Genomic DNA, 72,089 nt, shown 5'->3' on the forward strand with positions numbered 1-72,089 from the left:
GAAAATCAAATTATAAGTATATATAATAAATGAATAGTAAAAATTAAAATAGAAACGCTACAAATGACACTATTAAATTTGTAAAAGGATACAAATAAATTATATTTTTGGCTTTTTAACATATCTTTTATCTATAGATATTTATACTGCAATATTTTCATCTTTTTAAAGAGATTTCGAAAATTTATCAAATATTTCATATATAATTTTTTAATGATTATTTAAATATAATCTAATACGAAAAAAGAACATTTTTTCTATTTTAAAGGTTTTAAGACAAAGCATTCTCGGTTATACTCAATGTATACTGTGCTCGGGTAGAATATAATCTTTATAATTAGATTTAAACATTATTTATTAAACAGAAATATTTCTGAATTGTTAAATTACCATACAGAAAACGACCAAGATAAAAAAATTTTATTACATTTTTTTAACATTTATAGATTTTAGTTTTTGTATTCTTGCATAACATTAACATAATCCGATTTCAATTTTTTAAATATACGTCGAAAATTATGAAATCTGGGGTATATCATAGACGTGATTTATTTCATATGCACTAACAAACTACGTTTCTAAAAAAAAAAACCGTTATCTAAAATTCTTAATACTTTAAGACATTATTGAATAGTTTTATGCGCAAAAATATGTATTATACCAATAAAATTTTTGTATTTGCTTATGAATTTATGTGTCTTATATATTTTACTCCTTGTTCTTTTACAAATTGAATATATAATTCTATATTTGAAGTATTATCTATATGAATTTTTTTTGTTCTAGTATTTTATATTATAAATTTCTTTCGTACATATACGTTTTTTTATGTCATATATCATAGCTTCATAAAATTTCATAGCCTCTAAAATTTATAACACAAATAATATATGTAATGATTCATTTCAAAAAATATATAATCATAAAAAATTATTTACATGCAGAGGATTTACTCTATAAAAAACGTAAGATTCGAAAAATGCAAAATACAAATACAATGTCATTTAGTATTAATAGAAAATGACTGAAAAAATCTATTATATGTCGACATTTGTAAGATATGAAAGCATAAATTAATTTGAACAATTCACTTAAATCAGATCAAAGACAAGATTAAAACATCCTAAAAACATATGTAAAATTAAGTGTTTATATTGATATACACTAATTGTTCAGATTAAAAATTTCAATAATGATAGTTGTATATTTTATTTAAATATTTCCATACTTATTGTCCTTATATATTAATAATTTAATATTGTATGTGTCAATATAAAAAAAGTGCTTATTTTATTGTTTTATATTAGCATGTAAATATATTTTCTTCTTATTGTTTTTTTTTTATTTATTTTTTGGTCCCCCCCAGTCATCATTATTGAAGTCTAGAATTTTAGGAATCAAGAGTATGCTACCAAACTGCCGCAAGAAGCTTTTAATTCTAAAATCCAACGATTCTAATTTTTTCAAATCTTGTTGCATCGCTATTAAAGACAGTATCAAAATTCTGATTATTATGTAAGCTAGATTTATTTGACTGTCAGGTTCCTCGGCACTAAATCTTTCGTGATCAGTTAGTTTGATTTTTTTTGAGGTTTCATAATCTGATTTACCTTCGTTCCCTGGTGGTTGTAATTTCTTTGTTCTTTTTTTAAAATAGAAAATCTCCAGTTCATGGCTTTCAAAAAAGGGTAAAGAAGACGGATCTTTTATAGCCTTTAATTTTTCAGGTACGTTCAAAAGAATTTGCTTGACCCTTTCACGTTTTCTTTTTGAATTAAATTCCTGTATTTTCATACCATTTATCTTTACTTCTGTTTCGAATATACTTTTTTTTTCAATAGCCCGTAAAATGTTTTTCATTTCTCTGTATATGTTTTTGAGCAATTGTTCTTGATAAAACATCCACAGTAGATTAATCATTGTATTTTTTTTTAGATCACGTGCAATTATTTTAGTATCCACCATTTTGTAAAATTCTATCTTACCTTTACTGTTTGAATCACACAGTTTCAAAGGATTTCTTCTACTATCCTTTGCTTGTGCATTTATTCGATCACTAAAAAAATCCTGATTTATTGCAAACCCGAATTTTAGGGTTGCTTTAATTCTATCCAACAATATCACTATTGTATATATCTCATCTGATTCTAATATTTTTTTATTAGCCACATTTTTCCATTCTTCTTCTTGAATGTCTTTGCGACATGTTTTAAAAAATGAAACTATTTCTATCATATTGCTCAAATCTATATCAGATTTCAGAGGGCCTGATTCTTCTTTTTTTATTGTGTTCATAACATTTATTTCCTCTTCATCATTTTTCTTAAGCATGCAATGACCCATTGAATTTGATTTCATAACCTTCAATGCTATACTGGTAGTAAAATTTATGATTACAAATATGACATGAAAGAATATATTCATTTTATAAAATATCAAAAAAGAAATACATTTATACTGATTGTGATAATTTTTGATACGCAGAACGTTTTAGATTTTAATTTGTGTATAAATTAAAAAAGATTCATCTAGATCGCATAAATGATATTATGTAGAGGGCACCATATTATAAATGTCTCATATAAAACGAACTATATATATTCAGACTTTTGCTATATTATCTTCTAAAAGCAAAACCTCAAAGTTTTAGAATATTAAATTTTCTCTAAAGGAGAAGTGTGATTACATTATAAAATAAAATTAATTTTAGATATACTTTACTATTGTATAAAATCGATAATTGCATTATTAAATAATAAAAATGCTAAACTTAGAAATATTAAAAATAATTTATACAAAAAAAGATATTTTTTAGTCGAAATCTGTAAAATGGTATCTAATATTAAATGTTAAAAAAAATTACAAATATTTTCAATTATTTTTTTAGTTTGATTCACAGTTTGTTGTCGTTGTTCGAGCAAAACTTCACAATACTACATATAACAGAATTATCAGTTCTTCTTTTCATCTCATCATTTTACAATCTTTTTCGATGCATCTTCTTCACTCAAGACTCATTATTTTACGTGTCTTCTACAATCCTATTGTTTTTGCGGATGCTTTCGCTTTTGTTGGCATTTATTACATCTTCAGATACGACTTTTGGTATTTTAACACCAAGTAAACAATTATTTATATTTATTTTTATCGTTTTATTTCTTGATTGAAAGTTGATTATTATAGATTTTTTATATGATAAACTATGTAATTGTAACAAAATTGCGAATCTGTACATTTTAAAATCGACATAAAAATTATAAGGTTGCTTTCAGCTTTCAATAGCTCAAATAAATTATAAATTTCTTTTTATCTCGATTGTTTTTCCGGGTTACCAGTAAACCTATCTAAATTACAGCTAGAGTTTTATAAATGTAGAAAGTGCATTAATATAAGCTATATTGCACGTTTATGGCTTTACTTTCTATTTTCGTGGGTGCTATTATCAATTCTTTAAGGCTTGGTAATCACATAAAATTTTATCTAAGTTAAAAATACTTGGCTAACAAATAATTAATGTCAATATAACAAATTTAAACGAAGAATGATTTCTATAACCGTATTCGGTGACAACAAAAAAATTAAAGCGGGGTTAACATACTTTTGATATACTTATAACTATCTATGCAAAAGATAAGCATATAAGTTTTTTGTGCAATTAAATATGAGATTTTCACTTATTTTATAAACTTTATTCTTTCTATAAAGGCACTTCATATGATACTATCGATTAGATCTTCTTCAATAACTTCCTTCAATAAAATACATATCTTTCCAGTTTACTATAAATTCATAGTATGAATAAAGTGAAAAATATTCTATGTAACAAATAGTTTTTTTCGAAGGCTGTTAGCCTGGTGTGTACACACTATTCCATGGCGAAACAAATTGTATAATCTTTGTCTTAGCATGCAAAAAATGCAAAATCGATGGGCTAGCTGATCATATAGAATAGGTTTCTTGTCTACATATTTTTTTTATTATCACAACTTGTTACAAGGCTTCTTTCAATATGATACATTTTTTCGTTTTTTATCGTATATATAAGTAAAGGCCTGTTACTATAAAACTGTATAAATTTTTGTATCGAATCTAGAATTTTTATACAGAAAGTAAATCAATATACATTTTTACTGAATAATTGAATGTTCTGTGTTACATATAAGATATTTTCTTCACTAGCATGAAGTAATGGGGTCTTACTTTTTCATTCCGTCTCTTCGTGTAATCGTACACTAACAGTTTTTTAATAGTTTTATATGTGCAAGATTTTTAAAAATTTATCACTGTGTGTATTTTTATTTTCTACTTAAGAAATATGCATCCTCAAATATGAAACAAAGTCAGGATTAATCGCCAAATATATACTCATACTATATTCACGCAATATAACGTTAAAAATGAAACTTTAAGCAATCAAAGCTATAAAAAAAAATTTGATTTGGAGTTTTATGGTTGTAAGTTGAAGAGATGCCATTTTTGTTACCACTTAGACTTTAGGTAAAACTTTGAGTATTTTGTTACATTTTAAAAGATTTTCAAGTCGATTAGGCCAGGTGTAGTTGCGCTTTTCTATTATTCAAAGTAGCTCTTCACGGTTATTTTTCTTCTTCTTATAATAAGAATTTTTTCAAGTGGATCAGCATTTTTTCAGATCATAACACTTTTTTTCTAATATACGTCGAGATTTGTTTCTTATCGAATATATAACATTTTCTTTTTGTTCAAAGACCTATTTATTTAAGAAAGGGTTCTTATGATTATAACAGAAATTAGTAATACAAAGTCTTTGTTTTCACTTACCCAAAAGAACATTGCGATACGGCATAATAATTCATAGCAGTGATTACTAAGTACTCTGTAGTCTAGTTTTACATTTAATTTGTGAAATTCCATAAATTATTTCTAGGTTATAAAATTGGTCCATATTAGTCTCGAGTATCGGTTCTTATATATTCCAATGTGTATTTGGTCGTGTTTTTCTGGCAGTAATGTTACTTTTACTTTGATGTATACAATATATGTTTCTTATTTTTTCGTGTAAGTTTCTATTCTTATATTATATATTTAATGTCTGCTTCTGTGTCTTATTTTTAAGTTTGCGCGTCTTTATGTAGAACCTCTTGTGATTCTGCAGAAAAATATTGTTGTTTCCAAATGTAGGAAATTTATCTTTGATAGATACTGCTGTGAAAGGAAGTTTAAAATTTGACTATAGTTTTTGTACACAGCACAAAAATGTGTGGTTTAAACTTTTAACGATGGCATTTGTTTTCCATTTAATGTCATATATTTGCCTTCATGATTTAGTATTGAAATTTTATATCTGTCATTTTTAAGTATAGAGAGAAATATAAATGTTCATTTTCATATACATAGCTTCATAAACAGCTAAGTAAGTATCCTAATCATATGAGTAACAAGTTTTCTTATATTCTAACCACTACACGTAAATCAGTGAACATACTTTTTTCACTGCAAATATATCATCGTCGCCTCTTAGCTCGTAAATTTAAAGGATAAAAAATATAATAGACAATGTACTTTTATATTCATGTTTCTTAGTACTACAATGTTATTATCAAGAAGATATCCTTATTATGGTTACCATTTATCCAGTAAGCCTGAATTTAATTTATTTATAGGATTTTTTGTTGTGATTTTTTTTATTAGTATTACCGTAAAATATATTTACTTCCTCTATTTAAACGTATCATTTACACCATCTCGTATAATGTTGCTTTAAATTGGCCATTTTCTTATGAAACATTGTTAAATTCTGTCATAAGCAGCAGCGTTTGTGTTAAAAAAAAATCGAATTGATTGATAGTGAAGTTATGTGTTGCCCAGTAGCTTTGGCTTTTTCTCACAGGTGTTTAATTTTGCAAATAAATATCAAATTTATATGTTTCGGCATAATTCTTGGCCGAATCTTGATTTATATATATTCGGCTTTTTTAAATATTGTGAAATTTATGTGCGATTTTGGGGGATCTTTATGTACTCGTTTACGAATGTTTTTAATTTGAGTTATTTTTCTCTCATAAAAAAATTGCTTTTTTTGTTTACGGAGTGCCTTTTTTTGTTTTTATAATGCACATTCTATGTTTTAATTAATAAGAAAGTATTTTTAGCTTTCTTTATTGTTTTCGATCACCCCTAAGGCTTTTTTATTATTTTTCGTCGTATTTTATAAGTATTTTTTTGAGATGGGTAATTTTTATAAGACATTTATGAATATCAATACAATATCTAAGAAATCCTTTGAGGCCATTTTTCGCATTCTTTATAGAAGCTTTATGATCTGGGCGTAAACAGCTTATATCTATTTGTAATTATCTGTGGTAAATCTTGCAGATTTCTGTGGTTAAGAGAACTCTAGTAATATTTTGTGTGATTATTCTACGTCAAAAAATCTTGTTACTGGAATTATACTTAGACATGATTTGTTTTGTTATTTAGTCTTTGTATTTTTCTTTCCTTCTTTAACCTATTATCAGATACCCATATCTAAAAAATTATATTAATAAGGTGAATAAAAATGTACTTATATTATCCAAATTTAAAAGTACACTTATTCAATCGATTTTAATTGTTTTGAATATTAGCTGATTGATATTATAGTACATTTATTTTGAGCCATAAAAAAGCTAAATATCACATTCAACAATTCGATTTCCTTCAAATCATAAAAAATACAAAAATTTTAGAAAATTGAGACTTATTCAGTAAAACCATTAAAATATATATGATAGTCTTGATTTTTATTATTTATTATCCATCAGCATCCGATTTCTGTGTTTATAAATAATATTTTGTGATGTTATGATTTTGTAAAACAAAGATAAAATTGACACAATATTTATAAATACAATAAAACAAAAAAATATATCATATAGAGTTCTTTTATTTATTTGTCGCACCCCAGTCGTTAAATCCGATGCCAAGAATAGGAGTAGCCAGATGTTTCCTATGAATTTTCCATGAGGTTTTGCATTCCATTTTTGAACACCCATATTTTCTTTCATTGTTCAAATCAGTTGTTGACCGGATCTTAGTTCTTTTAAGAGCATCCTCTAAAGTTATTTTGATGTCAGGAGGTTCATTACCAAATTTGCCATGATCAGTTAGTTTAACTTTTTTTGAGGTTTTTAAGATTGATTTTTTTAGTAGATCAAAAATACTCAGTTGGTAGTTATCAAAAAAAGGCAAAGAATTAGGGTCTCTTATAGCCTTTGATTTTTTGTATAATATCAAAAATAATTTCTTGTACTTTGATTGGTTTAGATCCACCGAATTTTCTACCCGCTTTATTTTATTTCTCTTAACTCCTGTTTTGAAGAGGAATTTTTTCATATAAGTAGTTGAAACCATGATCATTAACTTATAAAGGTTTTTGAATTTAGTATTGTCAAAAATTGTATACACTAAATTTCCTCTTTTATCTCTAAATATTGTTTTATAATATTTTTTCCTGTCAACTGTATTATTAATCTCTTGTATTCCTATTATTATAGAATTTTTCGATTTTACAGTGTGTAATGAATTTCCATTTCTTTTATCTTTTTTCTTTCGATCCATAATAAAATCTTGATAAAAATTCGATCCCTCATATTTAAAGCTTCCGTTTAATCCTTCTATTACGCCATTTGTTTTAGAGATCATATCAGATTCTGATATTTTCTTTTTGCATAAATCAATCCCCTCTTTTATTTTTGAACATTCATTCTTGTAATTGTTAATAAAAATCCCTTTAACCGATTTATCATCTGAATTTCGGTGATCATCTAATATTTCACAGAAGGATCCTATTTCTTTCTCCTTGTTAACTTTACAATAAGATGATAGATCATCAAATTCTATCTGATTCCTCGTGTTCATCATATATATTGTCCTCTCTTCATTGTTCATCGGCAAACAATCACACGTTTTGTTTGGCCTCACTTTCTCTTTACTGATAGTAAAATATAAGATTGCACTTATCACATAAAAGAATGTATTCATTATATCAAATATAAGAAAGTTCTGTATTTATATCAGATTGTAAAAATTTGAAACAAAATACGTTTTAGACTGAAATTAATATATAAATTTGGAAAATTCATCTAGATCTGATTCTATAGATTTTTGTTCAAGTTAATAAATTTATAATGTCGCTTTGGCAAAAAAATATTTCTATTTTCATTTTGATATTTTTATAAAAGCAAAATTATAAAATTTCTAAAATATTAAATTGTTTTGAAACAAAAAGATATCTATTATATAAAAAGAACTTTATTTTAGATATGCTATATACAATATAAATTGAAAATTTTTGATATAAAAAAGTAAATTTCTTGAATTCTGTCAAAAAAATAGCTTATGATTGAAAAAAAAAGAATACATATATTATTAAAATATGTATATTTTTTTTTAGAACAATGATATTTGCTTCGAAAATTTTTTATTGCATCTATATATTTATAAAAAGCCTTATTACACACGAAAGCTGGGTTATATGTTGTTTATATGATACAGTCCTAAATGATATAGAAGCATAAATGTTTTACAGCTTTTTCGTATTCACTCTCTATCTTCTACTTACTTAAGTCATACTTTCATATATTAAATGTTTCTTAAATCAAAATATTATTATATTTACGTATTGAATGCTAGAAGCCTTGTATCTACTACCAAGTAGATACGAATTATCAATGTTAATATAGAACACAATACAATGATCGGATTCTTAAAGATACTTTTCGATAATACACAGTTTTTTGTTTATATAGCTGTCACTTTTATTAGCCAAAAATTATCAGAATATTAGTATTTAATATTCATTTTTATTTTTTCATTATAAAAAAGGTAATTGCTTTATGCAATAAAAAAAAGCAAACGTATATTACAATCAGAAAGCATGAACTCATTTAAAATCATATATTTTTGAAAAAATTATGGGCAATAAAAATAAAAATATAAAGACAAATACACTAAAAATCATTTTAATCTAACAATGCTAATAGGCATTTGTATTTGAGTACTAGGCTTATAGTAAACCCTAGGTTTTCTTCTTATAGCCTAATAAAAGTATATATTAGATTTTGGATATAAAATGCCATAATAAGATACAAAATAACATTGGTAAGCTTATTCTGTGGAAATTCTTATTTTTCTTTAATTAAGAAAAGCTCACTCGGAATAACCTTGGAAGAGCCTTTCTAAAATTTCATAATTTAAAGGTTTTTTTGATTAAAACGAACACAAAGTTTGCAGAAAAGAATATCTTACTATAAAATTTCATGTATAAAATCTAAGATAATATTGATTTCTTTTTTATAAAATTTTGAAATTTTTAATCTAGGTATATCTATTTATTAAGCACCATTTTTGCCTTCCACACTGTTTGAATCAAACTTTGTGTTGGCATCTATCTAGTTTTTTTATAATTTACAAACCATCGTTTTCAAGCTCACTATATACGTTTGATATGTTACCTTGGAATTTGAGTGGAAAGTGGTGTAATATTCACATTTGTATTGGAATTTCTTTACAGTACATATCTTCCCTATATATATCACAAGCCGATCATTAATCAAGTATTATTTTATAAATTTCAATGCATCATACATATTTGCTAGTATACCTATTATATTTTTTGCATGCAAGTTTCTTCTCATAAACAGCAATAATTACATGTACATTTTAAAGTATCTCGCAGGCTTTTTTATGTATATAATCTTCTTAGAATTTAAAACCATTTGCAATCCTTATTTTTCGTAACACCAGCACTTTCAACCTTGTTTATAGTCGGCGTCTTCAAAATGAAGATTAAAAATAATCAAAAATTTGGATTTTAATTATATGTTGAGCAGATTTTTATCTGAATTATTTTTTACTACATCTATTTAGGATCTGAAGTATATCTATTTAAGTCATTCGTCAATATTTTTGCATGGCAATTCCTTTTTTTTAATGTTTATTTTATTTTTATGCTTCTGTTGACTAATAAATTACCCAATTTACAAAATTCTTAAATTTAGTTGTTAAAAAAAGCAAAAAAGAATAGATTAACAACGAGATGGTAAATAAATTTAAGGAAAATATATACAAAACTAAAAAAATTTCTACTGTAAAACAAAAGCAATTCAAATTAATTTAAAATGTGGGTCTTCAACTGAACTAAACTTAAAAACGCATTTTAAATAATAATTAGTGAGTGCATTGCAAAAAAAAATACGCTAAATAATTTTTTATCTTGAATTAGCGTTTAGATAATTAAGCGATTTTTCTTGCTGAGAAAGAGTTTTAATAAAATTATTAAATACTTTAGAAAATCATAATCATATGTTTAAAATGTAAGTCTGACTTTTTATTTGCTTCCAGTAATTATCGACTCTTTCCAATTATGATCTTTTTGGGAAATACATGCATAAAAAATGTTACATTGAGTTTTTATATGGTTTATAGCTAGAAAAATATGCAAAAAATATAAAAAATATTTTTATTTTAAAGTTTGCGCACAAAAATATTATAATTTTCAAAAACACGTTTTTTAAGGCATAAAAATTGTAAAAACAATCCGTCCAATTGTATAAATGTACTTATTTGAATAATATATTTCAAGGTTTTTTGACTCTATTTTCAAGCAAGTTACCCACACTTTTGGTTATACAGTATAGTTTAATCTACATATTCATTTTTTTTAGCAAATTAACATATAAAATATAATATTTTCACTTAAGCTTTCTGCATAGTATATGTACATTATAAGGTCGTTTTTATGCTGAAATCTAAATTTTTTTATAATTTCATGGCAAACATATGTTTTGATATTAATTTTAATACATAAACATCCTTGTTATGAATTAGCTAAAATATTAATAAAACTATTTATTTCAATGTATAAATATGAATGAATTTGTGCAATGAAAAACTTTATGGAAATTTTCAAAATTAAACGCGCAAAACTAGATGTGTATTTTTGACAGCACAAAAATATTTTGAATATGCAGTGATAATTTAGCAAATATTTAATGCTCTATGGGGTTTAATTATAATTTGATTCATTTATTCTTTTTTACAATTGTAAAATTATGATTTAATTTCTTTTAATTTAAGTATCTAAAGTAATTTTCATATTTTCGTTATTCGCTATATGCTTTAAAACTTCAATATTTATTTGGTTCACCTTTTATTAACACACATTTTATTCTTTAACTACCTTTTTATCTTAAAATTAAATCACAGACAGCGTGATTTTTATCTTTACTAAATATCAAGTTCCATATTATACGCATCACTTTATATAAAATTTGCTCTATAAATTATCATCCTTCAAAAAACATAGGAATATTACGTTTTTAAAAAAAAATTTATATAATGACAGTTAACTACTAAATATAAAAATATTAGTGCACTACATATTTGTCTATTTATCTCGTATTTTGCAGCTTATTATATTTTTAAACCAAGAATAAGTCAGAAAAAATCTTTTTACATGCTAAAACTTTTATGTTAAACCTTTTAAAGTCTGTTTTGCGTCTTAAATAACATAAACAAAAATAATTTTGTTTTTTTTCTTAATTTATCCGTAATTATTTTATGCTTCTTTTCTTGTAAGATCGACTTTTAAAGGATAAATAAAAAATTAGTCACATAGCATTTTTTCACAATTCACACAATATCATGGATCTATTGTCATCTTAACTGAAGTACCTATTAGAACGAAAAAAAGGAATTTATAACTTAAACTGGTTTTATTAACAGAATAAATATAAGTTTAACTATGCGAATATTAACATCTTAACGCACTGTTAGATGTGAATTAAAATGATTACAATATATATTCCAACTTTTACCTGATTTTAAGGTTGTTATTTTGCGTTTTTTCTTCAAGTATGACGTGATATATTTACCATTGGAACATCATTTTTTTTTTCTTGGATAAGATCTCATCTATTAAATCTACGTTAATATTAATTTTTTTTTCAAAGTCCACAAATTTCAACTTTGTGCTTAATTACATAGACATCATAAATACCACGATAATTATTATGAGTTCCATTTTACTCCCATGTCTATTACTATTTATGCATAATTTTATATTTATGATAATGTAGAATTTAGTTTTTGGATATTTATCTACTCTTAAAAAAATCGATGAAAATATAATTGCGGGTATTTGCGTAGGAGTGAAAAAGTATTAATTTGATGTTGGAATATATAAATATGTGTTTTTTGCTTGAATCTACTATACTCCTACACTCTAGACAAATTGCAATTTATTTGTAAAAAATGATAATTATTGCCGATAAACAACTAAATTATGCAATTTTACGGTTAATCGGCTTATCAAAGCCATATAAAAACTGCATTGTGTGGTTTTCATCATATTGGTGTCGTATAACCTTGTTGAAAATCGATTTATACAGGTCAAGGTATTTTTTGAAAAAAATTTATGGGTGGTATTATATTGTGACAGATAAATTATATATTTTTTCTTAATAAGATCTAGCTTTTAGGCTCATCGGTCTTTATTGGACTATACTATATTTTTTTATTCCAAGTATTCTTCTTCAGATTCAATTATGTTAGAAATTTTAGGCTCATCGGTCTTTATTGGACTATACTATATTTTTTTATTCCGGGCATTCTTCCTCAAATCTAATTATGTTATAAATTGTGTTTTGCAAAGCCATATGTCACGATTATTTTAAATGAATTTTTTTTTGTATATATTTTCGATAATTATATATATCATTTTTATTATGGGTGGTATGGTTGAGTGGTTTACAAGTTGGACCCCAAGGTGAGGGGTCGCGGGTTCCACTTCTACCCACCCACTAATTTCCGAAACGAATTTACTCTAAAGAAAAATACCCAAGTGGGCGGCCAGTGAACAAGAAAAGATAAACCATAAAGACTTGACAAGTCATGAGAAATAAGGGTGATGTGTAAGCCGTTGAACTGTGCCTCCAGAATGAAAAAACCCTACACCGTGAAGCAAGGATATAGGTAAGTGTGGTTGTAGCTTGTAACTCTTAGCGATTAACAGTGGACATAATCCTTTGACCACCTCATAATGACTGCCGCCTATGAGAAATGGCAGAATCCGAGTGAATTCGGGTGACAAGATATGCTGGGGGAGTTCCACATGGAGAAGCATCAGTAAAGCAATAGTTCCTATTAGTATAAAGCGAACTTCCTATAAGTAGAAGACGTAAAACATAAATAAATAAAGTAAATTCAATTAGAATTTTAATATTTTCTTTATTAAATAACTTAAATTATCTTTAAAGTTTAAAAATTTAAAGTGAAAACCGTCTTTATAAATCATCTAACTTCATTCTATTTTATGGGATGACTAAAATAAGATAAAGCCCAAAATTAGTCCAGTATAAGTATATCGCAACTTTTCTAAATTTTTATTTATGTTGTAATGCATTTCTTTATCTATAAACTATACACTAATACACATATTACTTCTATTATTTTTTCGTGCTATATCATTATCTCTGAGCCATATCTTTCATTCGAAGATACATGAAAATGAATTTAAGCTATGACGTATATATTTAAAAATTCTTAAACCAACGTAATATAGTCAGTATGTAAATTGGACTCGATATTAAAACTATTGATGCCTTGAATTATATCTAGAGTGTATAAAATAGAAAATAGATATGTGAAGAAAACTCTTTTTGTACATGCTCATGATTCGTATTTTTTTTATCACGTGATATGATACATTTTCTAGGATGAATAAATAATTTATTTATTTTTTATAAAAATTTTAAGCTAGTATTTTGTAATTCTAAATGCATTAATATACAGTTTTATAGAATAGACTACTTGTAAAATACCATACATGATTTATAATCTTTTTTTTAACGCCGAGAAATATAAATTTCGATATTAGAAATAAAAATGGATTTTATTTTCTTGATGATTCAAATATATATACTTAAAACGTTCTCGATAAATTAAGTATCCTTATAATAGTAAAAATTAATCTTTTTTAACAAAAAATCCTGCTTAATTTAGAAATAAGTGTAATTCCAATATTTTAACTTGCTTCCCATACAAAAAATTATACTTTTTGACTTTTCGCACCTATAATACCATTTATAGCATTTTATTAATGATAAAACTTAAAATTTTTATAAAAAAAAATTGGGTGAAGGCGCCTAGAGTGAGAAAATTTATACCTTTAACCTATATTAATTTAGATGTATAAAAAAACTGGCATTTAGCATTCTTTCTTAGCTAAATAATATAATTAAAATGATAAAATCTAATATAAGAGACCAGTATCTCTTGGTAAATTTATATTAGATGAAATCAAATATAAGTTATAACTATCCTACTTTTATTTTATATAAAATGAAATCACATTAATATAAGCAATAAGTATATTTTGATGAATATATAGATCAAAAAAAATCTAATTAACAAATATTTCATGTATACTATATATTTTTAAAAGCAAAAACGCATGAAAATATGTCCACATTAAGTTTTTCTAAGTATATCGTCAGATGTTCTAACTTTTTAAATACCGAACAATAGGACATTAATCATCTTGCAATAAAGTGTTTTAGAAAAGACTTAATAAATATACAAAGCATATAAATACAGTTAAAATTATAATCTTGGAACATTAATCATAACTTTATGGATTTTAAATATTAACTTTTATTTTATTTTCTCAGTTTCCCAATCATCTTTTCAATCAGAAGGTATTTATAATGGTTAATTTATCATAAATATTGTCAGATATACATAATATTTGTATTTAGTCTTTTAATTAAAAACATTCATAATGTATATAAAACATGCTTGTGCATCTAATATCATATTCTTTTACTATAAAATGTGCTATAATTTAAACTAAAAATCTTTATAACCTATTCCAGCCATGAATGGTATTATAATTGTTAAATATTTTTTATTTTTTACTAAATCAAATTTATATGCATCTACAGAAGAAATATTAACATTAGGTTTGCTTTATTCTAAATGATTTTTTCTCTGAGCCCTTAATTATTATCGAAAAAAAATTATTTTTAAGAATGTATATATATATTTTGAATATATTATTTAGTCATCATAAAAAATATTTGAACGACTCAATTAAAATTTTTTTCTTTTTATAGTATTTATTTAAAAAAAAATGTATAAATCATGGTAATATATTATTAAATATATTAATATCATGTAGATCAATTGACTATTTTTTTATCGTACAAAATATTTTATCGATCCGGATTCTCATCAATTTTTCCAATATACCATTTGTTTGTAAAATTTTTTTATGCATCATAGTAAACGATTATAGATGCGGATTTATATCTTAAGTTTGCTATTATATTTTATTATATTTATGAAAGTATAATATGCAACACCAAACACAATTATTGATATGAATTAGTATCATAGTTACATATTTTATCTTATTATATTTAAGAAAAAAAAATTTAAATATAAAAAACAATCGTGGATGCGAAATATTATCTGCTTCTAAAATTTTTGTTTTTTTATTTTTAAAAATGAAAATCTGGTTGACATAGAAAATATTTATCACGATTAAAAAGTAGTGATAGTCGGAGGTCTAGATATTCGAATTTAATTCTTTCACTATAATTAATTTATTGCGTATTATACTCACGTGAGTACATTTATAAATAGCAAACAAGTAATTATTTTAGCTATCTACATGAAAAGAAACACTCTTAGGTTATTCCATTGTAAATAATACCTTTTAGTTTATAAAGCATACTTGATTGTACCGTTGAAACATATTTAATCAATTTTAGGATGCAAGTGCTAGTTATAAAATCTAAAATTGGTATTAAGAGGATGTTTAATCGTAGCGGTAACCCGTCGGTGTGGTCAAATTTAAAATGTTTATCTTTTTTTATTATACTTGAATTTTATTTTTCTAAAAAAAATATTAACATTATAGAAATATTTATATAATTAATATTCATTACATCTTCAAAACTGATGTCTAAAGAAGATTTTTTTTACTTATTTAATACTTGTGATTTCTAGATTATACTCTTTATTTTTCAAAAAAGTATAAGAAAAAAAGATGTTTAAGAAATCTAGGCTATTATTAAGAAAAGAAATATTAAGAAACACTGGACATATATTAAATGGTTATAATTTTTCTTATATCTGAAGAGTTTAATAAAATTATAAAATTATAAAACTATTGATTAAAGATGTAATGCTATTGATCCTTTAGAAAATAATATTGGAAAATAATCAAATGCTAATTAAAAAAGAAGAAAAATGTCTAAATTAAATACTTTTACACTAAAAAACTTGAATATCCTAGGAACTTCATATTTTTTTTATTTAAGTAGAATATGAACCATTGGATCTTAAACCTGATATTAAAAAATATAATGAAGATAGATACTAATATATTAGTGCCTTTGGGAAATAATGAAACTATTTTTTTATTTTATTTTTTGTTAATACTATCATATTTATTTAGAATAAAAAATTATATACGTTTAAATTATATCAGCCCTTTTTGAATATCTTAAAAAATTTCGCATAAAGGCTTGATATCTTGCGATAACAATAAGTGAATTTTTTTCAAGAAAATAAAACAGTTGTATTTTAATAATCAAAGTTAAAATTTTTATCACTCCGTCTTTGTTTTTCTTCTACTGATCAAGAGTGTATACATAATGATTTCATAAATTACTATTCCATGTTTTTCTTCTACTGATCATAAGTATATGCATAATGATTTCAAAAATTACTATTCCATGTATTGATATATCTGGAAATATGTCAATTCTTTGAATTTCTTTTATATTTTCTAAAAATGAATATGGCCAGATTTTTAGTGATTTTGCAATATGCCTACAGAACAAGTATTAAATGAAAGAAAAACAAGCCTCAAAAATGACGTGTAAATTAGAATTATTCAATAATCGCATTTCTTTATTCCAAAAAAGAATAGGAATGGAAAAGCAGTACATACATATTTGTTAATATATTTAGACCACAATTTTTATAAACACTTTTGATTGGATATTTATTTATGAAGTAATTTTCTTTTTATCGATTTTATCTATTTAGACGTAATCAGCGTGTTGGGAATATCGCACAACTCCTTAATACATCTTTTATCCCCTGCCCTGATCTATATCCATTAAATTGCTCTTCTTCTCTAAATGAGATGAGTTCAAGTGTCTTGCGGTGTGAGAGTGCTTGCATGTATGCTTCCACTTCATCCAGGATTTTCAACTTCTTAACATATTTTTTATGACTAACTATATTATATTTGACATTTCGTATGAAGTCATCTGCTAATGACGACCGTTCACGTAATAAAATCTTAATTTTTAGCCTATAAAAATAAAACATAAGTAAAATATTCTAAATTTGTGTTATGTATTGTAAGAATTCATATTAAAGTATGATTAAAGATAAATAGAAAGAAAGAATTTTTCTATGTGCATATCAGACCCTCGTTCCTTGTAAAATATCACAATCATACCACACTATGTGGCTTAAATTATATACGTGCACCGAGAAATCAATTAAAAAAGTATAATTAGCATATTAAAGTGTTTTTTATATTAAGAAGATTTATTTTACTGTATAACATCTAAACATATTCTCTGCATACTCAGAGGGGCGATAAAAGTTCACATTTCGGAATTTAAAAGACCCTTCCGTGAAATCCTGCTTTAAAGACATAAATATGTATTTTAGACCGCATTTTTACTAATGAAGAGATGTAAAAGCATCATATAATCTTTCTAAAGAGCAACCTGACGTTATGTTTATATAAGATATAATAGATAGAAAGTAAATTTACCCTCAATAAATAAAATAAAGGCTCAAAAAATATATTTGTATTCCGTAGCCAACAAATCTTATAAAAGTCGATAAAATATGTGCGCTCCTCTTTTTTTAACTAGAATATTGCTTTATATAAACTTAAAAAAGTAAAAATTTTTAATATTTTAATATTTTAACAAGGGTATTAATTTGCGTTTTCATGGATATAATATGGATAATTTTATGCGGTTTTTTCTTGAGAAAAACAAAAAATAGCATATTTATAATATAAGAGATGGATTAAAATGCGAGTATTCTTCTTTGTAAAATATTAATTTATATTTCTGAACATTGGATTATAAAAAAAGGTTTAATAACTGATTAGCTGCCGACTTCTCACTTTAATTATATAATGAATATATTTTTAAATAAAATTTTCATTCCGTATTCGATTTAGCTTGCAATACTTATTGGTTCTTTTATTATAATTGGATTATATTTTGAAATAGAAATGTGATTATAGCATTAAGATCTCCATTTACATAAATTTAGATCCTTCATTAAATTACAAAAAAAAACATATTAAAACTTGAAATTCAAATGATTTTATGAATAATCATGGATGTCTATAGAAATTTATACATCTTAAAATATCTATATAACATATATAATTTGTTCATTAATTAAAATTCCTCTTTTTTAGTTAAAAAAAATTTAATTTGCATTTTTTAGGATCTTTAAATATTATCTATTACAAGCTTGAAATGTATAAAATTCCAAAAGATTTTTTATAAACTTTTTTCCGTAATATAGTTCTATTTCCACAAGAAAAATCAAGTGCATTAGTTTTCGATATTCCTAGTGAATATCTAAAAATAACGGTACAAATATATATATATTCATTTGTACCTTTTATATATTATTAGTCTCGCCCAGAAATCTTAAGTCTATTTTTATATTATATATCAATTTATTTCTTTTCGTCTTTTACCTTTAATCTTCTTTGTATGAGCATATAAATATTTTCATTCATAGAGGAAAAAATTGAAATGGATATATAGTTTCAATAAATCAAATAATCTTATTTGATGTGAAAATAAGATAAATACGTTGTGCCTAAATAAATGTAAAAACGATACAATTTTAGATTATATCAAAACTTGATTTCAGTATGAAAAAAACTATATGCTGATTTTCAAATATTTTCAATTCAAATATGATATTAAAATAGTAATATTCAATTCTAAAAGAATACATACATTAAATGTATTAAATCACAATTTATTTTTCTTTTTCACATGATAGTTTCCATTGCTGAAAAACTATGTAAGATGTTTATGCAGATTCTAAGCTATAATTTACATTATAAAAGAAAAATTGGGCTTATAATTTTCTAAAATTATAAAAATTAGACTTAAGGTTTTCTAATAATAATAAAGATTAGACTTAAATCGTAACACAATCTTATTATAATGAGATGAAAATATTGATACCTTTGCGGTAAATCAAAAAGAAAATCTTGGTGTATGTCATGAATATTTTTAAGTTGAACGCATAACTAGCGCATTATATACATTGCTATAATAAAACTTCAAAGTTATCATTATTTAGAAATAAATCCTTGTAATTTCATGAGCTTACTTAATGCAACATTTTATATATCTATTTAAACAAAGGTTGTTTTTTAATGTTTTACGGTTATTGAAATACATTATAATTTATGAGTATTAGTTATAAATTAGCCTGTTCACCATCAGCTAGTTTTTATAGGAGACTACAACGTCACTATTGAAATTCTAGAGTCGCTTAATATATAATAAAGTTTAAAAAATAGTTTTAATGCTATGAATACATATCTTGAGATGGGACCTTATGTGGCTCTAATATTTGCAGGAAAATTTCAACTTTAATGAAATTACATAAAAAAAATTCATATCAATTGATTAACTATAATTTATAAAATTACAAATATGCAGCATTTTTTTTGATTAAATGTCATAGTAAAATCGCACAAACTAAAATTATCAGATTTCTGTACTAAACACATATAAATAATTATGGGATAATAATTCGCGTAAAAACTTTTTATAAAATTCCAAAAAAGCAAAAAATATTAAAACCATCACAACTAACTAAAACCATGCAGTTTTAAGCCTGATTGGATACTAAGAACTCAAAACACATAAAAAAGAGAGAAATAATCGACCGAAAAAAAAAATAGTCTTTAAATTACAAGAAACAATTAGCTATAAAATTCAAGGCATTCTTTGGTTAAAATAACCAAACTTCTTACTATCCGCACCGGTTTTTTTTCATAAATATATGTTATTCCCAAAGATTTTTACATTTTATATACTGCTGCAGATGAATCATTTTTGCACATAAATTCTCGTAAATAGAAAATTATTTGACTTTTTAATTAGATATATTATCTAGAAAATTTCTGTGATTTATTTAAATTTGCAAATTTTATATTTTATTATGTGAACAAAACAATGTTTAATGTCCTTTATGACTAATGGTAAACCATTTTAACCAAGAATTCGAACGAAAGACAATATTTATATTTTGCGGATTTAACAACTAAAAAAACCCACAAAAATCTTTTTTCTTATATTATTGAACAATCAATCACATTTTTTATACTTTTACACTATTGTGATATATTATATCGCATCTCTCATATAAGATATATTATGATTTCCGCAAAAGATTATAAAAAACAGTTTTTTAATGAATAATCTAGAAATGCAAACCTTTTTATAATATTTAGATTCTTTTATCTTAAAATGATCTGTTTATTATATGTTCTGTGTCTGGTTTACATAGAAATTGCGTTATTTTGTAGGTTTTAGACTACTTTAGTTCAAAAAAACTAATGATTGCTCAAACAAAAAGTTTGATAAAATTAGATATTAAAATCATCTGTAAAATCGCATATCCAAAATATAATTTTTAAGACAATATTATTAAGTTTTATAAGATTTTTAGCGTTTTGTGTATTCTGCAGATGGCATTTTAAACCTTTACTTTACTAGTTGCATCGAAAAGATTATATTTCATCAGAAATAAAAAAATTATTTTTTGATACAAAGCCTCAATGTGTTAAATTCAAGATTGAATCTTCGAAGATGAATAACCCAAAAATAATTATAACTAAAATCTTTGCTCCTTTTTTTCATAATTTTTTTTGTGTTTTTTTTTCATATTAATTCTAAAATTTTTTGAAAATTTTATTTATTATTATTGAAACAGGTAGAAATAAACGATAAAAAACAATTTAAATAGTTTGATTTCTATGACCGTATAAAAAAATGATTCCGGCGTTCTAAAATTCTTATTTTTTTTTGCTTTTAAAGTATATTAAAGAGATGTATGAAAAACAATTCAAGATTTTCTGTGTAATAATTTTTCATGTTTGTCAAGTACCTCTTCTAATTTATGCTTCGAATATATATTTTAAATTGCTTTTGAATCCAGAAAAATATAATTTTTATGCGAGATTGCTTATTTTATAATCCAAGTCAAATTTATATAATACCTGCCATATTTATATAGAAAAAAGCGAAGACAGCCGAAAGTCATAGTTTTTTGAATATATTTGTAACATCTCAATGCGAATTTCTTATGAAATCGCGAAGATTTTTGGCTTGAAAATTTTTCAATACTGCAATAGTATAGATTTAAAGTGATGATAAACTTTTTTATAGTTATTTGTATTTAAAAATATCTGGCGTATAACAGTAATGACTTTCAGCCTACCAAGCTAAATAGAACTTTTTTATTGAGGCGATTTCTAAATAAATTATAAATTTTTGAAAATAAATATTATCATCATATTAGAAGACGAACGACAAAAATCCATATGAATTTAAAAAATTGGAAACTATGTGCGCAATATATAAATTGTATATTCAACACCTTTATATACTCTATTATGAGCTATATAAGCCATTTTTATATAACTATACTATGTAAACACCTTTATGATTCTATCATAAATCTTTAAAATTTTAGCAGATTACAATAAGTTATTTTTATAATAAGTATGAGCAATTAAATAGAAAATAAACTCTAGTAACAAAAAAGTTCGATTATTAAGTAATTTCTTGACCATTTTTAAAGTTATAAAAAGAAACTGAATATAAAATAATTTGCTCAAAATTGTTTATTTACGGTATAATGTCATTTCGATTTTAAAAAAAATATTTATCTGCTTAAATAAACAAAAAATATAACAATTTACACAAGAATATTATTTTAAAGGCGCATTATAAATAGTTTAAGGATCTACCGAAAATACAAAGTTTGATTTTGTTTTTTAGAAAAAAATATTCTGAACTGCTTTATCGTTTTATTTTATTTTTTTCGTCCACATATTTTTTTCTATCTCCATATAAAATGTACCAATTTATCTAAATAAATAAATTAAAACATATATTTTCATATGAAATATATGATTGTATAAAATTTTCTAGATTCGGTGGCGTTGTAACATGAATCGAAGCATATTGATATATTTAAATTAGATTCATCTGGCATCGTTCTATGATAAAATAATAAAAAATGAGCGTTTTCGTATAAAAAAGGAAAAGATTCATTTTTCAGACCTATCGACGATCATTTGATATTTTTGTATGATTTATACGTTCATTTTGCACATGTATGGAGTTACACTGTGATGTAACTTGAAACATTATAAAAGAAAAACATATAAAAAAAAGGAATTTAGTTATGAAAAAATTTATCTTGAGCATTATTTCTTTGTATATTTACAACATTGCCAGCAATAGAAGTTGATTAAACACGCCTATAATATCAATTATATGTATATTATTATTTTTGAGATCCACTTTATCAAGATTATATGTAATTTTTTTGGAATTGATGATTTAAAAATCTTAAGTTAAACAGAATGTTTAAAATCCATTCCTGATTAATTTAATATATTTTCTTTCACACAGAAATCTTATCTAGTAGAACGATAAACTAAGCTAAAAAAATGTAGGAAATAATATATCGTGTGTTATATCATAATTAAACTGGGATTTCATTTTCTACATGGATAATTATTATTTCCAGTGTTCATTAAAATATAAGGATCTCCAAAACTTTATGGTTAAACAATTTTTTTCGTCTATGATATAAAATAATTACTATCTATTAAAATGATGTGATACAGAGATGAATCTGATTTTTTAATAATTAACGTAAAGAATAAAAAGAAGCATGTGAATCTTTATAGAAATGGAATGATATATTATTAGAAATCTAATAAATCACCATTTTTAATTGATATAATACGATCGAATGTTATCTACCATGACAGCTTATATATTTATTTTAAGGTTATATTTCTTATAAAATTTTTTGTTTACTTGCGTCTAACTCATGATTGCTCTACACGGCAATTTGCTGTTATGTTTTATACAAAACCATCTAATATCTAATCATTGTACATTTTCACGTCTAAGATTTTTATTTATAAGATCTATCATAAATCTATTGTTTTGCATATGTATTCTTTCTTTCGAATCTCATATCCATAATCTAGAGCATATACAATAAAAAGTGGTGTTTATGCATATATATTTGCTATGCATAAAACTAAGATTAGTATTTTTTATTTAACGGCTATATTTATAGTCGTAATTTTTGTTTTTGTTCTCAGGCACAGCTTGCTTGATTCTCTGTAAACAAAGCGTATTTATACTTTCGGCTATCTTCTCCTCTCCATTGTCTTCTTCAATATCCCTCCTTCTTTTGAGACCTATTAATTCAAGGGTTTTATTCAATCCCAAGGTTTGAATATATGCCTCAACCTGGTTAGTGACATCTAGTTTTTTTAGGTACCTTCTATGATATCGTGTCACACACCGTCCCATGTTATAACATATGAAAAATATTTTTGTCTTGCATTTGTATGATAATGACAGTTCAGATGCTAGCAGGTCATATTTTTCAATTTTTCGTTTTCAACTATGTTTATATTATCAATACTTTTTGCGCCAATTTTGATCAGAGTGATGCAGTTCTTCTTTTTGTCATATACAAAAAATTCAGGTCTTTCATAAGATAACTTTAAGTCTGTTTATATTCTTGTATCAACTTTTTATCTCTGCGAATTCGTTTTCCATTATTTCTTGTACAGAGTGTCTGCGGATTTTCGGGTTTTTTTAAAATTGTATTTTCTTGCCAACATAAAGTGAAGACATCTTACAATCTCGTTGTGTCTTCTTGTATAGTCATGACCAAGCATTTTTTTACATCTGCTTGCTAAGTGGTCGACAGTTTTAATTGAGTCGTTACAGTGCGGGCACCTTGATCTTTCTCAAAAGAATACGTTTCTATCCTAAAAAAAGCAGAATAACGCTTCTTATAATGGTCTGATATTTCCATATTGTAGCCACTTCGAGGATCCTAATATTTCAAGCGTTAAATTTTTATGAACATCGTTGAGTTTTTGATGTAGTGTTTTTTGTTTTATTTTACACAATAAACTCTCTTTTTGTTTTAATTCAAGCGGAGGAAGGTCTATGTCAACGAGACCATATTTTGTTCTGAGGAATTCATTTATCACGGGAGTTTGTGTGTTGCATTCAAATTTTCACATTTAAATATTGCGGCTTTTCTGGGTGATTGTCCTTTTTCTTGGTTTAGAGTTTTATATAGTAGGTAGAGTATTCTTTCGGATTTAAACTCAATATTTTCCAATCCCCGTCCTAGTTCATTTCTTTTAAGATAAATCTTTTTTTATTGGCTGGTTGTAAGTGTATTCCATTTTCTATTAGTATTCGCTCGATTTAATCATCTAGCTTTCTAAAATCTTCTGGTTCTAGCTTTAATAAACCCACATAGTAGTTTATCAGTGATATTGCATATTCATTAATCGCCTTTATATTGTTTTCACCATTTTGTTGTGTTTTGTATATGCTTTTAACTCTTTCTAGCATTTTTTTTTCTAATTTTATCCATCGTTTCGGGTTTAGTTCACGATTTGAAATCTTCCAGTACCCCGAGATATTTATATCCATCTTTTCCTCCTATAATGTGGCATTATCTTTGCAATTTATATTATAGTAGCTGATTTGGATAAGTTAATTTCCATTCCGATACATCCGAAGAATTTTGTTGCTTCATTGGACATTAGTTTTAAGTTACTTTCTTCTTTCGACAAAATCTTTAAATCGTCAATGAAAAGGAAGTGATTGGTTGTAAATGCCTTCTTATCAAGGTTGATGGATATAGATGGAAACTTTTCATTTAATCGGCGGCTTAGCATATCCATACAAAGAACAAACAATAGTGGAGATAGGCTATTCTGAGTGTATAATCACCTTTTCAATTTTTTTCTTTAAGATTTCTTCATTGTTTAATCTTAGAGATAACTTCTAGTTTTTTGTTAACACGGATATAAAGGCAATCATCTATTCTTGAATGTTAAGATTTTTTAAGCAGGACAGAAGATACTCGTGGTCGATTGAGTCAAACGCTTTTTTTATATCTCACCATGTTACGTGTAATTCATTATTATGTTCACTGGCAATTGCAACGTTTATCATGGCTTGTTCTTTAGCTCCCTGTACTCTTCTGACTGTACCAAGTTGGTTTTCTGATAGTAGGTTTCGGGATTCGACGTCTTTCTGTAGTATCATTGTGACAGCTTTAGTTGTCAATTTATATAAGTTTGAAATACATGTTATAGGTCTAAATTCCGATCCATTTAAAACTTCTTTTTTAAGTATGAGGTATGTGATAATAGAGTAGAACCAACTTTTTACCTCTTTGTTTTCCAGGCATATTAATTTTACTGTTTCTTATAATATTAATTGTAATTTTGTGATTTTTTTGATGAAGAAGTTGTATATACTATCGCATCCAGCAGCTTTCCAGTTAGGCAGGTAGTTGATGATCTGGAAAAATTCTGTTTCAGAGATAAAAACCATTTGTGGTGTGTTTTCCAGCGCGTTTTTGCGCAGGTAAGTATCGAAGTTTAAAATTTCCGTGCTTTAGTTCACATATTTGACCAGAAATTCACAATATTTTCCTTATCTGCCTTAATTTCTGTTTTTACCGTATCTGTTAATGCTCTATAAAATTGTCTTCTGTTGACTTCGAACTGGGTGTTTGTTTTTGTTAATTCTTTTCTTTTTTCATATTGCTCTATCTGTTTATTTATTAATCTTATTTTATCGTTATTTTTAGTAATCACTTCAAGGACATCATTTTTTTTGTCAAGTATCTTGTTATTTTGTCATAAGACTTTTCTAGGAAATCTTGCCATACTTTCTGGGAGTTTTACTGTGTTTCTTACGTAGGATTTAAGGGTTGTGTTAATTTGATCATATCTTTTTATTTTTTCCTACTTTATTAGTACGTAGGATTTGAGGGTTGTGTTAATTTGATCATATCTTTTTATTTTTTCCTACTTTATTAGTACGTAGGATTTGAGGGTTGTGTTAATTTGATCATATCTTTTTATTTTTTCCTCCTTTATTAGTACGTAGTTTAATACTTCCTGGAAAGATTTTAATGTTAACTCTTCGTAACTCTTTTGGACAGCTTGCAAGATATTTTCTATATCGCACATGTTTTGAGGGCGGTGGTTGGTGATGTGCGCATTAACCGCTAAATTCAGACCTTCAATTTTATCGCTTTTAACTTTAGCATATGGTATTTTGCTTGTTCTAGGGTGTTTTGTGATGTCCGTATTTTCTAAGTCCGTCAGTACTCTGAGAAATGTTTTTTATGCATCTGTCGAGGTTAATGCAATGGTTAAGTGTTAAATAGTCTTCCTCTTGATCGCTTTGTTTTCTTCTTTTCCTTTCTATTTCTTTGAACTTCCGGACTTGTCTTCTTTTCGCATCATTATCTTTTAGAATGTTTGATGATTACCCTTAAATTTCAGTCATGCTTATATCACAGTTGAAAATATCATTGTGACTCATTAGGAACTCTTGCCAGCCAGATCTCGGCATTCTTCCGAATCGTTTTAGGATCGAGGTATAAGCCTCTTGAATTCATTGCTCTTTCTCGGCGGGTGTATTCTTGCAGATGGCTATATGAATAAGAAGAGCCCTGGTATGAATGCGTGTGGTCGTGTGAGTTTCAGGCAATTTGTCGGTTGAGATTATTGTTGCAGGATCGGTTTTTGAATGTTCATCTTTGTAGTTCTCCTCTCCTGTTTTTTCTTTATTCCCCATTTTAAACTAAGATTATACTATTATATACGTAAACAAATGTAAAACGGCTATAAATTAATACAGTAAATTCAATTTTTGCGTCAAAATTTGCATTACCCATAATGATCAAAAATTTGATATTTATATTTGTTTATTAGGTAATTATTTGATTTTAAATCAGTATTTTCTATTATTTCTAGATGGAAGATAATAAAAAGCTCTTATACTTTTATCGAATTTTGTACACATATAACATAATGTAGTGAATTTATCGCCAGTGTTTTTTAGAAGTATTTACTTGGATATTTTTTTGCGTCTTCGATATATGGTTTATAAAAAGAGCTGAAACATAAAAAAGCAATTTTCACAATAATATAAATGTATGTAGTCAAATTTAATACAATATTGAATTTACAAATGATGTGTTATAAAAATTAGCTTTCACTTTTAAACATAGATTTGAAGTGAAATAATTCTATAATCAACATGGCAGTTTTTATTTGTATTTATCGTAGAAAGTTTGTCTTGAATAAAAAAGTCTGACAAAAATGTAAATCATCTTATAATTATTTTGATATGCTTTATTGTTGATAATTCACGCCATTTATTATGACTCATAAAATTTCTTATGAATTAAAAATTGTAAAAATTCAACATTTTAACATAACGATATACACTACAATTTCATAACAATTCTGTTTAGAAAATCAATTTATGACACAACAAATTATGTGCGTATTATTCTTTTCTGCGTAAAACTTTGTATTTCTCATAAGAAATGACATACTTTTATACTTAGATATTTTATTGCTCTAAATAGCTTTTTCTGTACCTTCTCCGTACTTTTACTGTAATTTTGCGATATTAATACGATCATATTAAGTCAAGCTGCTTGATCTTTAATGGATTTCTAGCATACTAATATTCGAAAAGCGATATTTTGAGATCTAGTGAATTTGATGTCATATAAACCTATTTGTATTTTAAAAAACTAGTTATAACATTAAAAGGTTAATTTTTCATTTACATATAAATTTTATTTTTTTTTCATTTTGAAAAAGTGTAGACTTTAATAAAACGTTAAGATATGATTATATCGTCTAAAAAGATGCTTATAATCATCCAAGTCTGTATTTATGAATTTCAAGATGTAATGGTACTTCTATTGATTTAAATAAGTAATGCTTATAGCATATCAACAATACGACAAACAAGCTAAACTTTATTTCCCTGTTCGCCTTCAAGAACACATAAACAAGAAACTTAAGATATATTTCAGTGTATATCTATAATTTTGGATAATTAGGCCTTATATTCTTTTTGTCTTCTTTGTTTTTATTATTGTCATACTATAGGTTTAAGCAAGCATCAACATTTAAAATTGTATAAATGCATTTTATTTATTTTTTATACAAAAGCTATACAAAATCCTATATCAATATTCAAAAACGAATTGGTGATATATTCATTATAATCAATTTCATTGTATTTTTTTGTAAAATTGATCAACTACTGTGTGTTTATATGTTTCATCTAATTTAAATATTCTATATTTTTTACAACTTACAAATAAAATATTATAATTATAATGTTATAAAAAAAATATATTTTCTCAAATAACAGTGCATAAAGAAAGTGAAATCTAGGAAAATGTTAGGATATGGTTACATATCTAGTTTCTAAAATTAATAAGATCGTTATGAAAATATATGCTGTATTATAATAAAACAAAAAGAATATCAGATTTACATTTTATAAATTTTTTAGCACACTATTCGAGTTATTAATAGACTTCTAAATTCCAAGCTATATTTTAAAGGTTAAAAAGGTTTCATAGTTAATAATATTGCTAAATAATCAAAAGGTGTTTTATATAGATTTCTAATGACTTCGCAATACGGAACGTAATAAATCGGTTGAAAAATATATTCAATAAATTTATGTTTGGTTTATCAATATGCTATTCGTGCACTAAAATCAAAAAACATTGGCCAAGCTTAGTTGAAAAAAATATAAACCCCTTTCTTAGTTTTGTTCCTTAGTACTAAAAATATGTACATACCATAACGAAAATCAAAGTCTAATGGATAAATTTTTTATTGCAAATAACTTATCATGTAAATATAATATATAATTTATTATTATGAAATACAAGAAATGTTCGTATAATTTATTAAGAGATATTATTTAAAAGTTTTATTTGTTTCTATTTTTTTAGACCTATTTCAAAAGAATAACATTTATGCTACAATTTTAAGGGATTTCATTACACAATAAAATACTCGAGTTTTATAATATAAATTCATTTTTTCCAAATACTTGCAGGTGCGTTGCAGGCAAATAATATACAGTAAAAGGCGATTTATATTATTTTATTGCGAAAAAATTGGGTAAAAAACCAAAGAGTATCACGTCAAAATATTATTCTAAAATATGTCTATAGTGGACGCTTATATAATTTTTGGATATCAAAATATTTTTTAATAAATTCTGAAGTGGTTTAGCGAGGTTAAAATCAAATTTCACACATCTAGAAAATCAAATTATAAGTATATATAATAAATGAATAGTAAGAATTGCAATAGAAACGCTCCAAATGACATTATAAACTTTGTAAAAGAATACAAATAAATTATATTTTTGGCTTTTAATAAAATCTATTGATAATAGATTTTTAATACTTGAACATTTCCATCTATTATACGACAATTTTGAAAAATAATTCTTATATTTCATGTAATTTCACATTGAATATATGAATATTATCTAAAAAAAAAGAGTTTTATATAAAAAGGTTTTAAGACAAAGCATTCTCGGTTATACTCAATGTATACTGTGCTCGGGTAGAATATAATTGTTATAATTAGATTTAAACATTATTTATTAAACAGTAATATTTCTGAATTGTTAGATTACCATACAGAAAACGACCTAGATAAAAAAATTTTATTACATTTTTTTTAACATTTATAGATTTTAGTTTTTGTATTCTTGCAAAACATTAACATAATCCGATTTCAATTTTTTAAATATACGTCGAAAATTATGAGATCTGGGGTATATCATAGACGTGATTTATTTCATATACACTAACAAACTACGTTTCTAAAAAAAAATACCGTTATCTAAAATTCTTAATACTTTAAGACATTATTGAATAGTTTTATGCGCAAAAATGTATATTATACCAATATAATTTTTGTTTTTGCTGTTGAATTTATGTGTCATATATATTTTACTCCTTGTTCTTTTACAAATTGAATATATAATTCTATATTTGAAGCATTATTTATATGAATTTATTTTTTTTCTAGTATTTTATATTATAAATTTCTTTCGTACATAAACGTTTTTTTATGTCATATATCATAGCTTCATAAAATTTCTAAGCCTCTAAAATTTATAACACAAATAATATATGTAATGATTCATTTCAAAAAATATATAATCATAAAAAAATTATTTACATGCAGAGGATTTACTAATTAAAAAACGTAAAATTCGAAAAATGCAAAATACAAATACAATGTCATTTAGTATTAATAGAAAATGACTGAAAAAATCTATTATATGTCGACATTTGTAATATATGAAAGCATAAATTAATTTGAACATATCACTTAAATCAGATCAAAGACAAGATTAAAACATCCTAAAAACATATGTAAAATTAAGTGTTTATATTGATATACACTAATTGTTCAGATTAAAAATTTCAATAATGATAGTTGTATATTTTATTTAAATATTTCCATACTTATTGTCCTTATATATTAATAATTTAATATTGTATGTGTCAATATAAAAAAAGTGCTTATTTTATTGTTTTATATCAGCATGATAATATATTTTCTTCTTATTGTTTTTTTTTATTTATTTTTTGGTCCCCCCCAGTCATCATTATTGAAGTCTAGAATTTTAGGAATCAAGAGTATGCTACCAAACTGCCGCAAGAAGCTTTTAATTCTAAAATCCAACGATTCTAATTTTTTCAAATCTTGTTGCATCGCTATTAAAGACAGTATCAAAATTCTGATTATTATGTAAGCTAGATTTATTTGACTGTCAGGTTCCTCGGCACTAAATCTTTCGTGATCAGTTAGTTTGATTTTTTTTGAGGTTTCATAATCTGATTTACCTTCGTTCCCTGGTGGTTGTAATTTCTTTGTTCTTTTTTTAAAATAGAAAATCTCCAGTTCATGGCTTTCAAAAAAGGGTAAAGAAGACGGATCTTTTATAGCCTTTAATTTTTCAGGTACGTTCAAAAGAATTTGCTTGACCCTTTCACGTTTTCTTTTTGAATTAAATTCCTGTATTTTCATACCATTTATCTTTACTTCTGTTTCGAATAGACTTTTTTTTTCAATAGCACGTAAAATGTTTTTCATTTCTCTGTATATGTTTTTGAGCAATTGTTCTTGATAAAACATCCACAGTAGATTAATCATTGTATTTTTTTTTAGATCACGTGCAATTATTTTAGTATCCACCATTTTGTAAAATTCTATCTTACCTTTACTGTTTGAATCACACAGTTTCAAAGGATTTCTTCTACTATCCTTTGCTTGTGCATTTATTCGATCACTAAAAAAATCCTGATTTATTGCAAACCCATATTTTAGGGTTGCTTTAATTCTATCCAACAATATCACTATTGTATATATCTCATCTGATTCTAATATTTTTTTATTAGCCACATTTTTCCATTCTTCTTCTTGAATGTCTTTGCGACATGTTTTAAAAAATGAAACTATTTCTATCATATTGCTCAAATCTATATCAGATTTCAGAGGGCCTGATTCTTCTTTTTTTATTGTGTTCATAACATTTATTTCCTCTTCATCATTTTTCTTAAGCAAGCAATGACCCATTGAATTTGATTTCATAACCTTCAATGCTTCACTGGTAGTAAAATTTGAGATTACAAATATGATATGAAAGAATATATTCATTTTATAAAATATCAAAAAAGAAATACATTTATACTGATTGTGATAATTTTTGATACGCAGAACGTTTTAGATTTTAATTTGTGTATAAATTAAAAAAGATTCATCTAGATCGCATAAATGATATTATGCAGAGGGCACCATATTATAAATGTCTCATATAAAACGAACTATATATATTCAGACTTTTGCTATATTATCTTCTAAAAGCAAAACCTCAAAGTTTTAGAATATTAAATTTTCTCTAAAGGAGAAGTGTGATTACATTATAAAATAAAATTGATTTTAGATATACTTTAGTATTGTATAAAATCGATAATTGCATTATTAAATAATAAAAATGCTAAACTTAGAAATATTAAAAATAATTTATACAAAAAAAGATATTTTTTAGTCGAAATCTGTAAAATGGTATCTAATATTAAATGTTAAAAAAAATTACAAATATTTTAATTTATTTTTTTAGTTTGATTCACAGTTTTTTATCGTTGTTCGAGCAAAACTTCACAATACTACATATAACAGAATTTTTAATTCTTCTTTTCATCTCATCATTTTACAATCTTTTTCGATGCATCTTCTTCACTCAAGACTCATTATTTTACGTGTCTTCTACAATCCTATTGTTTTTGCGAATGCTTTCGCTTTTGTTGGCATTTATTACATCTTCAGATACGACTTTTGGTATTTTAACACCAAGTAAACAATTATTTATATTTATTTTTATCGTTTTATTTCTTGATTGAAAGTTGATTATTATAGATTTTTTATATGATAAACTATGTAATTGTAACAAAATTGCGAATCTGTACATTATAAAATCGACATAAAAATTATAAGGTTGCTTTCAGCTTTCAATAGCTCAAATAAATTATAAATTTCTTTTTATCTCGATTGTTTTTCCGGGTTACCAGTAAACCTATCTAAACAACAGCTAGAGTTTTATAAATTTAGAAAGTATATTAATATAAGCTATATTGCACGTTTATGGCTTTACTTTCCATTTTCGTGTGTGCTATTATCAATCCTTTAAGGCTTGGTAATCACATAAAATTAAATCTAAGTTAAAAATACTTGGCTAACAAATAATATATGTCAATATAACAAATTTAAACAAAGAATGATTTCTATAACCGTATTCACAGACAACAAAAAAATTAAAGCGGGGTTTACATACTTTTGATATACTTATAACTATCTATACAAAAGATAAGCATATAAGTTTTTTGTGCAATGAGATATGAGATTTCCACTTATTGTACGAACTTTATTCTTTCTGAAAAGGCACTTCATATGATACTATCGATTAGATCTTCTTCAATAACTTCCCTCAATAAAATACATATCCTTCCAGTTTTTTATAAATCATAGTATGAATAAAGTGAAAAATATTCTATGTAACAAATAGTTTTTTTCGAAGGCTGTTAGCCTGGTGTGTACACACTATTCCATGCTGAAACAAATTGTATAATCTTTGTCTTAGTATGCAAATAATGCAAAATCGATGGGCTAGCTGATCATATAGAATAGGTTTCTTGTCTATATATTTTTATTATTATCACAACTTGTTACAAGGTATTTTTCAATATGATACATTTTTTCGTTTTTTATCGTATATATAAGTAAAGGCCTGTTACTATAAAACTGTATAAATTTTTGTATCGTATCTAGAATTTTCATGCAGAAAGTAAATCAATATACATTTTTACTGAATAATTGAATGTTCTGTGTTACATATAAGATATTTTCTTCACTAGCATGAAGTAATGGGGTCTTACTTTTTCATTCCGTCTCTTCGTGTAATCATATACTAACAGTTTTTGAATAGTTTTATACGTGCAAGACTTTTAAAAATGCATCACTGTGTGTATTTTTATTTTCTACATAAGAAATATACATCCTTTATATATGAAACAAAGTCAGGATTTAACGCCAAATATATACTCATACTATATTCACGCAATATAACGTTCAAAATATAACTTTGTGTTAATAAAGCTATAAAAAAAATTTTATGTGGAGTTTTATGGTTGATGGTTGAAGAGATATCTTTTTTTGTTACCACCTAGACTTTAGGTAAAACTTTGAGTATTTTGTTACATTTTAAAAAATTTTTAAGTCGATTAGGCCAGGTGTAGTCGCGCTTTTCCATTATTCAAAGTAGCTCTTCACAATTATTTTTCTTCTTCTTATAATAATGATTGTTTCAAGTGGATCAGCTTTATTTTAGATCATAACACTTTTTTTCTAATATACGTCGAGATTTGTTTCTTATCGAATATATAACATTTTCTTTTTGTTCAAAGACCTATTTATTTAAGAAAGGGTTCTTATGATTATAACAGAAATTAGTAATACAAAGTCTTTGTTTTCACTTACCCAAAAGAACATTGCGATACGTCATAATAATTCATAGCAGTGATTACTAAGTACTCTGTAGTCTAGTTTTACATTTAATTTGTAAAATTCCATAAATTATTTCTAGGTTATAAAATTAGTCCATATTAGTCTCGAGTATCGGTTCTTATATATTCCAATGTGTATTTGGTCGTATTTTTCTGGCAGTAATGTTACTTTTACTTTGATATTTACAATATATGTTTCTTATTTTTTCGTGTAAGTTCCTATTCTTATATTATAAATTTAATGTCTGCTTCTGTGTCTTATTTTCAAGTTTGCGCGTCTTTATGTAGAACCTCTTGTGATTCTGCAGAAAAATATTGTTGTTTCCAAATGTAGGAAATTTATCTTTGATAGATACTGCTGTGAAAGGAAGTTTAAAATTTGACTATAGTTTTTGTACACAGCACAAAAATGTGTGGTTTAAACTTTTAACGATGGCATTTGTTTTCCATTTAATGTCATATATTTGCCTTCATGATTTAGTATTGAAATTTTATATCTGTCATTTTTAAGTATAGAGAGAAATATAAATGTTCATTTTTATATACATAGCTTCATAAACAGCTAGTAAGTATCCTAATCACATAAGTAACAAGTTTTCTTAAATTCTAACCACTACACGTGAAATCAGTGAACATACTTTTTTCACTGCAAATATATCATCGTCGCCTCTTAGCTCGTAAATTTAAAGGATAAAAAATATAATAGACAATGTACTTTTATATTCATGTTGCTTAGTACTACAATGTTATTATCAAGAAGATTACCTCATTATGGTTACCATTTATCACGTAAGCCTGAATTTAAATCATTTAAGGATTTTTTGTTGTGATTTTTTATATTAGTATTACCGTAAAATATATTTACTTCCTCTATTTAAACGTATCATTTACACCATCTCGTAAAATGTTGCTTTAATTTGGACATTTTCTTATGAAACATTGTTAAATTCTGTCATAAGCAGCAGCGTTTGTGTTAAAAAAAAATCGAATTGATTAGTAGTGAAGTTATGTGTTGCCCAGTAGCTTTGGCTTTTTCTCACAGGTGTTTAATTTTGCAAATAAATATCAAATTTTCATGTTTCGGCATAATTCTTGGCCGAATCTTGATTTATATATATTCGGCTTTTTTAAATATTGTGAAATTTATGTGCGATTTTTGGAGATCTTATGTGCTCGTTTACGCATGTTTTTAATTTGTGTTATTTTTCTCTCATAAAAAAATTGCTTTTTTTGTTTACGGAGTGCCTTTTTTTTGTTTTTATAATGCACATTCTATGTTTTAATTAATAAGAAAGTATTTTTAGCTTTCTTTATTGTTTTCGATCACCCCTAAGGCTTTTTTATTATTTTTCGTCGTATTTTATAAGTATATTTTTGATACGGGTAATTTTTATAAAACATTTATGAATATCATTACAATATCTAAGGGATCCTTTGAGGCCATTTTTTAGCATTCTTTATAGAAGCTTTATGATCTGGGCGTAAACAGCTTATATCTATTTGTAATTATCTGTGGTAAATCTTGCAGATTTCTGTGGTTAAGAGAACTCTAGTAATATTTTGTGTGATTATTTTACGTCAAAAAATCTTGTTACTGCAATTATACTTAGACATGATTTGTTTTGTTATTTAGTCTTTGTATTTTTCTTTCCTTCTTTAACCTATTATCAGATACCCATATCAAAAAAAAATTATATTAATGCGGTGAATTTTAATGTACTTATATTATCCAAATTTAAAAGTACACTTATTCAATCGATTTTAATTGTTTTGAATATCAGCTGATTGATATTATAGTACATTTATTTTGAGCCATAAAAAAGCTAAATATCACATTCAACAATTCGATTTCCTTCAAATCATAAAAAATACAAAAATTTTAGAAAATTGAGACTTATTCAGTAAAACCATTAAAATATATATGATAGTCTTGATTTTTATTATTTATTATTTATGAGCATCCGATTTCTGTGTTTATAATAAATATTTTGTGATGTTATTATTTTGTAAAACAAAGATAAAATTGACTCAATAGTTATAAATACAATAAAACAAAAAAATATATCATATAGAGTTCTTTTATTTATTTGTCGCACCCCAGTCGTTAAATCCGATGCCAAGAATAGGAGTAGCCATATGTTTCCTATGAATCTTCCATGAGGTTTTGCATTCCATTTTTGAACACTTATATTTTCTTTCATTGTTCAAATCAGTTGTTGACCGGATCTTAGTTCTTTTAAGAGCATCCTCTAAAGTTATTTTGATGTCAGGAGGTTCATTACCAAATTTGCCATGATCAGTTAGTTTAACTTTTTTTGAGGTTTTTAAGATTGATTTTTTTAGTAGATCAAAAATACTCAGTTGGTAGTTATCAAAAAAAGGCAAAGAATTAGGGTCTCTTATAGCCTTTGATTTTTTGTAATATACCAAAAATAATTTCTTGTACTTTGATTGGTTTAGATCCACCGAATTTTCTACCCGCTTTATTTTATTTTTCTTAACTCCTGTTTTGAAGAGGAAATTTTTCATAAGAATTGTTGAAATCATGATTATTAACTTATGAGAGTTTTTGAACTTAGTATTGTCATAAATCATATACAGCAAATTTCCTCTTTTATCTCTAAATATTGTTTTAGAATATTTTTTCCTGTCAACTGTATTATTAATCTCTTGTATTCCTATTATTATAGAATTTTTCGATTTTACAGTGTGTAATGAATTTTCACTATCTTGTTTATCTTTTTTCTTTCGATCCATAATAAAATCTTGATAAAAATTCGAGCCCTCATATTTAAAGCTTCCGTTTAATCCTTCTATTACGCCATTTGTTTTAGAGATCATATCAGATTCTGATATTTTCTTTTTGCATAAATCAATCCCCTCTTTTATTTTTGAACATTCATTCTTGTAATTGTTAATAAAAAAGCCTTTAACCGATTTATCATCTGAATTTCGGTGATAATCTAATATTTCACAGAAGTATCCTATTTCTTTCTCCTTGTGAACTTTACAATAAGATGATAGATCATCAAATTCTATCTGATTCCTCGTGTTCATCATATATATTGTCCTCTCTTCATTGTTCATCGGCAAACAATCACACGTTTTGTTTGATTCCACTTTCTCTTTACTGGTAGATACATATAAGATTGCACTTATCACATAAAAGAATGTATTCATTATATCAAATATAAGAAAGTTCTGTATTTATATCAGATTGTAAAAATTTGAAACAAATAACGTTTTAGACTGAAATTAATTTATAAATTTGGAAAATTCATCTAGATCTGATTCTATAGATTTTTGTTCAAGTTAATAAATTTATAATGTCGCTTTGGCAAAAAAATATTTCTATTTTCATTTTGATATTTTTATAAAAGCAAAATTATAAAATTTCTAAAATATTAAATTGTTTTGAAACAAAAAGATATTTATTAGTTAAAAAGAACTTTATTTTAGATATGCTTATATACAATATAAATTTAAAATTTTAAATATAAAAAGTAAATTTCTTGAATTCTGTCAAAAAAATAGCTTATGATTGAAAAAAAAAGAATACATATATTATTAAAATATGTATATTTTTTTTCGAACAATGATATTTGCTTCGAAAATTTTTTTATTGCATCTATATATTTATAAAAAGCTTATTTCACACGAAAGCTGGGTTATATGTTGTTTATATGATACAGTCTAAAATGATATAGAAGCATAAATTATTTACAGCTTTTTCATATTCACTCTCTATCCTCTACTTACTTAAGTCATACTTTCATATATTAAATGTTTCTTAAATCAAAATATTATTATATTTACGTATAGAATGCCTGAAGCCTTGTATCTACTATCAAGTAGATACGAATAATCAATGTTAATATAGAACGCAATACAATGATCGGATTCTTAAAGATATTTTTCAATAATACACAGTTTTTTGTTTATATAACTGTCACTTTTATTAGCCAAAAATTATCAGAATATTAGTATTTAATATTCATTTTTATTTTTTCATTATAAAAATAGTATATTGCCTTATGCAATAAAAAAATCATACGTATATTACAATCAGAAAGCATGAACTCATTTAAAATCATATATTTTTGAAAAAATTATGGGCAATATAAATAAAAATATAAAGACAAATACGCTAAAAATCATTTTAATCTAACAATGCTAATAGGCATTTGTATTTGAGTACTAGGCTTATAGTAAACCCTAGGTTTTCTTCTTATAGCCTAATAAAAGTATATATTAGATTTTGGTTTTTAAATGCCATAATAAGATACAAAATACCATTGGTAAGCTTATTCTGTTATAATTCTTATTTTTCTGAAATTAAGAAAAGCTCACTCGGAATAACCTTGGAAGAGCCTTTCTAAAATTTCATAATTTAAAGGTTTTTTTTTATAAAAACGAACACAAAGTTTGCAGAAAAGAATATCTTACTATAAAATTTCATGTATAAAAGCTAAGATAATATTGATATCTTTTTTATAAAATTTTTAAATTTTTAATCTAGGTATATCTATTTATTAAGCACCATTTTTGCCTTCCACACTGTTTGAATCAAACTTTGTGTTGGCATCTATCTAGTTTTTTTATAATTTACAAACCATCGTTTTCAAGCTCACTATATACGTTTGATATGTTACCTTGGAATTTGAGTGGAAAGTGGTGTAATATTCACATTTGTATTGGAATTTCTTTACAGTACATATCTTCCCTATATATATTACAAGCCGATCTTTAATCAAGTATTATTTTATAAATTCCAATGCATCATACATATTTGCTAGTATACCTATTGAATTTTTTGCATGCAAGTTTCTTCTCATAAACAGCAATAATTACATGTGCATTTTAAAGAATCTCGCAGGCTTTTTTATGTATATAATCTTCTTAGAATTTAAAACCATTTGCAATCCTTATTTTTCGTAACACCAGCACTTTCAACCTTGTTTATGATCGGCGTCTTCAAAATGAAGATTAAAAAAGATCTAAAATTTGGATTTTTATTATATGTTATGCAGATTTTTATCTGAATTTTTTTTTACCACATCTATTTAGGATCTGTAGTATATCTATTTAAGTCATTCGTCAATATTTTTGCATGGCAATTCCTTTTTTTCTATGTTTATTTTATTTTTATGCTTCTGTTGACTAATAAATTACCCAATTTACAAAATTCTTAAATTTAGTTGTTAAAAAAAGCAAAAAAGAATAGATTAACAACGAGATGGTAAATAAATTTAAGGAAAATATATACAAAACTAAAAAAATTTCTACTGTAATTCAAAAGCAATTCAAATTAATTTAAAATGTGGGTCTTCAACTGAACTAAACTTAAAAACGCATTTTATATAATAAATAGTGAGAACATTGCAAAAAAAATACGCATAATAATTTTTTATCTTGAATATGCGTTTAGTTAATTAAGCGATTTTTCTTGCTGAGAAAGAGTTTTAATAAAATACTTAAATACTTTAGAAAATCATAATCATATGTTTAAAATGTAAGTCTGACTTTTTATTTGCTTCCAGTAATTATCGACTCTTTCCAATTATGATCTTTTTGGGAAATACATGCATAAAAAATGTTACATTGAGTTTTTATATGGTTTATAGCTAGAAAAATATGCAAAAAATAAAAAAATATTTTTATTTGACGGTTTGCGTACAAAAATATTATAATTTCCATATATACGTTTTTTATGGCATAAAAATTGTAAAAACAATCCGTCCAATTGTATAAATGTACTTATTTGAATAATAAATTTCAAGGTTTTTTGACTCTATTTTCAAGCAAGTTACCCACACTTTTGGTTATACAGTATAGTTTAATCTACATATTCATTTTTTTTAGCAAATTAACATATAAAATATAATATTTTCACTTAAGCTTTCTGCATAGTATATGTACATTATAAGGTCGTTTTTATGCTGAAATCTAAATTTTTTTATAATTTAATGGCAAACATATGTTTTGATATTAATTTTAATACATAAACATCCTTGTTATGAATTAGCTAAAATATTAATAAAACTATTTATTTCAATGTATAAATATAAATGAATTTGTGCAATGAATAACTTTATGGAAATTTTCAAAATTAAACGCGCAAAACTAGATGTGTATTTAAGACAGCACAAAAATATTTTGAATACGCAGTGATAATTTAGCAAATATTTAATGCTCTATTTATTTTAATTATAATTTGATTCATTTATTATTTTTTACAATTGTAAAATTATGATTTAATTTCTTTTAATTTAATTATCTAAAGTAATTTTCATATTTTCGTTATTCGCTATATGCTTTAAAACTTCAATATTTATTTGGTTCACCTTTTATTAACACACATTTTTTTCATTAACTACCTTTTTATCTTTAAATTAAATCACAGACAGCGTGATTTTTTTCTTTACTAAATATCAAGTTCCGTATTATGCGCATCAATTTATATAAAATTTGCTCTATAAATTATCCTTCTTCAAAAAACATAAGAATATTACGGTATGTAAAAAAAAATTTATATAATGACAGTTAACTACTAAATATAAAAATATTAGTGCACTACATATTTGTCTATTTATCTCGTATTTTGCAGCTTATTATATTTTTAAACCAAGAATAAGTCAGAAAAAATCTTTTTACATGCTAAAACTTTTATGTTAAACCTTTTAAAGTCTGTTTTGCGTCTTAAATAACATTAACAAAAATAATTTTGTTTTTTTTCTTAATTTATCCGTAATTATTTTATGCTTCTTTTCTTGTAAGATCGACTTTTAAAGGATAAATAAAAAATTAGTCACATAGCATTTTATCTCAATTCACACAAAATCATGGATCTATTGTCATCTTAACTTTAGTACCTATTAGAACGAAAAAAAGGAATTTATAACTTAAACTGGTTTTATTAACAGAATAAATATAAGTTTAACTATGCGAATATTAACATCTTAACGCACTGTTAGATGTGAATTAAAATGATTACAATATATATTCCAACTTTTACCTGATTTTAAGGTTGTTATTTTGCGTTTTTTCTTCAAGTATGACGTGATATATTTACCATTGGAACATCATTTTTTTTTTCTTGGATAAGATCTCATCTATTAAATCTACGTTAATATTAATTTTTTTTCAAAGTCCACAAATTTCAACTTTGTGCTTAATTACATAGACATCATAAATACCACGATAATTATTATGAGTTCCATTTTACTCCCATGTCTATTACTATTTATGCATAATTTTATATTTATGATAATGTAGAATTTAGTTTTGGGATATTTATCTACTCTTAAAAAAATCGATGAAAATATAATTGCGGGTAGTTGCGTTATGAGTGAAAAGGTATTTTTTTGTTGTTGGAATATATAAATATGTGTTTTTTTGCTTGAATCTACTATACTCCTACACTCTAGACAAATTGCAATTTATTTGTAAAAACAGAATTTATTGTACCGATAAACAACCAAATATGTCAATTTTACAGTTTTTAGGCTACGGAAGCTTAAAAAGAACTGCACTGTGTTGTTTTTATCATATATGTGTCGTATAACCCTGTTGAAATTCGATTTATACAGGTCAAGGTATTTTTTGAAAAAAATTTATGGGTGGTATTATATTGTGACAGATAAATTATATATTTTTTATAAAATAAGATCTAGCTTTTAGGCTCATCGGTCTTTATTGGACTATACTATATTTTTTTATTCCGGGTATTCTTCTTCAGATTCAATTATTTTAGAAATTTTAGGCTAATCGGTCTTTATTGGACTATACTATATTTTTTTATTCCGGGTATTCTTTTTCAGATTCAATTATGTTAGAAATTGTGTTATGCAAAGCTATATGTCACGATAATTTTAAATGAATTTTTTTTTGTATATATTTTCGATAATTATATATATCATTTTTATTATGGGTGGTATGGTTGAGTGGTTTACAAGTCGTACCCCAAGGTGAGGGGTCGCGGGTTTCACTTCCACCCCACTAATTTCCGAAACGAATTTACTCTAAAGAAAGATACCCAATAGGCGGCCAGTGAACAAGAAAAGATAAACCATAAAGCATTGACAAGTCATGAGAAATAGGAGGTTGTTGTGTAAGCCGTTGAACTGTGCCTCCAGAATGAAAAAAACCCACACCGTGAAGCAAGGATATAGGTAAGTGTAGAGTGTGGTTGTAGCTTGTAACTCTTAGCGATGAACAGTAGACATAATCCCTTTCCCACCTCATAAAGACTGCCGCCTATTAGAAATGGGAGAATCCGAGTGAATTCGGGTGACAAGATATGCTGGGGGAGTTCCACATGGAGACGCATCAGTTAAGCAATAGTTCCTATTAGTATAAAGCGAACTTCCTAAAGGTGATAGACGTAAAACATAAATAAATAAAGTAAATTCGATTATAATTTTTTCATTCTCTTTATTAAATAACTTAAATTTTCTTTAAAGTTTAAAAATTTAAAGTGAAAACCGTCTTTATAAATTATGTAACTTCATTCTATTTTATGTGTTGGCTAAAATAAGATAAAGCCCCAAATTAATCCAGTATAAGTATTTCGCAACTTTTCTAAATTTTTATTTATGTTGTAATGCATTTCTTTATCTATAAACTATACAAAAATACACATATTACTTCTATTATTTTTTCGTGCTATATCATAATCTCTGAGCCAAGTCTTTCATTCTAAGATACATGAAAATCGAATTTAAGCTATAACTAACATATTTAAAAATTCTTAAACCAACGTAATATAGTCAGTATGTAGATTGGACTCGATATTAAAACTATTTATGCCTTGAATTATATCTAGAATATATGAAATAGAAAATAGATATGTGAAGAAAACTCTTTTTGTACATGCGCATGATTAGTATTTTTTTTATCACTTGATATGATACATTTTCTATTATGAATAAAAAATTTATTTATTTTTTATAAAAATTTTAAGCTAGTATTTTGTAATTCTAAATGCATTAATATTTAGATTTATAGAATAGACTACTTGTAAAATACCATACATGATATATAATCTTTTTTTTAACGCCGAGAAATATAAATTTCGATGATAAGATATTAAAATGAATTTTATTTTCTTGATGATTCAAATATATATACTTAAAACGTTTTCAGATAAATTAAGTATCCTTATAATAGTAAAAATAGTCTTTTTTGACAAAAAATCCTGCTTAATTTAGAATTAGGTGTAATGCCAATATTTTAACTTGCATCCCATTAAAAAAATTATACTTTTTGACTTTTTGCACCTATAATACCATTTATAGCATTCGATTAATGATAAAACTTAAAATTTTTATAAAAAAAAATTGGGTGAAGGCGCCTAGTTCGAGAAAATTTATCCCTTAAACCTATATTAATTTAGATGTATAAGAAAAAACAGGCATTTAGCATTCTTTCTTAGCTAAATAATATATTTAAAAGAATAAAATCAAATATAAGTAACCAGTATCTCTTGGTAAATGTATATAAGATGAAATCAAATATAAGTTATAACTATCCTATTGTTATTTTATATTTAATGAAATCACATTAAATTTAAGCAATAAGTATATTTTAATAAATATATAGATCAAATAAAATCTAATTAACAAATATTTCATGTATATTATATATTTTTAAAAGCAACAACGCATATTTTATGTCCATATTAAGTTTTTCTAAGTAATTCGTCAGATGTTCTAACTTTTTAAATACCGAACAATAGGACATGTATCATCTTGCAATAAAGTGTTTTAGAAAAGACTTAATAAATATACAATACATATAAATACCGTTAAAATTATAATCTTGGAACATTAATCATAACTTTATGGATTTTAAATATTAACTTTTAGTTTATTTTCTCAGTTTCCCCATCATCTTTCTAATCAAAAGGTATTTATAATGGTTAATTTATCATAAATATTGTCAGATATACATTATATTTGTATTTAGTCTTCCAATTAAAAACATTCATAATGTATATAAAACATGCTTGTGCATCTAATATCATATTCTTTTACTATAAAATGTGCTATAATTTAAATAAAAAATTTTTATAACCTATTCCAGCCATGAATGGTATTATAATTGTTAAATATTATTTTTTTTTACTCAATCAAATTTATATGTATCTACAGAAGAAATATTAACATTAGGTTTGCTTTATTCTAAATGATTTTTTCTCTGAGCCCTTAATTATTATCGAAAAAAAAATTATTTTTATGAATGTATATATATATTTTGAATAATATTATTTAGTCATCATAAAAAATATTTGAACGACTCAGTTAAAATTTTTTTCTTTTTATAGTATTTATTTAAAAAAAAATGTATAAATCATGGTAATATATTATTAAATATATTAATATCATGTAGATCAATTGACTATTTTTTTATCGTACAAAATATTTTATCGATCCGGATTCTCATCAATTTTTCCAATATACCATTTGTTTGTAAAATTTTTTTATGCATCATAGTAAAGTATTATAGATGCGGATTTATATGTTAAGTTTGCTATTATATTTTATTATATTTATGAAAGTATAATATGCAACACCAAACACAATTATTGATACGAATTAGTATCTAAGTTACATATTTTATCTTATTATATTTAAGAAAAAAAAATTTAAATATAAAAACAAACGTGGATGCGAAATATTATCTGCTTCTAAAATGTTTGTTATTTTATTTTTAAAAATAAAAATCTGGTTGACATTGAAAATATTTATCACGATTAAAAAGTAGCGATTGTCGGAGGTCTAGATATTCGAATTTTATTCTTTCACTATAATTAAATTATTGCGTATTATACTCACGTGAGTACATTTATAAATAGCAAACAAGTAATTATTTCGGCTATCTACATGAAAAGAAACACTCTTAGGTTATTCCATTGTAAATAATACCTTTTAGGTTATAAAGCATACTTGATTGTACCGTTGAAACATTTTTAATCAATTTTAGGATGCAAGTGCTAGTTATAAAATCAAAAATTGGTATTCAGAGGATGTTTCATCGTAGCGGTAACCCGTCGGTGTGGTCAAATTTAAACTGTTTATCTTTTTTTATTATACTTGAATTTTATTTTTCTCAAAAAAATATTAACATTATAGAAATATTTCTATAATTAATATTCATTACATCTTCAAAACTGATGTCTAAAGAAGAGTTTTTTTACTTATTTAATACTTGTGATTTCTAGATTGGACTCTTTATTTTTCAAAAAAGTATAAGAAAGAAAGATGTTTAAGAAATCTAGGCTATGTTTAAGAAAAGAAATATTTAGAAACACCGGAAATATATTAAATGGTTATAATTTTTCTTATATCTGAAGAGTTTAATAAAATGATAAAACTATTGATTAAAGATGTAATGCTATTGATCCTTTGGAAAATAATATGGAAAATAATCAAATGCTAATTAAAAAAGAAGAAAAATGTCTTTATTAAATATATTGGAACTAAAAAACTTTGAATATTCTAGGAACTCCATATTTTTTTTATTTAAGTAGAATATGAACCATTGGATCTTAAACTTGATTCTAAAAAATAAAATGAAGATAGATACTAATATATTAGTGAAGTTGGGAAATAAAGAAACTACTTTTTTATTTTATTTTTTGTTAATACTATCATATTTATTTAGAATAAAAAATTATATACGTTTAAATTATATCAGCCCCCTTTGAAATCAAAAAAAAATTTCGCATAAAGGCTTGATATCTTGCGATAACAACAGGTGAATTTTTTCAAGAAAATATAACAGTTGTATAGCAATAATCAAAGTTAAAATTTTTTTTCTCCGTCTTTGTTTTTCTTCTACTGATCAAAAGTGTACACATAATGATTTCATAAATTACTATTCAATGTTTTTCTTCTACTGATCATAAGTATATGCATAATGATCTCAAAAATTACTATTCCATGTATTGATATATCTGGAAATACGTCAATTCTTTGAATTTCTTTTATATTTTCTAAAAATGAATATGGCCAGATTTTTAGTGATTTTGCAATATGCCTACAGAACAAGCATTAAATGAAAGAAAAACAAGCCTCAATAATGACGTGTAAATTAGAATTATTCGATAATCGCATTTCTTTATTCCAAAAAAGAATAGGAATGGAAAAGCAGTACATGCATATTTGTTAACATATTTAGACCACAATTTTTATAAACACCTTTGATTGGATATTTATTTATGAAGTAATTTTCTTTTTATCGATTTTATCTATTTAGACGTAGTCAGCGTGTTGGGAATATCGCACAACTCCTTAATACATCTTTTGACACCTTGCCCTGATCTATATCCATCAATTGCTCTTCTTCTCGAATGAGATGAGTTCAAATGTCTTGCGGTGTGTGAGAGCTTGTATGTATGCTTCTACTTCATCCAGGATTTTCAACTTCTTAACATATTTTTTATGAAATTTTGTAACAACTCCATCCAAAGTCATTAAATTTCAAATATATATTTATTTTAAGCATAAAATACATTTTAGGAAGGTTTGTGCTATGAATTATTCGAGATCTTCAATTTTAATTTACGATCGAAACACATTAATTTATTTTAAATTACAATCTTTTTTAATACAATTGGCATATTTTGTTGAATATTTCTATGAATCAACCAATTAAAATCATGTTTTGATACCATGAGTATTCCAGATCAAAATTTTATTATAAAAAAATCAATATCTTCGACCCATAGAAAGAGGAAAAAATGGATATAGGTCTAATCGGGCTCGGCGTAATGGGTAAAAATCTTGTCTTAAATTTTATTGACAAGGGATACAAAGTTTCGGTGTACAATAGAACATTTCAAAAGGCTCTTGAATTCGAAAAAGAAGTCAATAATTCAGAAGTGCTTAAATCATTTTCAACGGTTGAAAAGATGATTTCTTCTTTAAAATCACCACGTGTTATAATTATTTTAATACAGGCTGGTGCACCGGTTGATCAAATTTGCACAGAACTCAAACAATATCTAGATAAAGATGACGTGGTAATGGATTTTGGGAATTCCAATTCCGAAGATACCACAAGAAGATGTCGAGAATATTGTGGCGATTATTATTTTATTGGATGTGGGATTTCTGGAGGCGAAGAGGGTGCAAGGAATGGCCCATCTCTCATGCCTGGTGGAAATCCAAAAGGATGGATGACGGTTGAAAAAATGTTGAAAGATATATCAGCAAAGTTTGAAAAAGATGGTGTCATGTTGCCTTGTTGTGAATGGATTGGAGAGGGTGGTGCTGGTCATTTTGTTAAAATGATACATAATGGAATGGAGTATGGTGACATGGGCATAATAGCAGAGGCATACGCCATTCTAAAAGCCTCTAAAATGAACAATGATAAAATAAAGAGTTTTTTTGAGAAATGTAATGAAGTACAAGAGCTCAAAGGATATTTAACAGAGATAACTATAAATATTTTAAAAAAGAAAGATGAGAACGGGGTGTATTTTATTGAAAAGATCGAAGACACAGCAGGGAACAAAGGAACAGGATTGTGGTCAGTGAAGGCTGCAATGGATTGTTCATATTATGCCACATTGATGACCAATGCTGTATTCTCAAGGATGATTTCACATGAAAAGAAAAAGCGTATCCTTTTTTCCAGATTTAAGGATGATACTAATAAAGAAGAATTAAATATTTCGGAAGAAGATTTAATTTCTTCAATGATTCTGTCAAAAGCCATTTCTTATATTCAGGGTGTTGATTTGATCAAGAAAATGTCGGTTATGAAAAATTGGAAAATTAATTTGAAAAAGGTTTGCAATGTCTGGAAAAATGGATGCATAATTAGAGGTGGGTTCTTGGAAATTATCGAAAATATTGTCGACGAAGATGATTATGAAAATACAGATATTTTCGTCGAAATATATAAAAAACACGTCAAAGGATTGCGAAAAGTAGTTCTTGCCACAATAAAAACAGGGGTTCCAAGTATTTGCTTCACTTCATGCTTAACATTTGTAGACTCTATTGGAACGGAAAGAGGGAACGGAAATATGATACAAGCATTGAGAGATTATTTTGGGGCTCACATGGTAAAATTTATAGGTAGTGATCAAGATGTACATGTTGACTGGCAAAGTTAAAGTCGGAATAAAAAAAAGTATATAAGAATTTTTAGAAAAGACACCTAAATAGTATAATTTTAACCTAAAATACTCAAAATATATTAAACTCAACTTTAAAATTTACAATAAAGGTATAAAATGTAAAATATTAGTATACAACTTAATGTTTATCTTAGTAAATATCGCTCTTTTTATTTAAAAAAAAATATAAACTTAACTCTTTATTTCAAATTTATAGTTTATTTTCCTAAAATACATATATTATTCATGATGGTAAATACCTTTTTCAAAATCTAGTAGAATATTTGGTTTATTCAAAATGTAAAATAACCGCTGCCGGCGCGATAACGAGAACTAAAAAAAGTGTTAGAAAAAATATTTTTGCATTTATATTCGGAAACATTTGCAATAAATTCGAAGTATCGGTAAATAATTAAACCTATGGATATTTGAATTTATGGTAATTAATAGGGTTTGCAGCTGTAAATCGATGAATATCTCTTACATATTCAACCCTTTAAAAAAATTAGCGTGATATAACAACATAAATTCTATGCTGTTATCATGAAAATGTAAAATTTTTATATATTCTATGTAATATTACAGATACAAAAAAAAAGCAATGTCATGATCATAAATATAAATAATATACAGAATAATAAATAGAAAGGATTATTCTAGAATCAAAAAAAAATATATTTTATTATTGATCTAGTGAATATAAAGTTTGATCACATATGATCTTTATTTTAAAAAATACATAAGCATTGATTTAAATAATAATAAATACATTGCGTAAATGCTTTATAAATTTATATGTTCTGTTCAATTGTATAACGACTAGGAATCGTTTCATAATGCATATAGTGATTTTCTCAGTTTTTGAAAATTTTTTATGAGATTTTGAAATTCTTTCGATATAATCCATCATTTTAAACTTGATCACCTAGTGTTTTATGAACATCATATATGTGATATCTCCAAATATCGGCATCAAAGGCATTTTTACAAACCTGAACGTGAAAAAAGGTTATGGAAGTAATTCACTGTAAATATGATAAAACCCGCATATATCATTACGCAATATATAATCTATAATCAGTTTATTACTCTCATTAAGTACAAGAACTGTCACCATTTACAAATTGAATGGAATTTGATTGATTTTTGTAATATGAAAAATCCCATTTGATAATTTTATATTTCATCTAAGAATCTTCCATCGATTTAAAATTATACAATATAATTGTGATTTTCGTTCCTCATAGAAGATACGTGTTTATATTTGCCGGTGTATAACTAAAAAAAATGGAATTTCAATAAATTTGTTGCTGCCTTTTAAAAATTTTAATAAAATGTGGTTTCAATGGTATGTTAGTATAGGTATGTGGGAAAATTTTAGAGATATTTTTAATACTTTATAATATCACAATATTTATAGTGATTGGTTCTTTAGATATTTAGCACGCCCTTAAAATATCTTTGTATGTCAATAAAACATCTAGATTCTATCATATTGGTTGTATTCAAATGAACACACATTTATTTGAGCCGAAAATAAAAACTTGAATTCAAAACATTTAAACATCTAGATAGATCTTTTTAGATTTAATATCATGTTTTTTTCATTCGGTTTTAGGACAGCACAAGTAAAAAAAAATGATCGCAAAATCATCGATTATAAAAAAATATTTTCTTTTAATCATTAAGCCTTATCTATATTTTGTTTCACTTTGAAATTAATAAAACAGATTAAAATATATTCTGGATTTCGATTTCCTAAGAAGGTGCCTTATGTTTTTTCTGCTTTTTATATTTTATCTTAGAATTTCAGTGTGGTAATTATTGAAAAGGCGTTAAGAAGTCTTTTTTATCATTAAAGAATATGTTTTGTATTTTTTTAACATCTTTTATATCCATAAACTAAATAAAATATACTATTCATCGAAGAAAAAAGGGTCTATAAAATAACATGCTTGAGTGATGGTTGCGAAGGAAGAGTAAATTTTACGCAAAAAAAAATAATAATTTTTTATTATAAATTATCGATTTTCAGAGGAATAATAATATTGTACGAATTTTGGGTTTTCAAAATTATGAGCAAAAAAAACTTGAAACTTTTTTCCCTCATTCAGTTAATCTTTTATGTGTTTTTTTATACTTTATTTAAACGATTAATATTTGAAAAAATATATAGTTCACAGAATCATATTCTATTTCACATTTAAATCATTGTATGTGAATAAAAATAGGCAACTTAACCAAGAATACATCGTTTTTTGTGTCCAAGTGGATAATAACTCAGACAAGAAAAATATGAAAAGCATAAATTATTGTATTTAGAAAAGAAATAAAATGTTATTTGCTAAATATAAATTTAATTTGTCGCTATATACATCAATATAAGATATATAAATCAGTTAAAAATCCACATATATTTAAAATGAAATGTTAATTTATGTGGAAAATGTATTTTATAGTTGTATCTAAAAATCTATATATAAGACTGGCTTTAGAATCGGAACAACTTGTTTTATCTAAATTTAAAGATTTTATTAAAAAAATATAGATAAAAACAGCAATATATCATCCCTCCATTGTGGAATAATCATAGATCTTAATTCATGCTATATATATATAATATGTTATTATTCTCGGTAAAATTAAATATATGGCGAATTGGCAAGTTTAAATATATTGAATAAAATTAAGCTGTGAAAAAATTGTATTGTAAAAAATGTTTCGATAACATAAGTATATGCAAGGCAAAACAAAATTTGAAATTTGTTTTTCAAAATCTATGATGCACGATATTTTTATCTTTTCTTTTGGCTCCAACGAATTAGATTATTTTTGCATCTATTTTGGGGTAACTGTAATAGTATTTTTTTTGGATATAAAAAATTTTTGTTATATATATCAAAGAACTTTTTAATAAAACACAAAAAGATATCAATTTTTGCTATAAATCATTTATACGAACAATTATAATATAAATAACAGGTTTTTATCATTTCGGGTGATATAAAAGAAAACCTAAAAAATTTCCATCTCTAAATTTCAGAATAGAAATTTGCATTTGTTGCGTAAATTTTGTTAGTTTTTTTTAGAAGTGCTTAATTCAATATGCACGAGTGCCTAAAATAAGCAAAAAATTTCATGAAAACTGTAAAATATTTGTATTTTCTGTGATATAAGACTAAATTTAATCTAATTTTATAATATACACAACAGTTGGTGTCAACTTAAGTGTTAGCTTAAGAGAAACGAAAAAATGGAATGAATAGTTAAAAAATAAAGAGCTGTCTATCTATAAAAATAAGCATATGTAAGGGGAAAAACGATAGATACTTCTTATATTTAAAAGTTGGGGTATAATATTTAAAAATTAGAAATAATTTTTCTTTAATACGTTTAGAATAGTAAAGATGGTTAAAAGCCTTCTCAGTATGATACATGGCAACAAAGATTTATAGAAACACTAATAATCTTCTGTATAATACGAAAAAAAGCTTGTAATACACTTCAAAAAGATTTATTTTTTATTTAAGTTAATTTAGACAATTTTTATTAAATTTGATAAAATTATGTTTGCAGTATAGTATAGTGGAAGTCTTAACCTATTTAATTATAATAATAGTTGCTTTTCTAGAACGAAATATGTTCCATACAACAAATCAGTGAATTTATTGATCGAAGAGGCGTTAAATATATTTTACATTTCAATCTGTTACTTGGTCAGCTTATATTTATCATTTTATTAATATTTTTGTCTATAAAATTCCGAGATATTTATTTCAAATGCATTTACCATGGTTGCCTAATATTTGGTTAATAATAAATTTATCTATTTTATTTATTATTGTTTTTCTGCCATAATATATTGCTGGATTCGATGCAAATATAAAATCTGAAATTTTTTAAACGTATTTTTCATGTATATACTTTACTTTTCATCTCGATGAGCTGAATGGAAATGTCTTGGACAATTTTTTTACCATCGAAATTACCAGCATATAAAGTATTTTAGAGTTCAACAGTGCCATAGATGAATACATCTTCTTAAAAGGCTCTGTAAGTTTATCAATTTAAGCAGATAAAAAAATAATTCGATAATAATATATCTTAGGAGACCTAAAACCTAAAAACTTAACAAAATTTTGCATTCAATTTGTAAAAAAATAAATATCAGTGAAAGGTTTTTCTTAATTAAGAAATAAAAAAATAAGTATGGTAGCATTTGAGACATTTATAGATGGCACATGTAAAGAATATTAAGATTTTTGTGCATAACCGTGTATTTTGATAAATATACAAAAAAATATTTTAAATAGACACATGCAATATTTGTTACTTTTTCCGAGTAAAATTTATGTTTTAATTTTTTCAATTTTAAAATAGTTTTAAGAATTTATACAGCGACAGTTTCCCAAATCAATGTATTTTATAAAAGTATTTCTTTATTTGGATTTTTTTTTGCAATTCTGGAAACAAAATTGTTGTTTTGTTTTTGATAAATTGAAATTTCGCCTGTTTTAAAACATTTTTCTATATTTTTAAAAAAAAAAATTTATGTAAATAAACATTATTCTTTCATAATAAATACTTGGAAAGGGATGCTACAGAATACCATATGTCGTATATTAAGGAGTTAGGAATGGAGGCTGAAAGGGAACTATGCACACAAACCGTAGTATTGGGGAAGACAATACACTAATTTGCTTTGATAGAAGAAGATATACTGCATAAGATTCAAAATATGATGAGGGGGAAAGGAGTAATAGCCAAATCTATTCTATATATTAATCAAAAGTTTTGCTTAAACAACCTTAAAAAGTTGAATATAAGATTATCAATTGTACAGATATCTGAATTCTGGCATAATGCCTCAAACCATTTAATTTTTAAGATCCGCGCATACTTTTTATTTCAAGTTAGTATGATAAAAAAAGTTTCTTTAATATCACTATTTATAATTTGAGCTTTTAGGCTGTAAATCATGTATGGAAAGTAAAAATTCATTTCTTTAATCTGTTAAATTTAAATAAAAATTCAATTTTTACGTCTACCATAAAATACAAAAACAGCCTTAATTGAGAAAGTAAATCCGGAAAAAAAAACAAAATGTGATGAAGAAAAATAATAGAAAATTTTGAAGGTATTGCAATATACCGATAAGCATAGTTAAAAATACAGAATCATAGATATTAATAAAATTTATCGTCAATAGAAAGATATAAAAAAGTGCGTATTTTGATTAAAAAACTATAACTATAAGACGAAAGATTTGCTAACTAGCACTATCTTATAATTGAATTTTAAACAGTATCTCATCTATTGCAATTGTCATTCATTTCTTGTGATTTTTGTAAAAATTCAGTTAAGTCCTTTATACATCTTTATTAGACTAACAGCTGGATCTTGATAATTTTTCATAAAAAAAAGATGTTGTGGTGTTCCATAAAATTACAATGTATTATAATATTTTTTTCACAGAATGCCGATAAATTTTTTTGAAAAAATGATATCCCAATTTATTTTTAAATTGTGTAAATTTGTATAGAAAAGAAGTTATTAGTTTATGAAATTAGATTTTCGATATTACAAAAAAATTTGGAAACCCTAAAAATGTTCTAAAATTGCATTTGATGACTTTAAATTTCATTTATTTTTGCAAATAATACCGGCAATCGTTTTTAAGATAAAAACTGGTTCTGAAAACCGCTTTACTATTCATAATATTTTTGGAGGAAGCAAAAATAAATCTGCTCTATATAAGAATATTCGTGTTTAAAGATTTTTATTTAATGGAACATAAGAAATAAATAGCTTATAATGGGCAAATTCGTTATTTTACTCTAGATGATTTATGTGCTCGCATGATACTTAGCATGGTTTTGAAAAATAAATCAGTCTTAAATTATATAACGAATAGCCCAGACATGTATTGTTGTCATATAAATATTATTGGTGAATGTTATAAAATCTATTTCAAATGCAAAGAATGAATATCAAAAAACAAAAGTGGATAATCGAATATTACATTAAAAAACGTACATGATTAAAAAAACCTAAGAAGTTTTATCTTTTTTTATTGGAATTTCTTAGATCATGTTACTATTTTTTTATCTTTGATTTCAGTTCATTTTAAGAAAATATCTTTACATTTGTGTTTTTCTTAAGATTTCTAAAAAATTATGTAGCCAATTTAAAAAATAAAAGTGCTGATTGAAATTTAAATATGACAATAAAACTTTATCAACCATAAACCAACATAGTGCAATCTTATCTTATTTTATCATTTTGATATGTAAATCCGTAATTATTCCTTATTAGCCTCATTTATGTTTGTTATTTATTTATTTATTGAAATCTAGATTATATTTAATTTTAAATTACTTTATAAAAAATTTTATCTTGAAATGTTGTTTTTTTCTTGTTAACATTAAAATCTAAATTTACAGTATATTAATTTATAGTAAGTATACCAATGCTACTTTTTATATAATTTTACTTTCCGGGATTTCATTATCGTTTATATTCATTGAACAATAAATATTTATCAATCCTTACATTTAAACATTTGATTTTCGTTCTATTTTAGTTTTATTCAATGCCTTTTTTTGATCAAATAAGTTTTGTTTTATTTTCATATAATTTTATATTACCCCAATAAACTTATTCATTTGGTTAATATATATTTCGCTATTTTTATTTTTCTTATTAAATTTAAAGGTTAAGCGTAAGTTACAATTAGATCTCTAGCGTTTCTTGAAAGAAATTAGTTAAATATAAAAGATAAATACATCTGCCATCTATTTTTCGTAAAATATCTTCTTTTTAACTAGATAAAACCATATAGTTTATGATCATCTGGATAATCATCTCCCTATATTTTATAACAAATGTCGACAACATTTTATGGGATAATTATTTTTTTTTAATGCATTGAAAGCACATAAAAGGAAAAATATAATAATTTAAATGTGTAAATTCACTTTTTACAACTGTACACATAAAAAATTTCCGTGAAATTATTTTTTTACTAATTTAAGGGTTGTTATGTATAATTTATAGCATCAATTATCTAAAAAATCCTCTTATTAATAATAATACAATTTTCACGCACCCTAATAAATTTATATCGTGATTTGATTATTGAAAAAAAAATATAGAATATGCTTTCATGTATTTATCCTGTAAATTGAAAAGTGTAGGTATAATAAACAACGGTAACATCATATGGTAATCAATGCCACATAAAAATATAATATCAAGACTGAAAAGGCACATGATATCAGAAAATTAATATAGGTTTTTTAAAATTGTCGTGGGTTATATTGTGATCAATTTATTTATTTATATATTCATCAGTGATAATAGGCCTTTACCGTTTGTGTGATTAAATGCAAATGTGCTGCATCCTGCAGGTTTTAAGCATACCTTTATCATCATTTAAATTGATATATTTTCGCTATGTATCACTTTAATCGATGTTCTACGTTTAGATATATTATTTGATTCTGAAATTGTGGTTTAGTTCAAATAACTTTTATTTTTATTTTATGATTAATTTTTTATCAGTGGAGAACTAATTTCCGTGCAATAATACGAAAATCTTAACCATAGTTCTCTCTCTTTAAGTGTGTATAACTTATTTTATACTAAGTAATTATTTTACATTAGATTTATTTATTATTTGAATAAAAATCAAACATAGCTTTCGCTCTCTAATAAGATTAGATCTTATATATTTGCCTTTCAGAGGGACCTCTGGGAATATTTAGATTTATTATGTGTTTTAATACTTATCATTCTGATAAATGTTATATTAATATTAGTTCCTGTGCTATACAAGGTGTTTATATAGATTAAAATGGCCTTGTTATTTTTACTGGTGTGTGATATTTGTTTTTATTTATACCTTCTTATTCAAATCGAACCTTAATTGTAATTTTAGCTACTTACTGCGGCATTTATCATATTCAAAATCTCTTTTAAAGCAGACATGTAAATTTTGAAACTCTACAAGTGTGAATTTTTTTTGAAGAATATAGCCTAACCTAAATGTGGCACATAATATTATCCTTTTTGAGGATTAGATAAAAGTTAATTATTTATTTTAAGGCTAAAATCTTCTTTTTAATTTGAGCTTTTGTTTAAAACCACAACCTGTTTGATTTTGCGTGCGAAAGCATATTAATAATTATAGTTATTTTCTGCACTCCGAATTTTTTTTAACACCTCTCCTCCGTTCAAGACTTATTAATTTGGGTTTTTTCTGAATCACAAGATTTGTATGTGTGCCAGAATATTGTTAGTTTACGGTAGTTATTTCTGATACCCTTATGATGTTGTGTTACCACACAGTAACAAGTTATAACAATAAGGTCTAAGGTAAATATATTGATCTAATATTATAAGATACTCGTAATTACATATTTTTAACACTAGAACTGATAACATTCGCTCAATATAGTTATAGGGCCTATAAAACTTCATTTACTTTTTTGTTTACTGAATTCGATAAAATCATACCATGAAGATTATAATGTTTAATTGGGTATCTTTTGGTTTAATTTGTGCTGGAGTTTAAAATCTATAATTATTCTTGCCTTTTTATATTTTTACAATAGAGGCTTTAATGGGCCAAACTTTTGATCTAATCATGAATCTACTACGCTCGGAATAAAATTAAAATTCGATTCAGATCTAATTTATGTAATAAGTATCATTATTATTTGTTGTATTCATCATATCACGAAAAAAAACACACAAAATTCAATAAAAACCTTTCTTAAGATTAAGTTTCGTATGCCATTTTTGTTCTAGAAGAAAAAGATATGATACTTTTTGAAAATATATTATTTTCAAGCTTTTATCGACAAATAATATATTTTGATATTTTTATAAAAACAAATTTGTGGGATGCTATTTTTTCTTCGTTTAAAATTCAAATCGAATTTAATTTTATTCATTTATGTTTATTTCCATTAGTTTTAGGAATTTCGCTTTATACTTATAGCAAACATTGTTATAGTGCTGAATTTATTTCTGGAACTCCTCCAATACTTTTTTCCTTCCATAATCACCGTCGATTGGGCCCTGTCTCATAAACGGCAGTCATTATGAGAGGGAATGAGACTATGTCTACTGTTCATCACTAAGGTATAAAAGCTACAACCACACTCTACACTTTTTTGCTGAATGTTGAAGGATATTTTTCATTGCAAGTGACACAATTCATTGGCTTACACAGCAACCTCCTATTTCTTATGGCTTGTCAATGCTTTATGATTTATCACTTACCGCCCCCTTTAAGTATTATTCTTGAGAGTGCATTCGTATGACGAATAGGTGGGATGGGTGAGAGTGGAACCCGCAAATACTCATAAAAGCGCCGACTTGTAGAGCACTCCACCCTTCGTTTATATAGATATATTATATAAAAATATTTTTTTATAAAAGATTCATAAGCATTACGGAAGACTGTAAGGATGAGTATTTTGAAAAGATTATGCAGCTAATTTTGTAATAAACAGAAATCTAAATTTTTGCGCGAGTTTCCTTCAAAAGTTAAAGAAAAATCAACCTATAATAAATATATAAGTTTCTTTTAAAGACCTATAAGTATAAGATATCCGAATATAAAAATATTGGTTGTATGAAACTTATATGTTTTTTGTAGCCATATAATAGCTATAAGTTAACCGGTTGCGAAAATATTGGTTTGTGTTGACTTATACAGGTATTGAATATTTAGAAAATAATCAACAATAATGTCATGAAATTGTTTAAAAGATAGAAAAGGGTTTTATTATTTATATTTTTGTGTTTAAGAAGGTTTATTGTTAGATCCAATTAAAGCATTCCAATCAAATCCAATAAAACTCTCGATATTCTTGGATTTCTATCCAAAATAACGAGCATTTCAAGTAAACCCCTTTTAGCCGAATAAAACATCTGCGCTTCGTTATATTGATCAGAACGCAAAATATTTAGCAATACATCCCCAAGAATTTTAGTAAATTGGACTATTTCATTGAAAATATTTACCCCGGCATTCTCATTCTCGATATTTTCAAACAATTTTTTTATTGAACTCATTTCCTTAGACTCCATCAATTTGTCTAAGTCCCAATCACCAATAAATCTTTGCCTCTTTCCAACATAATACGATATACATGTAAATGACATTAATATCCATACACGTGTTAAACAAAAAACCATTGTTTGTTCAATATTCGGTTCTGCTCCGATATTAAATGCTGTTTTGTGTGCTGTAAAGAGTATATCGCAATTGCTATAATCATGGGCTGTAATAGTATCTTTTTCCGAATTCGCTTTACAATCTTCTAACCTTATATAATTGATAAATCTTACATAAGTCTGAAAAATAGTTCTCTTTATATAAAATATTAGATTTTGTTTTAGAGAAAAGGAATTTTTCGCATTTTTCCTAAATTTAATATCATGAAATGGTTTGAGGAAAAAAATATTTAAAATCTCTTTCCATCCGATTATATAAGCAGAATCTACCATTAGATTGAACAAAAAACTTAGATGTTCGAATAATTGCATGTCGTCTTTATTCTTTTGGTATGGCAAAGAATATGAATATTCGATCAAGTTTCTTTCATTATTTTTCATCTTTAGTGATTCAAAAAACCGAATCTTGTTTTCTATATTAAAGATCAATGATTGTGTATTTTCATTTCTTTGTAGATTACTTTTGATAGAATAGAAAATTTGATTAATTATACCTTGATCATGTGGGCTTGTTGAACAAAGAACAAATTTTAATGGATTGGTGTAATCTCCAACCGCGGCTCTTTGTTCACAATCATCTATAAATCCGTTAAAAAAGTTTCTTTCATGTGGCAATATTTCGCAAAGAAATTTGTGTAATTTATTAAATGATGATTTTGGACCTGAACATTTCGGAATAAAAACATTATCGGAAAATTCAAAGGATCTTCGAAACCAATCGTAGTCTTTTAGTATTGAAGTTTCGTCTGAAAATAAAATTTTATCTAATTTTTCTAAAAATGCAATATTTTCCGTCGATCTTCGATCTTTAAAATTTCTTTGTGGGCCATGGTTAGTGTGTGGAAAAATAGGCTGGCTTGCATAAGGTTGATATGATGCCGGTGGTGCCTGGTAAGCTTGTGGATGATTATAGCTCGGTGCTGGATGATTATAGCTAGGTGCTGGATATGGTGGCGGTGCTTGATATGGTGGCGGTGCTTGATATGGTGGTGGTGCTTGATATGGTGGCGGTGCTTGATATGGTGGCGGTGCTTGATATGGTGGCGGTATTTGATAGGGTGGTGGTGCTTGATATGGTGGCGGTTGAACAGATTCTTCGTAACATGGAGGTGGTGGAACCGTTAAGTGATCTTCGATAATATCTGAAGGCTTATTATATGTTGGTCCACCCATATCCGAAATAATGGATACAACGCCAGCGCCTCCCCTTCCGTATGACTTCTTTTTGGGACTGAACAGTTTTATTAATGCATATAAAAGAATGACTATGAGAATTGCACACGCTACTAACTTTATTATGAAATCCATTATTGAATTTGGGGGACTATTTTAAATATAAATTAATGATCCCAAAATCCAAAAATGATGATTATTAAAAACAGCTAAATAAAAAGGAGCGGGTTTCTATATTATAACTATAAAAAAACTAAATAGACAATATCCGTAATATGAATTATAAAAATATATTATTTACAGGATTATAAAGTTTTTATTGAAACTGATAGTTCCTAATTTACATAAAAAGATAAATTAATAAAAACGGTGGTGTATTAAAAATTTAAAGTATTTAATTTACTTATATTGAAATTCAAAATCATAAAAACTGTTATAACTAATTTATTGTTTGCAGTTGTTGTAAAAATTGAATATTTAACGATTGTGGTTTAAATTCCAATCAAAATCAACTTTTATTTACTTCATTTAAGATTATAAAATCTAAAAAATTTATTGGAAATAAAATTATAAAAAGGAGAAAAATAAATTGGTAAATTTTTTCCAATGAATATTTCAATCCTCCAATTATAAATAAAAAAATTGGGTTCATATGAAAAAATGAAAACTCAATCATATTATATTAAATAATAAAAGAAGAAAAATTAGTGCTTTATAAGTAAAAAATACCCACATTGGAATGCAAAACCACTGAAATAATATAAATATACGGAATAAAATTCATAAAAAATCATGGTACTTGATCGAATGCCCAAACAAATTTTAAAAAGATAGACCATTTGATACCATGAAATTTTTTGTTATGATATAGATAAATTGAAGCGTAAAGATTATTAAAAGAAGTTTGTATTTTTTTCAATAAAATCTACAGTATTTTTGGTTGTTTTACGCCATATTTTCCACATTTATGGCACAAAAATAATTTGGTTAATACTATTAGGCCTTTTTACTGATTTAAACTAGATCTAATATATAAAGTATTTTCATAAAAACTTACTTTATTATTTTAATGTACAAAAAATTTTTAAGTATTTTGAATCGATTTTTAAAACGATTAGACGTGATTGGGCGACGCATAAATTCGTAAAAACAGGCAAAAAAAACCTAAACGAAGAAGATCCGATTAAAAAAGAAGCATAAGGAGCTTAAAGAATAGACATTCATACCTCGGGATATACAGATGAAACTAGGAACATTTTTTCACATTATTAATATATAAAATCGCATAAAAAGTGTACAAGATTCATTTCTTTACCTCTGAATCTATATAATAAACATAAAAATTTTTTATATTGTTGGCATAAAAATTCCATAAAAACCGTATCTGATTTACATCAATTCCTCTGAATATATGGGTAAAACTAAAAACAAATTTTTCCATTCTTAATATATAAAACCATGATTGGGTTAAGAAAATCATCCACCATTTATTTTATTATAAAAATATCTTCTGAAACTCTGAAATTTGTAAAATATCAAAAAAGAGTATTATTTTCCAATCAAACTTCAAAATTTAAAGACTAAGAGTTTTAAAATATTTTATTCAAATCTCTGTGATGCGTTTTTTTAAAAAATTGTATCAGAACGATGTACAATTTTTTAAGAAAGAATGATTGATCATAAGACAAAGAAATTTCACAGCAAATATATAAAGGTTTTCTTATTTTTTTTATGTTTCTTGCTGTTAATAATGATCAAAAACATTTATTCGTGTATTTTTTTGGGCTTAAATATTGAAAAAAAATGCCAAAATTTATATTTTAACTACTTTAAAAATAATATTCCCGCTTAAAGGGTTCTGAATAAATATGCCGATTGCTATTTTTAGTAAATAAAATATTTTTTGTTTTAGGATACCGAATTGACTCCCCCCAAACAATATTCATAATTTTATTTATTAAGTATAAAGATACTTCAGTTCGCTTAATACTTGACATTATACTATATATAAAAAGCCTTCGTATATGATTATCAGGGCATAAATATTAAAAATTCAGCACGATTGACTTGGTTTTTTCCATCCATATAATCTAGATAAGAGCCCAATTGAAGTATATTCTTTAATAGAATAATTGATGCATCTTCAAGCAAAAATACGGAACATGGGAATGTAAAGACTGAATGAACTTCGTGTGCCATTATTTCATTTATTAACTGATATTTCGTAATAATGCAAGGAAGAAGGTTTAAAAGAAAATATTGTAAAATGCGTTCTAAAAATCAAATACTGACATAAATTTACGTTTTCCTAAAATATTAGGTGCTAACAATTCCTGTCGTTTATGTATTAAGTATATTGCAAAAATTTTAAGCTATCTATATGTATATTAAATTAAGTTACAAACCTGAAAGTGAATTTATTGATATGATCATACTCCTAGTTTTAGATTAAAATAAATAGACTTATAGTATGTTTTTTATCAACAAGAATACATTTTTTGAATAGAAAATAAGTAAAAGAGACATAAATTTTTTGTGTGTATTATACTATCACAAAATCCGTTAAATTGTTTTCAAAACATTTTTTTCTACTAAGTTGAAATTTAATCCAGAAAATAATCTAGCATATAAATTTCATTTTTATCGGCTTTATTTTCCTGTTCTTATAGCAAAAATGACATAATTTTTAAATTCTGTAAAGAGTTCTAATTCCAGAAAAAAAAATAATAGCAAATATACTAAATCATTTAATATAAAACCACCATCTACCCTTAAATTCGAATGAAAATTTTTATTTTTTGATTATAAAATAATATGTAGAAAGATTTAAACCAATCTTTATTATAGTCCCTCGTATTTTATAACTCTTTTATATTTTTACATGAAATCTACAGACTATTCGGAGAATCCCTGAGTTTATGATCCTTTAACAGTATAATAGAAGAATATTATAATTTTATAGCCACAATAATATATTTGTATTACATTTATATTTTTTTAAGCATTTAGGTATTGATTAAACATTATTCTTAATTCGAGATCCAAGGGGAAAGGAGTTAAATAAGGAGAATTCCTGTATTTAGTTTCGAACAAACCCTTTATTCGGAAATAAGATGGGTATAATCCGTTCCAAAAATCTCGATTTTGAAGGTTTCCTGATGCTTCTAAGATTTCGGAACATCAAAGCATTTCTAACTTCCCCTTGTCTAATACAGTTTCTCTTTGAGTATAATCGTAAATTTCCATTTAAGGCTGATTTTTAGTAGCTAAAGTCGGAATTAAAAATAGAATATCTTGAATTTTTAACTTAAATAATCTATAGATCAAATTATTCTCACACAAGTGCATTTTTAAATCATCAAACTGGTAATTAATTGTGCCCAGTTGCGAGGGATACTGCATATACTGGTAGATCTATCTATGATAAAGGGAAGTTTTAGGCTTGAAAATACACTTTATTATGGTTCTTAAATAACTTTTGTCAATTACCGAATGCGAGCGTTAGTATTCAAAGCCATTATTTGTACGATGAGGATGTTTCCCAGAAGCGGTGATCTAATTGCGCGATAAAATTAAAAAACTTAAATACTTTAACTCTACTTGATTATAATTACAACAAATAACGACCAATCTTAATCATTAACTTTTGCTTTGGGTGAGAGGTTTCGATGAAGATGGTATCCAGAGAATTTAAATCATATCATACAATACATAATTTTATTTTAAAAAGCTATTTTTAAATTTTTTTGGTATTTATATCCAGATTGGTTTTTACAATTATTTGTTGTAAATATAGAATAATTCTAAATAATATTCTACATTTGGTTTTTAAAATTGCCCCCTTTTGGAACCATTTAAGATTTCATGAGGTAGAGCGTTCCATAGTGTAGTATTACTAGTAATTCACCTCTTAAAAAAACAATGCAATTTGATTATTCCTTTCTAATAAAAAATGTTATTTAAAATTCAGTATTTTTTTTGCTAATAATAGATATAATATTTTATCATTTTTAATTTCTAATATCCGATAATATATATGATCGCTCTGTTAATTTTCGGTTTTAAATAATCTTGAAATTAACTAAATAATAAATATTTGCATTTAAACTATCTTGAATATACTTATAGTTCGGTTTAATATTAGATCAAAAAAAATTACATAGTTTTTACGTATAATATGGCTTATATTAACTACCTTTCACCTATTTTTAATGCAATAATAAACTCGAAATACAAATAACATAATTTTTCAAAATTTAGCTATAAAAATATATAAATATTTTCTATTTCTATTGTATAAATATATGACCAAAAAAATACTCGCTGGTACTTATCTTCGGGTACATTAATGATTCAAAAGAAAATAATTGCTTTCTTAAATTTAAAACTTTCTTTTGTAAAATACAGAAAAATAACATTGATATGTTTAATTAAGGAACACTTCCTTCTTATTTTAATTATGAGTGGATGATTTGATCCTATTATCAGAGATATACTTTTTTTCATCCCTATGGCTACATTTGCTTTATTTAACTCAAAATTTATACTTTAAAATTTCAATATTAAGAAACTACTTATATTACTTTAATATAAACTGACTTCTTTGTATTTGACCATTCTAAATTGTTCAAAGTCACTAACATTTGGAAATATATAATTATGTCTAATATTTAGGTCGTAAGTATTGTATGTTCATTTTTTTGTCATCATAAATTTTTATAATTTTTTAGTTGCATGCATTATTTTAATTTTTTAATATGGCTCCATATAGAATCTCAAATTTGGATTTTATTAGCCGTAAAATATGGATATCCAAAATCACAATAAAATTGACACAAACAGATTATTTGAACACGTTCAAGTAATAAATCAACAGATATCACATGTTCCCTTTATTGTAACCAAAAGACCAACCGGGCATTTTATAACACTTATTACATCATCTTCATACAAAGTCTATGACTGTAAAAAACTTAATACTATTTTTAATGGTCCACTAATAAGTGGAATAAAGTTTGTACATGTTCATGATGATTTTATTTATATAATAAAAAGTAATGATACATGTGATACAGCCTCTTTAAAAAGCGAAAACAAGCATATTACTGTAGGTGATGATCAAGATGATACGCAATTAAATAGAATACGTGATAAAATTATAGTTACATATAGATCAGAAATTATATATGAAGAAGAGTTATGTTTTTTTGTTCAACAAATTATAGGACTTTTAAATTACAGGATTTTGCTTACTTATAGTAAAATCAAAAACGAAAGTGTTTTGGTTATAAAAAAAGTATGCGAAAAAACCGGACTTTTCATAAATACAAAAGAAATAGTATTTGAAAACAAAATAAACTACATTCACCATCCTTCAACATATATAAACAAGATAATAATTGGGTATAATGAAGGTTATCTTGAAGTTTATAACATTTCAAAGCAAAAAAGCATATTCAAAAGCGATACTTTTGGAGGTTCAATAAAAATTATACAAGAATCCCCTGTCCTCGATGTAATTGCAATCGTTACGCAATTACCAGAAGAAGAAAAACGTGGAGGATGTCATGTATTTCTTTATAACATAAAAAAGGATATCCGAATTTTAGAAATAAAAGAAAAAAGCATGATCAAATCGCTTTCTTTTAAGACGGATAACGAACCATTTTTAATTTATCTTACTAAAAATGGATGTTTAACACTTGTGCATCTTGAAGAACAGCGCATTATTAAAAGGTTTAAATCTGAAGAGTATTTGTGCGCAACTTTCTTACATGGAGAAAATTTGATTGCTGTAACAACACCGAATTCAATAAAACTGATGGAAATGATAAATTTGGAGCTTAAATTATTGAAATTTAGAAGGTACATGAATGATAAGATCGAAAAATTTAAATTTATTGATAATAATAATATTATTGCGGTGGGTTCAAAAGAGATAAACTCAATAAATATTTACAGAGAAGAACAAAACAATATGTTTTCTTTAAAAGATTACAAAGGTGCTGATAACTTAAGTTTGTCAGAAATATCACACAAAATTTTGGTTTTTAGTCAGCATGATGTTTTCCTTCTAAACCATACCAACAAAAATGGTAAAAAAATTATGGAAAGCTATAGGAAATCCTTACAATTGGCCATGCTTTCAAAATGTGGTAACTTCTGTATAATAGCGACAAGAAAAAATATGGTAAAGGTTCATAATGTTGACTCGGGAATTTTTTATTATGAATACGATTTTAATGATATAAAAGAAAAAATATTATTCGTTAATTTGGATATTGTTCAAGAAAGGGTAATTGTATGCTTTGAAACGAAATTTTTTATTTTATTTCAAAAATCCAAGGTTAAAAAAGAAGTGAAAATACCGGATATGGTTATAAATGCTGATATGTTTTCTTCATATCTGATCTTTAATGCAATTAACACGATTTATATTTATGATTCCGAAAGCTTTTTGATTTCTAGGGTTTTTAAAATTGAAGAAAAGTGGAAAATTCGTAACTATGCTATTTCGGATGATTTTAGAATGATTGCAATCTCATCAGAGCATAATAAACAACAAAAAGTACAAATATATGACATTCCTAGTTCTTGTGAAATAGATACCATGGATAATTGTATATCTGATGGTATCTTGTTCTCTCCGGATAGACATTTCTTGATTTGTTTGAATGGATGCCAGATAAATCTTTATCACAACAAAAGTATTTTCTATCCCCAACTAGTTTACCAAAAAATCGCTTTCAATTCAGGAATCATAAAAATTGTTAGAAATGGGTCGAAAAGCCGGTTAAATACTTCAAATATCCAACTTATTGATGAATTGAAATCACAAAACTACGATATTATATATGAAGGTGATTTGGTAAATAATATACAATCGATCGGGGACACTTATTTTCTGAAATTACTGGAAAATGTCGATACAAAGGAGGTAATTAAGCTTTTAAATAGTTTAAAACCATATTTGTCTCCAAGATTTAACGAATGTGAAAAAATTATTTATAGAATTTTTCATATACACGCCAAAAAAATTAATTTTAAAAATATAAGAGATTTTTATGAAGAATATAAGAAGCTTTGGAATGAAAAAGAAAAAGAAATGATCAGGGTATTGTCTTATGTTGAGTTTGAAAAAAGAGAAACGCTAGAATAAATTTATTAAATGCTAAAAAAAAAAGATCTTTTCATATTACGAATACATTCATAAGCAGAATTCATATATTTATCAACATTTATTCTAATATGTAGCACTGTCTAAAACCCAATAAAATTATTTGTGATTGGATTGGGGAGCACATAAGTTCTTCTAAAATATCAACGGGATTTATAAAAGTCGATTTAATATCCGATTCATTGAGGCATGCCATTTATCAGACTTATTAATTTTATTTATAACTTTTTAATAAATTAAAAACACAATTTTTCGGTAAGAACAAACTAAAATAGTTTCTAAGTAATAACAACCCCACTCTATGATAAAATCTAATCAAATAGCCTCAATTTTTTTCACTGAATTTGGCAGCTTGTAGTAGGAAATTGAATATGATTTTAAATACGTAAAAAATTTTAAAATGAAATTATAATTTATTAGTATACTGTTAACGAAGCTTCATTGTCCATTATAGAGGTAATATAGGATGTATGCTTTTATAAAACGGATATTTTCTCCGGTTTAAAGGTTATTTTTTTTCGAGAAGCACTTATAATAATAATATTAAAAATATGTATTCTTGTGTATTAAAAACATGAAATAAAATTTAAGCCCTTTATTATGCATTCTTTGTTATTTTTTATTTGTAAAAATAAACAAATGATATATTCTTTTTTTTCTACGAAATAAAATCTTCTTATATATCTATAATAAATTTTTTAAAATTTTTTTATTTAAAATTCATTATATAAAATTGCGTAAGGTGCTAAATTTTTGATTTTTTTGGCGATGTTAGCAAACTTCTAGTTTTTTAAAGTGGTTATTTGTACCTTTATGAAAAAATATTACAATATTCTATCGATGTTTATGAATATGCAATCTAGTGATCGATAAGAAGATTATATTTATAGTCCTAAATTCATCTTCAAATATACATAATTAGGTGTACGATACACACAAGTTTAAGACGGAGACGATATCATATGTTGTAGCATGAGATGGAATGGCAAAACAATATCATAAAATCTATTGGAAAAAACTGAAGTTAAAAACATAATCAAACGTAAATACAAACTATCAGATTGAGGAAAATCCTTGAATTTATGGATCTTGAAAAGAGGAGAAATATCGAAGAAGATGTTTAAAGAGGATATAGCCAAGAGTCTTAAAAGCATGTTTCGATTAGAAATAAATTACATTATGCTGGATGCGAAAATCTAAAACTACGATACAAAAATTCATATTTTATTATTATTAGGCTTTATATGTCGTTAAAATTATAGTTTTTGCTCTCAATCACAACTTACTTGATCTCTCGTGCGAAAGCGTATTTATACTTTTGGCTATTTCTTCCTCTCTTAAGTCTTCTTCGATACCTCTCCACCGTTAAAGACCTATTAGTTCAAGGGTTTTTCTCGATTTAAAAGTTTGCATATATACCTCAATCTGGTTAGTTACTTAAAGTTCTTTAAGATGCCAAAATTTACTCATAAATAAAATTAATTATTACAGGCGCATGATTTTATTCAAAAAAACGATTCATTAATTTTATATAGAAAAACGAGCATTTAATTTTATTGTGAAAAACGATTCATTAATTTTATCGTGAAAAATTTGTTTACAAGTCATTTAAAGATACAAGCTATCCCATTATAAATAGATACGGTTCTTCGAAATGAATTTTCTCATTCTTTCTTACCTATAATAAAATTTATTTATTCGTATATTTGGTGAATTAAAATGATATAATAAGATAGTTAATATGCATCGAATTTGTTTTTTAGCCTTTTTAAAAATTATAAAAAATTATAAAAAATTATAAAAAATCATCAAATATGTATTTGTATTGTTTTGATTTTATCCTAAGAAGAAATATAATTCGATTTCTATTTCGTATAATTTCCAGCTATAAATAGAATTCTCTAATGAAAAAGCAAATACTTTTAATTTAGAATATTTAGCATAGAACTTAGAAACATATACCAAAGTTAAAACGCATAATCTATGTATAATTATTTATAATATAAATACAAAAATAGACCTGATATTTTTCTATTCGATAAAGAAGAAAATATTATAGCGTTGATTGAAATAGGTATAACTAGCCTTGACAACTTACTGAGGTTGAGATTGAAAAATATAGGAAGAATGATATCTTAGCGAATGAACTTGGTTTAATTTACAAATCTAAAACAAGAAATACCATATATAATGACTTGGGACGGAGTGGCTACAAAATTCCATAAAAAATATGTTAAGGTGTTAAAAATCCCGGACGAAGTAGAATCATACATGCAAGCTCTCACACGTCGCAAGCACTTGAACACATCTCATTTGAGAGAAGAAGAGTAGTTGATGAATATATATCAGGCAAAGGTGTCAAAAGATGCATCAAGGAGTTGTGTTATATTTCCAATGGGCTGACTACGTCGAAAAAGATTTAATAGATTAAAAAGAAACTAACCCATAAATAAATAGAAAAGGATAAATATATATTAGTATAAGTGAAATTGTTGGTCAGTAATTATTTTTAGAAACTTTATGTTTAAATCTTTCAAGAGAGTTATTTTATAATGGTCGAAATACACTGCGAACTTACATTTAAATAACATAGAGCAAATTCCAATATGATATTGTTCTAAAGGGGTGGCCCATATAAATTAAGAGGAATTTTTATTTTAAATAGAGGATTTGAGTAAAAAATTACAGAAAATAAATTCTGTACGAATATCAATTACACTTTTTGTTCAAGAAGTCCATAGCATTTTTTATTGGGCGTTTCATCAAAAGATAATATGTGCAGTGAGTTTTTATCTGATAAATCCTGTATACGCATCTAAAATCTATTGAAACTATTATAAGCAAATGTGCTTATTATAACTTTTAGTACAAACTACATTTTTTTGTGTAAAAGGAAAATTTGATTGAAGCAAAGAAAACAAATTACATATTTTTAATTTGGTTGTAGTGGAATAATAGAACATATGTTATAATTTATTGATAGCAAAAAAATTTTACATATGTTTTATTTGGTCAAGAATAGACAAATGATGCAGATATTTGATTCAATATAGAAAAAAATATATTTCATTTTGTCTGAGAGTATGCAAATAATAAATTATCCTTATTTTATTATGTGTAAATAAATTAAGTAGATATTTTATTTACTTTTTTTGTAGCGATTTAAATTTATCATTTGATATTCTTTAATTCATTTCAAAGCAATATTTAGAGGAAATAATGCAAAAAAACACAATGGAATACGAAAAGATTAAATCAAAACCTTAATATATGAATATGGTGAGTATTTTGCACATAAAAAGGTTAATCTCCTTTATGAAGCACATAAAATATAGAAAGAATGCTATAAATTCTAGAATAAAGGGGTAAATTGAATCGAGAGGCAGCGGATAGCAACAATCATTGTGAATATAACTAATGATGAAATATGTATATAAGCCAATGATTTTGATCTAAAACTGGTTTTAGAACACCTTTTGAGATTAAATCGACCTATTATCATTAGTATAACATTTAAATTTTGCCGAATTAAAATTTTATTTTTGAGATAATATATATTTTCCATAGAATAGGATATAAAAATATAATTTGATTCTTAGGATTTTTTATTTAACTCCAAAAATTCAAGATATTAAATATTTAATTTCCTTTTATGTTTATTTTTTAACTTAAGATGTGATTTTATCTATATGTTAATTTTTTTTATTATAGCTTTAAAAAAAATTCTTATTTAAATAAATTAATTATTTCTATCTTTTAAATATCACACATGTTTTGTTCTATCTATTTTTACATATATTCTCACCCGTAATTCTTCTCTATTCAAGATTTAAAATCTTAATTTTACTTCCCATAAAATTTGATGGTTACTATAAAAGGACCAAGAAGTGCACTCACAGATTTTATTAAAGAGTATGGACTCAATGACAAAAATAAATCTGAGATTCAAATAGATGAAAATTTAAAAGAGATTCAAAAACCAAACAATAAAGTTGTTCGAACTAAAAAGAAAATAATACGAAAAAACATGCCGTTTGAAATCGCGAATATCGATCAAGATTCAAATTTGCTTTCTGAAGAAGATATTTTATTTTCTAAATTGATTGATAGTATCGAAAGATTGGGTGAATTTAAAGAAAATAATGTTCTTTTATTTGATTCAGATGAAAAACTGCAAAATTTTAGCGCTTTCTTGAGCAAGAAAAGAAAGATGAATGAATTTTATTTTAAATTCATAATTGATAATTGCAGAGAGAAAATTTGTATCTACGATTGTTCTTCGATAGGCGACGAACTCTATTTAAAACATTTAATGAGCAAAGTAGAAACACTTAAAGAAATACATTTACATTTTTGTGGCCAATTGAAGAGGAAAACTATTGAAACACTCTTGAATAAAAATAAACACATCAAATCTGTCTCAATTACAGGCGCGTTTCTTCTTGATGATTTTCAAATACCATCAAGTCTTGCACAAATAAATGTTTCAAACTGTTCAAGGCTTGAAAATAAATTCATTGAAAGAATTAATACAACTTTTACAAATTTAGAAATCTTGAATATCGAGAAATGTTACAAATTAGATGCACAATGTGAGTTGAGAATACCAGTAAAACAAATCAATATATCAGAAACAAATTTATCGTATAATTTTTTGAAAAGCATTGATATGGGAATAATAGAAAAATTAAGCATATCGAAGTGCAGAAATTTATACCCACACGATATATTACACCTAGACCATCCAGATTTTTTAAGTTTGATGGAGAAAAAAGAGCATCTAGAAATAGAAGGAATCTCAACAATTAGATCAATAGAAAACACGCGTTATCTTAAATATTTAAATCTTCAAAACTGTTATTCATTCGATATTTCTTCTTTGACTGAAAATTCGTGCCTTGAACATCTTAATGTTTCCAGAATAAATATTACGCCAGATGATATATATTTTATAGCCAAAAACTTTAAGAAACTAAAATCAATTAATGTATCTTGGAATAAAGAGATAAATGACGATACTATAATTGTCCTTGTCGA

Source organism: Rhyacophila brunnea, unplaced genomic scaffold (assembly GCF_057557595.1).
Source record: "Rhyacophila brunnea isolate RB1 unplaced genomic scaffold, BYU_Rbru_1.0 scaffold_100, whole genome shotgun sequence".
Lineage (NCBI taxonomy): Eukaryota > Metazoa > Arthropoda > Insecta > Trichoptera > Rhyacophilidae > Rhyacophila > Rhyacophila brunnea.